Raw genomic sequence first — 72,089 nt, forward strand, 5'->3', positions numbered from 1 at the left:
TTCTTTTTGAAAAATTTGTTAGAATTTAGCCATGAATATGGAAAGCCAAGACACAGCAGAAAAAAAAAAAAGAGTCCTACATGAAGGATCTCTGTGAGTGAGACCCCAGTGAAAAGAATGGGCCATTGAAGAAGGATGTATTTATTTCTGAAGGCAGGAGAAAACTTCCACTTTGTTTATGGCATTATCTAAATACTAATGGAGTTTGTGGACTCAAAAGGCTTTTGTAGCCTTGGCAGCTCATGGCAAGAGCCTTGGTGATCATGACATCATAAATAAGATTATTAATTGTTAAATTAACAATAGACGTCACTGTGCACTTACTCCCCATGTAGGACCTCTGTCCTTAATGAGTTTTACTAAGAGAATTAACTGCAAAACTTGTCCTCAAACATTACTTTATATGTTGTGTGTTGGGGGGGGTGCAAATTGTTGAAATCTTTGCTCAGTATAGAGTTGGTCTTCTGTACATAAAGTTAACTAAAAACAAATCTTAATGAAGAATGGGATGGGAAGGGTGCAGGAGATGGAATAGGAGTTGGGGTGATATGGTGGGTATGGGGGGAAGAACCACTATATTCCTAAAGTTGTACCTATGAAATTTGCATTCATTAAATAAAAGCTTTAAAAGAAAGAATTTAGCCACGAAGGTGTCTGGTCCTGAGCTTTTCTTTGTTAGGATCTTTTCTATTACTGATTCATCTCCATCTTGGTTAATGATCTGTTTATGTTTTCTATGTCTTCATGAATCAATTTTGGTAGATTGTATGTGTCCAGGAATCTATCCATTTATTCTAGATTTTCCAATTTGTTGGCATATAGCTGTTTGTATTAATTCCTGATGATTCTTTTTATTTATGTGCTGTTACATTTCCTTATTCATCGCTGATTTTATTGATCTGGTTCTTGTCCCACTTTTTTTGTTACTTGGGTTAACAGTGTGTCGATTTTCTTGGCTTTTTCAAAAAAAGCAGTTCTTCATTTCACTGCTCTTCTATATTTTTTGTTCCAATGTTGTATATTTCTTCTCTAATTTTAATTACTTCTTTCCTCATAATAATTTTGAGTTTGGCTTCTTGTTTTTCTAGGTCCTAGAGATTCTTTTATAGCTCATTTATTTGATGCCTTTCCAATTTTCTGTTGTAGGCACAAATTTCTATGGACTTCCCTGTTAACACTTCTTTTGCTGTATCCCATATGTTTTTATATGTTGGATTGTCAACTTCATTCATTTCCAGGAAATTTTTGTTTCCTTTTTGATTTCTTCTATGGCCCATTATTCATTCATGAACATGTTATTCAGTCTCCATGTTTTTGCATATTTTCTAGAGTTTCTTAAGTTTCTAATTTCCAGCTTCATTCCACTGTGGTCTGAAAAGATGCATGGTATGATTTCAATTTCTTTGAATTTGTTGAGACTTGCTTTATGTTCTAGTGTGTGGTCTATCCTAGAGAAAGTGCTATGTACTGATGTAAAGATTGTGTATTCTGCAACTGTGGGATGAAATGTTCTGCAGATATCAATTAGTTCCTTTTGATCCATAGTGTAGATTAGCTCTGTTGTTTCTCTGCTTAGTTGATCTCCATTGATAATAGTGGATGTTGAAATCATCAATTATTATTGTATTTGAGTCTATGTCTTCCTTTAGAACAATTACCATTTATTTTACATTGGCAGATACTGTGGCATACAGTGCACATACATTCACTATAGTCATATCTTCCTGTTGAATTGATCCTTTCATCATTACATAATGCCCTTCTTTGTCTCTTTTAACAGTTTAGTGTTGAAGTTGACTTTGTATCATCTTAGGATGGGTCTATCTGCTTATTTTTGCTTTCCATTTGCATGGAATATCTTTTTCTATCCTTTTGCTTTCAGTCTCTGTGTATCTTTGTGGGTGAGCCATGTTTCATATAGGTAGCAAATAGATGGGTCATGTATTTTAATCCATTCACGAAGTCCACATATTTTAATTGGAGAAATTAGGCCATTTACATTTGAGGTTATTGTTGATAAGTAACGATTTGGCCAGGCTATTGTCTCATTAATATCTCTTTGCTTGCTTTGGATTTCCTTTGTACTTTTTTTTTTTGACAGACAGAGTTAGACAATGAGAGAGAGAGACAGAGAGAAAGGACTTCCTTCCACTGGTTCACCCCCCAAATGGCCGCTAAGGCTGGCACGCTGCGCCAATCTGAAGCCAGGAGCCAGGTGTCTCCTCCTGGTCTCCCATGTGGGTGTAGGGCCCAAGGAATTGGGCCCTCCTCCACTGCTTTTCTGGGCCACAGCAGAGAGCTGGACTGGAAGAGGAGCAACTGGGACAGACTGGTACCCCAACCGGGACTAGAACCCTGGGGTGCCAGCGCTGCAGGGGGAGGATTAGCCTAGTGAGCTGCAGCACCACCAGCCACTTTGTACTTTTACTATGAAATTTTCAATCTCTGTTTCTGTGCATAGACCCTCCTTCCAAAACAAACAGAAATTGAAAGAATTTGTCATGTCTTTTAGAGCCTTAAGGAGGTGTTATACACAGAAACAGAGAATTATAGTCATCATTATGGAAGAATGTGGAGGCAGAAAAAGACACTTTCATTTATAGATAAGAGCTTTCCTAGGTACAGTATACTGGGTTGACAGTTTCTTTCTATTAGGACTTAGATTATGTCTCTGTATTCTCTCCTAGTCTTTAGGGTTTCTCATGAAATCAGCTATTAGTTAAATTGGAGATCCTCTGAAGGTAGTCTGTTGTTTCTCTTGTGCACATTTTAGAATCTTTTTTTGTGTGTGTTACTGTTGAAATTTGACTATAATGTGTCATTGTGAAGATCTTTTCTAATTGTGTCTATTAGTTTTATGTGCTTTCTGTACTTGGATGTCCCTTTCTTTCTCTAAATTAGGGAAGTTTTCTGCTATTGTATGCACAGGAGCTGGGGCAGCTGCTACCTGCCTGTGTCCAAATATGGCATCAGTCATCCCTCCCACCCCGTCTCACTTGCTGCAGGTGTCTGCTGTAGTGGGGTGGTGGAGGGAGAGAGACATGCAACATTTTCCCCCACCTCTGGGTGATCAATCACCTGCTGTCTTGGAGTTCCATGTAGAACTCTAAAAGCAGTTCACCAAGCTCTCCGTCCTACTGTATCAGCAGCACCATGGGTCTGAGTAGCCCCTCTCACCAGGTTTGCTGGGGCAGGTTTCTTCCTCCCTGGATCCTAACTAGTGGGTCTTTTGTTGTGTATTTGTTCTTCCAGCATGGGTCCAGACTATTTTTACTACTTTTGCAGGGTCTCCTACTGTGGTTCTCTCACAGCTTTATCCTGAGAGTGTACTTTCTCCCCTTTTTTAAATATTAGTTTTGCCCCATGTAAAATATTTGTGTATTTATTTGTGTAAAATAGAAATAGTAACAGCAGCACCATGGGTCTGAGTAGCCCCTCTCACCAGGTTTGCTGGGGCAGGTTTCTTCCTCCCTGGATCCTAACTAGTGGGTCTTTTGTTGTGTATTTGTTCTTCCAGCATGGGTCCAGACTATTTTTACTACTTTTGCAGGGTCTCCTACTGTGGTTCTCTCACAGCTTTATCCTGAGAGTGTACTTTCTCCCCTTTTTTAAATATTAGTTTTGCCCCATGTAAAATATTTGTGTATTTATTTGTGTAAAATAGAAATAGTAACATTCATTCCAGTTCTATTTATATAATTTTATTAAGATCAAATAAGATAGCTGTGAGTAAAGTGTTTGGCCTAGCAGTTAAGACACTAGTTAAGATGCCTGAGTCACACAAAGGAATGCCAGGTTCAATACTCAGCTCAGGCTCCTGCCTCCTGCTTCCTGCTCCCACAACTCTGGGAGGCAGCAGGGGACAAACCGCATTACAGTGATAAATAAAAATTATTAGTTTCATATCCTATTTAGATATTTGTTTAAGTAAATAAAAACTTTAAATCCATAAATTCATTTTAATTTTAGATAAATTGAAAGTCCATATTGAAAATGATTCCTGCCTTCTACCTCAAAATTTTTGAAGGAATTACTTGTCAGAACTGCCCATTACATTGCACAACTGCACTATCCAATATTGTAGCCACTAGCTAAACTAGATGTATATGTGAATTAATACTATATAAAAAATTTAATATTATGAGTTAAAGTAACCTGCATATTTCAGATGCCCAGTAGTCACATGTTGCTACTATGTTGTTAAGAGCAGACATATAAAATAGCCACCATTGAAGAAATTCCAAGTAAACAGTGCTGCTCTGCATGTTGTAAGAAGACTTACAGCTGTTCACTCCTCCCCCCAATTTCAATATCTTAATCCTCAAAACCTGAAAATACTGTCTTATGTGGCAAAATGGACCTTGCAGGGGTGATTAAAAGTCTTTTTTTTAAAAAAAAATTATGTAAGGTATACAAAACAATATTTCATATATGCAGAGGTAAGAACATAATTTACTTTTCACCATATCTTCCCTCCTGCCCACACTCCTACCCTTCCTCCTCCTTCCTCTCTTATTCCCTCTCTTAATTCTTACAATGATCTACTTTCAATTTACTTTATACACCTAAGATTACCCCTACACTAAGCAAAAAGTTCAAGAAAAGCAAGAATAATAATAATAATAATAAAAAACATTCCTCAACAGTAGAGACAAGGGCTGTAAATAATGATCAAATCACCAAATGTCAATTTAATGCTATACATTACATTTTTGGTACTCTATTGGCTACTGCCAATCAGGGAAAATATGGTATTTCTGTCTTGGGAACTAGCTTATTTCACTAAGTACAATAGCTTCTAGTTGAACCCATTTTGTTTCAAAAGGCAAGATTTCATTTTTTTTAATGGCTGAACAATATTCCATAATGTATATATACCATGATTTCTTTGTCCAATCATCGATTGATGAATATCTGGTTTGGTTCCATATCTTGGCTATTTTGAATTGAGCTGCAACAAACATGGGGGTAAAAATAAAACTTTCACCTGAGGATTTCTTTTTGTTTGGGTGCATTCCCAGGAGTCAGATTGCTGGATCATATGGTATATCTGTTTTCAGCTTTATGAAGTATCTCCATAGTGTCTTCCATAATGACTATAATAGTTTACATTCTCACCAACAGTAGGTTAGGGTATCTTTTTCCCATATTCTCTCCTCTGTTGATTTCTGTATAAGAGTCATTATAACTGGGGTAAAGAGAAACATCATTGTGGTTTTGATTTGCATTTCCCTGGTGGCTAGAGATCCTGTGCATGTTTTCATATGTCTGTTGACCATTTGAATTTCCTCTTTTGAAAAATGCCTGTTCAAGTTCTTCGTCATTTCTTAAATGGATTGTTTTATTGTTGTTGAGCTTTTTATTGATTCTCAATTTTAATTCCTTATAATTTCATATTTTGGAAATTTTTCTCTCATTCTGTCAGTTGCTTCTTCACTTTGCTGAAGTGTTTCTTTTATAGCGCAGGAGCTTCTCAGCTATCTTATTTATGTATTTTTCCTTTGATTGTCTGTTCTTCTGGGTCTTTTCTAGGAATTCTTTCCCTATGTCAATGTCTTTGCAGTTTCCTGTGTTTTCCTCTAGTAATTTGAGGGTCAGGTCATAGATTTAGAACCTTGATCCATTTTGAGTTGATTTTTTATAAGGTGTGTTGTTTTATAAGGTGTTTAATAATCTTGAGGTGGGAAGATTATCTTGAATTATCTGGATGGCCTCAATGTAACAACAAGTGTTCACTAAAGAGGATGATAGGGTCGAGTTAAAAAGTAGATGTGCAGGTGCAGGGTTAACCTCGTGCACCATGGCACCGGCATCCAATATGGACACCGTTTCTAGTCCCGGTTGCTCCTCTTCCAGTCCAGCTCTCTGCTGTGGCCAGGGAAAGCAGTGGAAGATGGCCCAGGTCCTTAGGCCCCTGCACCCGTGTGGGAGACCTGGAAGAAGCTCCTGGCTTCTGGCTTCAGATCGGCATAGCTCCAGCCGTTGCGGCTAATTGGGGAGTGAACCATCGGATGGAAGATCTCTCTGTGTAACTCTGACTTTCAAATAAATAAATAAATCTTTAAAAAAAAGAAATTCAGTAACTTCTGCATCTGACTGAATGTGTGTATGCACATGTGCTTCTGGACATATATGTGGGACATGTATAGAATTTATTTCAAATAGAAGGTCTCTTTGATACTTGTCAGAGCAGACATCTAAAAGAGGTGAAGGAGCCTTGTATGCAGATCAATGGAGAAAATATTCTTGGTGGGGGGAAGAGTAAGTGCAAACAACTGAGGGGGAGCAAGTTGTTGTGTTTGATGTGATTCAGGTGTGTGTGTCTGAGGGCTATTGTCTTAGTCTGGGCTGCTATAACAAAATACCAACTATTGGATGGCTTAGAAGCAACAGACATTTATTTTTTAAAAATTCTGGAGACTGGAAAGCCCAATATCATGATGCCAGAATGGTTGGGTTCTGGTGAGTGTTCTCTTTCTTGTTCATAAATGGTATCTGTTAACTGTGTCCTCACATAGTGGAATAGGGGGATGGCAGCATTCTGGGGCCTCTTAATGAGTTAAGGTTATTCCTATGACTGTGCTTTCAAAACCTACTCATCTCCCAATGGCTTCACCTCCATTACATTGATGATCTGTGGAGTGCACTTAGAGGGGAGTCAGGTAAGATCTCATAGGTCATTTAAATGTTAAGAGAGATGGGAATTCACTGAGGGATTTGAGGAGAAGAATGACATAATCTGAGTTAAATCTGGCTCTTCTATTAAGAATACTTAAAAACAGACTGAGGGACTGCAGGAGTATGTTGCAATGATCCAAGTGAGAAATTATGGGGGCTTAGCCAGGCGTGGTAGCAGGGAAGTGGTGAAATGTGATCAGACACTCTGAGTAGAGCTAACAGAATTTGCTGAAAGACTGAATGTGAAGTGAGAGGAGAGCCAAGGCTGATTTTAAGATTTTTCCTTAAGTAATTGGCAGGATGAAAGTGCCATCATCGTAACACCAACAAGGCTGGGGGTAGACCCAGAGCTAATTTTAGACATGTTACACTTAATATGATTAGAATTCTCTTCCCATGGAAAATTGGCATGTCTAGAATATAGGGGCCAAATTAGCTGGAGACGGAAATTTGGCATGTAAAGCCATAATATTGAGTGAGATCCCATGGAAAATAGATGTAGATAGAGAAGAAATATTGATACTGATTCATGGAGTATTCCATGATTTAGAGATCAAAGTGACAGAGAAACTATAAACAGAAATTAAGGGGCAATCAGATTGGAAGAAAACAAAAGGGAATCATATGCAGTGAAAGAAAATGTTTTCTTGGATCAAAACATAAAACCCAGCAGATAATCCAGTTGCTCAAATAAGATGAAGTTTGAGAATTGACCATTCGATTTAAAAGTGTTATTTGTCATGTTTGCCAAATCAATTTCGATGGAGAGATAGGTACAAAATTCCAATTGCAATAGCTTTGAGACAGAATGAGTGAAAATTCATTACAGAAATAGAATTAATCTATTTCTAGCTTTTCTGTAAAAGGCCAACAGCTGCAGGCAGATCAAGTGAATTTTCAGAAGTTTGGACATATTAAAGCATGTGTTTGTTGGTGAATAAAAGGAAAATTCATGAAGCAGAAGAGAGGAGGGAATTTGTAGAGAATGGTCCTTAATGAAGGGATAAATTTCAGTGGAGTGGCTGGCATCTCATCAATGGAGTAACTTGAGATTTGTGGGTAGATGTAGTAATGAGGATATGCACAAAATCTGTGGGTTGTTTCAATTTTGTTAGTGAAGCAATGTCATCAACTGAGAGTAAAGGTGTGATAAGACGTGTGGGGAGGTTTGAGGATGAAAGAAAAGGTATGACTGTTATTTAAGAGAATAAATGAATGAATATCCTTAGGAAGTGTTAAAGGCTTGCAGCTGTGCTTAGAACTCATTTCTGGGTATTAACCTTGGGACCAGACACAGATTTGTATGTGTGATTTTCTTTGCTAATATTAATGCACACACAGATGCAAGCTTATATGGATTGAGATTTTAGCTTAAGCACAATGTGAATTTTGTCAAATAAGTATGAAGTAAAAGGAATGGCTAGATGGTTGAGGAGAAATCAGAGGGAACATTATAATGATGTCCATTGGACTACATATGCAAAGATAGGGCATAGAGTGCTATGGGAGGTAGAAGGGACTATGAGAGGACAGTGATCCCAGTTGCATCTAGGAATTATTGAAGTTGGGGTACTGGAGGGAGTTCAAAAGGTAGGCAATGGTGTTGAAGAGACAATTGTATTGGGATATGGAAGAGTAACATACTGGACAAGCACAAGGCCTAGTGCATAACAACAGGCATGTGTGGCTCATGGGGTATAAACCAAGATCATTGTCAAAGAGGTCTTGGAAAAGGGAGGCCAAGTAGTGAATCTTTTATGTTGCTACAGAGATCCCATAATTACAAAGCGATGCATTAGAGGTGATTGTGATTAAAATAAAGGGTGATCCTCAGACCAGCAATATCAGCATAATCCAAGTATTTGTTGAAAACTGCAAATTATTGAGTCCCACTCATGCGTGGCGAGTCAGAAGCTCTTGGGTGGAGTCCGTAAGTGTTTCAGTTCCCAACCTCCACCCCATGATTCATATGAGTAGTCAAGTTTGAGAACTACTTTATGGTAGCACAGAAGCAGGAAAAGTAAACTGCTTTACGTTGGAAAGGCTATAATGAGTTAGCATTTTAATTACACTTTAACATTACTGCATGGTTAAGTTGAAAAGGACCAGCATTTGTGAGGAAAAGATACAGCCATGGAAAGATTAAGGTAAGGGCAAATGAAATTACGTGATGAAAGCGTGAATTGTTAGCTATTAACATCAGAAAATCATGCCTTGCTTGGAAGGAACCCATTCTTAAAGAATCCTGGGAAAACATTACAAACTTCTTTATATTCACCTACTTTTTTTAGTTCACTGGCTTTAAGCTCAATATTGAGGGAGATTGTGGCGAGCAATAGCGGCTGCCTCAGCACACAACCTGGAGCCCCGCCTTTCTAGTGGAGCCCAGGTTAAAGGAAGCCTCAGCCTTTATAATGACGTCACGGAGCGCCAGGGCCCGCCCTCCGTGGGGCCTTTCCACTTATACGTCTGGCGCTTCTGGGGGCGGGGCTTGCGTCGGGTTACGTCACTACCGAGCGCCCAGCGCGCTCTGTTGGCGGCGTATTCAAACGTTTGGACCTGGGTCTTCGTACCGGAAGAACCTTGGGTGGGGCGAGGTTGTTTTCCTTAGCCCAGACGCCGTTCGGTGCGTGGAGGCCCTGAAAGCCCAAGGCGGCAGGTCCCTGAAGGAGAGCATGGCTCTCTCGAACAGAGTCTCCCAGAAGACGAAAGTAAAGCGGAAGGCTCCCCGCGGCTTTCTGAAGCGCCTTTTCAAGCGGCAGAAGCCACACCTGCGACTGGAGGCGCGTGGCGATTTACTGGTGAGGTTCCACCGTTCTTGGGGTGGGAGTGCTCGGGATGTGCGTGTGTGTCGGGTGGGGGTGTGAGACAAAGGGAGTGACCCCCAGCCTTTGTCTCTCTGCTCCCAGCTCCCACCTTTCGCGGACCCACGTTCTATGAGTGACCAGAAAGCTTTGTCCCAGCCTGGCGTGTATGTAGTTCGTATTCCTCACACATAGTTGTACCAGGGTACCCCGAATTATAGATATCTGGACCTTTGTAACGGGAGGCTGTTAGCCACGTCAGCTTAAGAAGAAAATTTAACTCTTCAGTTCCCGTTTGTAGCTTTTAAATATCGCTGTGAGATACACACACTGGCACTATGATTAATGTCTTGCAGAGGGCTTGAAAGAGATAGTCTATTAAAACTAGCTTTAACTGTTGTAAAAGGCATTGGCCATTTGCCTTTTAAGCGCCTCCCTACCTTTCTCTTTTTTTGTATAATTAACCAAGCGTTTTGCCCTGTTTCCTTTTAACTAGGCCACTTAGTAAAGAACCTTGATTCAAAGATTTCTTTCTTTTTTTAAGATTTTTCTTTTAAACAAATGTATTTGTAAGCAGAGTTACAGAGAGAAGAGCAGAGCCAGAGAGAGAGAGAGAAAGAAAGAAAAAGAAAGAAATATCTCCCACCCACTGGTTCACTCCACAAGTGGCTGCAACCTTAGGGGCAGGCCAAGCCAGGCGCCTGGAGCTTCTTGGGTCTGCCACCTGGGTGCAGGCGCCAAGGCATTTGGGGCATCTACTGCTGCTTTTCCAGGTGCCTTAGTAGGGAGCTGGATTGGAAGTGGAGTCTCAAACTGGTGCCCATATGGGATGCTGACATCTCAGGCGGAGACTTAACTTGCTTTGCCACTACATTGCTGTCCTCCCAGAGATTTCTAAGTAGTGTGCCCTCCACTGTGACTTAATTTTCCTAGACACATAATAGAGCATAGAGCCTATGGTTAGTTCAATTTTAAGCCAAACCACTAAAGCCTGTTTATCAGACTCAATATCCAAAGCATGAAGCTCTTGTAATAAATAGCCAAACAAACACTATAATAATAATGTTTCTATCTTGAAATAAATCCAGTTTGTATGTGGACTATCAGAAGCACATGTTCCTCCTGCAGAAATAACATCATTTCCCTAGGCTTAAACAATAGGAAGCACTACTTGTGGCTTGTCACAAGAACTTTTTTAGTAAAGCAGCCATTGTAAGTGGGCACTTACTTTCCCATGATATCAAGGAAAGGAATTGTGGCTGTTAAGGGCATCCACCATAGATATAATGCATCATTCCAGCTGTTCTTAAGCTACCTTGGTTTCTTTACCAACTATTTTCTCTATAGCGTCTCACAGTTCTCTGCTGCTTCCCCGTTTGTTGCCTACTTGCAAGATTTCTCTCTTTACTAGATAAGTATATAATTGTCTCTCCTTTTCTCTAAGTTGATCTAAGAAGCCAAAACCCAGCATCCACTCCCTCCCGTAGAAGGGGGCTACTGATATTGCCTGCGTTTCTTTTTGATCCTTTCTTCCATAAGAAAAGGTAATACATGCTGTCTTGTACCGCATGCTGACAGTGATAGAGGTAGTACAGATTAGCTGAATTAAAGTAAAACTCGTTTGCAAAGCATTTTTGGTTAGTTTACCTCTGGAGTTTGTAAATAAAGGAAAAGGAAATCTGCTTGATCAAGGATGGCCACAAGACTGCCAGTATGTGCTAATGGTTGGGTAGGACTTTCTCAAGTAGTTGACTTGTCCCATATCCACCCATTTCTGCCCCCAAGGTGACCTGTGGACAGGTGAACTCCATAATGGAGTGAGTGATACCCAGGTATGGCAAAGAAAGGAGTTGAAATTCCAGGTGGTTGGGTCTATGGGTTGGGGGAAAGGAAGTTCTTTTGGCCACCAGCTGTTCCCAGGTGGTATGTTTGTCTTTGACTTTCATAAAACAGTGCTTCTTTACTGTCTTGTATATGCCATGCATCACTTTATTTTCTATGCTTATGATTTTCTGCTTGCTTTCATAATCTTGCTTTGCAGGTGCCCCATACCATTCACAATGTTTTTTATGGTTAAAACAGCCTACTTTGATTTCTTCTCCTTTCTGAACTAGACCAACAATAAGGATGTACATCCTGGGCCCATGTGGTGAAGCTGGTTAAGCTGCCACCTATGATGCTGGCATCCCATAGGGGTGTAAATTTGAGTCCCAGCTGTTCCACTTCCAATCCAGCTACCTACTAATGCACTGGAGAAAGCAGCAGATGTCCTTGGCCCATGTTCTTGGGCCCTTTCACTCATGTGGGAGACCTGGATGGTGTTCCTGTCTTCCCTGGCTTCAGCTCGGCCATTGTGGTCATTTGAGAAGTGAATTAGTGGATGGAATAGCTCTCTTTTGGTGTCTCTCTCTTCTCTGTAACTCTGCCTTTCGAATAAATAATTAAATCTTCAAAAAAAAAAAAAAAGAATATATAACATACTATTTAGCTGTTCTTATACTGTTCTTTACAAGTCTTGTTTTGATGTCTCCAGTGTAGTATGTAGCTTCTTAGCTTCTTGAGGTGAAGGAACCATATCTATTTTTTTGGGGGTCCCATTATTTTTAGCTGTCTTTTGTACAAGGCTTTTCCTCTGCCTTGTCATTACTCTCCTCCACTTGGCAAACTCCAATTCTTTCTAAATCAAACTCAGAAGCTGTATCTTCAGTGAAGTCTTCCTTAATATGCTTAGAAAGGTTATGTCTTTCTCTCTGTCATTGTGGTCATGCATTTGTCTTTACTGTCTTTATGGATTTCATTCCTCCACTGGCCTGCAAACTTGAATTGGGGTTGAGTGTAATATCTTGAACATTCAGTAGTTGTTATGCATGATAACCATATGTGGATTAATATTATTTCTAGTTCCTTAGTCATATTTTCTTGGTTTTATAGTTCTACACTGGCTTTTTGTTAATTTTGTTTTATAGCTATTTCATTGTACACAGTCACTTCAAAAACTATGGAAATGGGATTAAAATGTAAGTTCATTTTGCCACAAAAAATTTGAAATGAAATGAATGCATATGAGGGGGTCTTCAAAATTAAGGAAAAATACATATTATAAAAAAAAACTATGGGTTTCAAACTTTTTGATAAAAACATTTTATTTTCATTTTATTTGAAAGGGAAAGAGACAGAGATCTTCCAACTGCTGGTTTATTCCCAGGTACCTGCAGCAACCAGGTTGGGCCAGACCAAAGGCAAGAGCTAGGAACTCAATCCAGGTCTTCCATGTGGGTTGCAGAAACCTAAGTACTTGAACCATTATAGCGGGCTCCTAGGGTATACATTAAGAAGAATCTAGAATTAAAAACTGAGCCAGGAATTGAACCCCGGCACTCTGATTGGGATGTGGACATTTCACACAATGTTTTGACCCCTGTGCCAAATGCATGCTCTTTAAATTTTTTTTGCATCATTATCTTAATTCCATTTTTCAGCAGACTTTTTGAAGTAGCATTTATATATCTCCAGGGTCAATAGTGGAGAATGATTTAACATTTATTAAGTTTAAGTAAATTGTTCAGTTTTTTTGTGCCTCACAGTTAGCTTTTGGATTTGTCACAGAGGATTTTTTTTTGCAGATATCTAGTTGCTTATGTTTTATGTAAAATTTGGAAGTGCTATGCCAAAGGGAGGTCAGATTGGCCCAGTCTTTTGTTTAACTGAGACTGTCAAATAGCTATTTCTTTGTAAATTATCTTTGGATTTGCCCTTCCTGTAGACTGATTTTTTTAAGTAAATTCTTGATGGAACAGCTTACTTTTTTCAAGTTTGAACTCCTAGCTAAATGCTTGAAACTAGTTTTTGTTCTGACCATTTTAATTTAAGCCTTAGAGTATTTGAGTGACATCACTCAGATGTTTTATATCATAGGTATAGGTCACTTAAAACAATTACTGTTACATTTAAAAAAATACTAATTGGCCTTAGTATCCCTGGCTCATACCCATGTAGAAGAAGAGGAAAGGACATTCCATGTAGGTTTGCAGCATGAATGAAGTCTTTAGACAGTGTGGGTTACTAGGATTGACTTAACAAATTTTTTTTTTATCATTATATGGGGAGATATGGAAGAGTCTTTTGTTTTTCAATAATTATTGGCTACCTACGTGTGTGTAGAAGGGTGTGAAACTGTTGAAAAGGATATATAGAGTTCTTGTCCTGAGAGTATGTTAAGTGAGAAATCAGCATATGATGTGATAGGAAGTTTAGGGTGCTATTACGTACAACCTTACATCCTGGGGAAGCTGTAGATGTTTCAGGGAACTCTACAAATTAGTAGGATGCCTGGGGGTAAAGTTGCATTTGAATTCTGAAAGAACTTCAGAAGACTGAGGTATAGAACCAGAAGCTTAGAAAGATTAAGAGGCGCAATAGGAAAGTCTTAGTCAGTTGAGGTTTAATGTTACTGAATTTGGAATGTATCATTATAGCATCTGGAAGCTATTTTTTAAAGACTAACTGCTGAAATTATGCCATATTAAGGAATTTTGGCTGTACCAGTTTACATTCCCACCAACAGTGGATTAGGGTTCCTTCTTCCCCCACATACTCACCAGCATTGTTTGATTTCTGTACGCGAGCCATTCTAACTGGGGTGAGGAGAACATCAGTTTTTTTTTTTTTTAAGATTTATTTATTTATTTCAAAGGTAGAGTTACAGAGAGGCAGAGGCAGAGAAAGAGAGAGAGAGCAAGTGGTCTTCCATCCACTGGTTCACTCTCCAGATGACTGCAAAGGCCGGAGCTGCACTGATCCAAAGCCAAGAGCCAAGAGCGAGGAGCTCTGGGTCTCCCATGTGGGTGCAGGGGCCCAAAGACCAGGGCCATCTTCTACTGCTTTCCTAGGCCATAGCAGAGAGCTGGATCGGAAGGGGAATAGCCAGGACTTGAACTGGCACCCATATGCCTGCACTGCAGGTGGAAGCTTTACCAGCTATGCCAAAGCGCTGGCCCCCTTGATGTGGTTTTGGATTTCATTTCCCTGATGGCTAGTGATGCTTGGAATTTTTTGAAGTGTCTGTTGGCCATCTGAATTTGAACAGGATTGAAATCCTAGAAATCAGTCCATACCTTTAAAGGCAATTGCCTTTTGATAAGGAGACCAAGATGCACCATGTAGAAAGCTACCACTCAAGCATAAACCTGCTGCTTCTGAATGCACATTAGCAAGAAACTGGAACTGGGGGTGCTGGGACTCACACACAGGTTCTCTATAAGTATGGGATAAAGGCATGTTAACTGCTGGGCCAAATACATACTCCTATTTTGTATTTTTATCTTGAAATAAAAATTCTCAAGAACGTACAGAAGTTGTGGAGTTCGCATGTATCCTTTACCCAACTCTCCACAATCCTAACATCTTACTTAAAAACTACTCTTTGTAGGCTTAAAGAGGATTAAAAATATGATTATTTTATGATTTTTGCATGACAAGTAACTTGACCTTTGTACATATGCTTTTCTTTTTTTTCTTTTTTTAATTTTATTTTTAATTTGTTTTTCATTTATTAAACTTTTATTTAATGAATATAAATTTCCAAAGTACAGCTTATGGATTACAATGGCTTCCCGCCTCCCATAATTTCCACCCGCAACCCTCCCCTTTACCGATCCCTGTCCCCTTCCATTCACATCAAGATTCATTTTCAATTCTCTTTATATACAGAAGATCAGTTTAGTATATATTAAGTAAAGATTTCAACAGTTTGCCCCCATATAGCAACGCAAAGTGAAAAAATACTGTTGGAGTACTAGTTATAGCATTAAATAACAGTGTGCAGCACATTAAAGACAGAGATCCTACATAATATTTTTTAAGAATTAATTTTCTATGCAATTTCCAATTTAACACCAGCTTTTTTTTTCATTTCCAATTATCTTTATATACAGAAGATCGATTCAGTATATAATTAGTAAAGATTTCATCAGTTTGTACCCACACAGAAACACAAAGTGTAAAAATACTGTTTCAGTACTAGTTATAGCGTCACTGCACATTAGACAACACATTAAGGAAAGATCCCACATGAGATGTAAGTACACAGTGACTCCTGTTGCTGACGTAACAATTTGACACTCTTGTTTATGGCATCAGTAATCTCCCTAGGCTCTAGTCATGAGTTGCCAAGGCTATGGAAGCCTTTAGAGTTGGCCGACTTTGATCTTATTCCGATAGGGTCATAGTCAAAGTGGAAGTTCTCTCCTCCCTTCAGATAAAGGTACCTCCTTCTTTGATGGCCCCGTTCTTTCCACTGGGATCTCACTCACAGAGATCTTTCATTTAGGTCTTCTTTTTTTTTCTTTTCCATGGTGTCTTGGTTTTCCATGCCTACAGTACTCTCATGGGCTCTTGAGCCAGATCCGAATGCCTTAAGGCTGATTCTGAGGCCAGAGTGTTGTTTAGGACATCAGCCATTCTGTGAGTCTGCTGTGTATCCTGCTTCCCATGTTGGATCTTTCTCTCCCTTTTTGACTCTATCAGTTAGTATTAGCAGACACTTGTCTTGTTTGTGTGATCCCTTTGACTCTTGGACCCCTTTGACTCTTAGACCTATCAGAGCCATCATTTGTGAACTGAAATTGATCACTTGGACTAGTGAGATGGCATTGGTACATGCCACCTTGATGGGATTGTATTGGAATCCCCTGGCACATTTCTAACTCCACCATTTGCGGCAAGTCCGATTGAGCATGTCCCAAATTGTACATCTCCTCCCTCTCTTTTTCCACTCTGAAATTTAACAGGGATCACTTTTCAGTTACAATTTAAACACCTAAGAATAATTGTGTGTTAATTACAGAGTTCAACCACTAGTACTAGAATAACAACAACAACAACAACAAAATACTAAAAAGGATAAAGTATTACATTGTACATCAGGAGTCAGGACAAGAGCTGATCTGGTCATTGTTTCTTATAGTGTCCATTTCACTTCAACAGGTTTCCCCTTTGGTGCTCAGTTGTCGCTGATCAGGGAAAACAAATGATATTTGTCTCTTTGGGACTGGCTTAATTCACTCAGCATGATGTTTTCCAGATTGCTCCATCTTGTTGCAAATGACCGGGTTTCATTGTTGCTTACTGCTGTATAGTATTCTATGGAGTACATGTCCCATAATTTCTTTATCCAGTTTACTGTTGATGGGCATTTGGGTTGGTTCCAGGCCTTAGCTATTGTGAATTGAGCTGCAATAAACATTAATGTGCAGATGGCTTTTTTATTTGCCAAATTAATTTCCTTTGGGTGAATTCCAAGGAGTGGGATGGCTGGGTTGTATGGTAGGGTTATGTTCATGTTTCTGAGGAATCTCCAGACAGACTTCCATAGTGGCTTAAGCAGTTTGCATTCCCACCAACAGTGGGTTAGTGTCCCTTTCTCCCCACATCCTCTCCAGCATCTAGTGTTGGTAGATTTCTGAAAGTGAGCCATTCTAACTGGGGTGAGGTGAAACCTCATTGTGGTTTTGATTTGCATTTCTCTGATGGCTAGTGATCTTGAACATTTTTTCATGTGTCTGTTGGCCATTTGGATTTCCTCTTTCGAAAATTATCTATTGAGGTCCTTGGCGCATCTCTTTTGTAGGTTGTTTTGTTGTTGTGGATTTTCTTGATTTCTTTGTAGATTCTGGTTATCATCCCTTTATCTGTTGCACAGTTTGCAAATATTTTTTCCCATTCTGTCGGTTGCCTCTTCACTTTCCTGTTTCTTTTGCAGTACAGAAACTTCTCAATTTGATGCAATCCGAAATGTTAATTTTGGCTTTGACTGCCTGTGCTGCTGGAGTATTTTCCAAGAAGTCTTTGCTTGTACCTATACCTTGCAGGTTTTCTCCAATGCTCTCTAATAATTTGATGGTTTTGGGTTGTAGATTTAAGTCTTTAATCCATGTTGAGTGAATTTTTGTGTAAGGTGAGTGGTAGGGGTCTTGCTTCATGCTTCTGCACGTGGAAATCCAATTTTCCCAGCACCATTTATTGAATAGGCTGTCCTTATTCCAGGGATTAGTTTTGGATCTTTGATCAAATATAAGTTGGCTATAGATGGTTGGATTGATTTCTGGTGTTTCTATTCTGTTCCATTGGTCTATCCATCTGTTTCTGTACCAGTACCATGCTGTTTTGATAACAACTGCTCTGTAGTATGTCCTGAAATCTGGTATTGTGATGCCTCTGGCTTTGTTTTAGTTGTACAAGATTGCTTTGGCTATTCGAGGTCTTCTGTGTCTCCATATGAATTTCAGCATCATTTTTTCCAGATCTGAGAAGAATGTCTTTGGTATCTTGGTTGGTATTGCATTGAATGTATAAATTGCTTTTGGGAGAATAGACATTTTGATGATATTGATTCTTCCAATCCATGAGCATGGAAGATTTTTCCATTTTTTGGTATCCTCTTCTATTTCTTTCTTTAAGGTTTTGTAGTTTTCATCGTAGAGATCTTTAATGTCCTTGGTTAAGTTAATTCCAAGGTATTTGTTTTTGTAGCTATTGTGAATGGGATTGATCTTAGAAGTTCTTCCTCAGCCGTGGCATTGCCTGTGTATACAAAGGCTGTTGATTTTTGTGCATTGATTTTATATCCTGCTACTTTGCCAAACTCTTCGATGAGTTCCAGTAGTCTCTTAGTAGAGTTATTTGGGTCCCCTAAATAAAGAATAATATCATCTGCAAAGAGGGATAGTTTGAGTTCTTCCTTCCCAATTTGTATCCCTTTAATTTCTTTTTCTTGCCTAATAGCTCTGGCTAAAACTTCCAGAACGATATTGAAATAGCAGTGGTGAGAGTGGGCATCCCTGTCTGGTACCAGATCTCAGTGGAAATGCTTCCAACTTTTTCCCATTCAATAGGATGTTGGCCGTGGGTTTTTCATATATTGCTTTGATTGTATTGAGGAATGTTCCTTCCATACCCAGTTTGCTTAGAGTTTTCATCTTGAAAGGGTGTTGTATTTTATCAAATGCTTTCTCTGCGTCTATTGAGAGAATCATATGGTTTTTCTTCTGCAGTCTGTTAATGTGGTGTATCACATTGATTGATTTGTGAACATTGAACCATCCCTGCATACCAGGGATAAATCCCACTTGGTCTTGGTGGATGATCTTTCTGATGTGTTGTTGCATTTATTGGCCAGAATTTTATTGAGTATTTTTGCATCTATGTTCATCAGGGATATTGGTCTGTAATTCTCTTTCAATGCTGCATCTTTTTCCGGCTTAGGAATTAAGGTGATGTTGGCTTCATAGAAAGAATTTGGGAGGATTCCCTCTTTTTCGATTGTTTTGAATAGTTTGAGAAGAATTGGAGTTAGTTCTTCTCTAAATGTCTGGTAGAACTCAGCAGTGAATCCATCTGGTCCTGGGCTTTTCTTTGTTGGGAGGGCCTTTATTACTGTTTCAATTTGTGTCTCAGTTATGGGTCTGTTTAGGTTTTCTATGTCTTCCTGGCTCAATTTAGGTAGGTTGTATGTGTCCAAGAATCTGTCCATTTCTGATAGATTTCCCTGTTTGCTGGCATACAAGTCCTTGTAGTAATTTCTGATGATTCTTTTTATTTCAGTGGTGTCTGTTGTTATGTTTCCATTTTCATCTCTGATCCTATTGATTTGGGTCTTTTCTTTTTTTAGTTAGTTGGGCCAATGGGGTGTCAATTTTGTTTATTTTTTCAAAAAACCAGCTCCTCGTTTGGCTGATTTTTTTGTAATTTTTTTTTTCTATTCAATCCTGTTGATTTCTTCTTTGATTTTAATTATTTCTCTTCTCCTACTGGGTTTGTGTTTGGTTTGTTGCAGATTTTCTAGATCCTTGAGATGACTTGAAAGCTCATCTCTTTGGTGCCTTTCCAATTTCTTGATGTAGGCACCTATTGATATAAACTTTCCTCTTAACACTGCTTTTGTTGTATCCCATAGGTTTTGGTATGTTGTGCTGTTATCCTCATTTTCATCCAGAAAATTTTTGATTTCTCTTTTAATTTCTTCTATGACCCATTGTTCATTCAGGAGCATGTTGTTCAATCTCCATGTGTTTACACGCGCTCTAGGTATTCCCGAGTTGCTAATTTCCAATTTCATTCCTTTGTGGTCTGAGAAGCTGCATGGTGTGATTCTAATTCTTTTGAATTTGCTGAGACTTGCTTTATGGCCTAGTATGTGGTCAATCCTAGAAAATGTTCCATGTACTGCTGAGAAGAATGTAAAGTCCTTAGATGTAGGATGAAAAGTTCTGTAGATATCTGTTAGATCCATTTGGGCTATAGTGTCATTTAAATCTACTGTCTCCTTGTTGATCTTCTGCCCTGTTGATCTGTCTATCTCTGAGAGTGGAGTATTGAAGTCCCCCAGAACTATTGTATTGGGGTCTAAGTCTCCCTTTAAGTCCCTTAACAAGTCTTTTAAATAAACTGGTGCCCTGTAATTAGGTGCATATACATTGATAATCGTTATATCTTCCTGTTGAATGGATCCCTTAATCATTATATAGTGCCCCTCTTTGTCTCTCCTAACAGTTTTTGTGGTAAAGTTTATGTTGTCCGATATTAAGATGGCTACGCCCGCTCGTTTTTCATTTCTGTTGGCATGGTATATATTTTTCCAGCCTTTCACTTTCAGTCTGTATGGATCATTGTTGGAAAGATGAGTTTCTTGTAAGCAGCAAAAAGATGGGTTTTGTTCCTTGACCCAATCAGCCAAATTGGTGTCTTTTAACTGAACAGTTCAGTCCATTAACATTCAATGTGACTATTGAGAAGGAGTAACTTTGCCCTGTAATTTGCCAAAGATATTTTCTAATATCTGGTTTGAGATTCCTGTGATCTTTTGCTGTGAGGATTCCTTCCTTTACCTTCTTTCATATTGCTGACCGCGTTTCTGTGTTTCTGTATGTAACACGTGTTTAAGCATCTTTTGTAGATTGGACGAGTGGCGACAAATTCTTTCAATTTCTGTTTGCTGTGAAAGGTCTTTATTTCACCTTCATTCATAAATGAGAGCTTTGCAGGATATAATATTCTGGGTTGGCAGTTTTTCTCTCTTAGTACCTGGGCTATGTCTCGCCATTCCCTTCTAGCTTGTAGGGTTTCTGATGAGAAGTCTGCTGTGAGTCTAATTGGAGATCCTCTGAGAGCAATCTGGCGTTTCTCTCTCGCACATTTTAGGATCTTTTCTTTGTGTTTCACTGTGGTGAGTTTAATTACGACGTGTCGTGGTGAGGATCTCCTTTGGTCATGTTTATTTGGGGTTCTATGAACTTCCTGTACTAGGATGTCTCTGTCCTTCTCCAAACCTGGGAAATTTTCTGCTAGTATCTCACTAAAAAGGCCTTCTAATCCTTTCTCTCTCTCCATGCCTTCAGGAACTCCTAGAACAGGAATGTTGGTTTTTTTAATAGTATCCTGTAGATTCCTGACAGTATTTTTTAGATTTCTGATTTCCTCTTCTTTTCTTTGATTTGCCTGTTTCCTTTCCTGTTCTCTGTCTTCTAATTCCGATATTCTCTCTTCTGCTTCACCCATTCTGGTTTTTTAATTTTTTAAATTTTTTTATTTTTGACAGGCAAAGTGGACAGTGAGAGAGAGACAGAGAGAAAGGTCTTCCTTTTGCCATTGGTTCACCCTCCAATGGCCGCCATGGCTAGTGCACTGCAGCAGCGCACTGCACTGATCTGATGGCAGGAGCTAGGTGCTTATCCTGGTCTCCCATGGGGTGCAGGGCTTAAGCACTTGGGCCATCCTCCACTGCACTCCCTGGCCACAGCAGAGAGCTGGCCTGGAAGAGGGGTAACCGGGACAGGATCGGTGCCCCGACCGGGACTAGAACCCGGTGTGCCGGCGCCATAAGGCGAAGGATTAGCTTAGTGAGCCGCGGCGCCGGCCCACCCATTCTGTTGTTAAGGATCTCTAATGTGTTTGTCATTTGATCTATTGAGTTCTTCATTTCATTATGGTTTCTTGTCACTATCACAGTTTCATATTCTACTAGTTGTTTCATTTCATTTTGATTCCTCCTTAATGTTTCATTTTCTCACGACAGATTTTCTATCTTGTCCATTAAGGATTTCAGTAGTTCAAGAATTTGTTTTTGAGAACTTCTTAATGTTCTTATCAATTTTTTGAGATCCGCTTCTTGCATTTCCTCTATATCTTCATCTTCATAATCTTGAATTGGGGTGTCTTGTTCATTTGGGGGCATCATAGTGTCTTCCTTGCTCTTGTTACCTTGGTTTCTACGTTCGTTGTTTGGCATGTTGGAGATAATTTATGGTTTTTTTTTGCTGTGGTTTTTTTCTCGTTATACTATGCCTCTAAGTGGGCTGTATGCTTTGCTGGATCCTTAGAGGCTGTGATGGGTGTGGCCAGAGAGCTCTGCTTGATTCTTCACGTTTAAGGCTGTGCAAAAAGTGACTCACCCAGATTGTTCTCTCCCTTGCTCCTTGCTCGATCTCTCTCTCTCTCTCTCTCTCTCTCTCTCTCTCTCTTTTTTTGGACTCAGTTGGGAAGTAATTCTGCATAGCTGAGTGGAATTGAGGGTAGTTGAAATCTGGCCTCTGTGAGTATTCGTTTGATCTCGTACATATGCTTTTCAATTCAGTAAATTTAAAAAATTGTGATTGATATTTTTGAATACTTTAAACTAATGGTTAAAAAATCTTAGTCTTGGGCCAGCGCTGTGGCTCACTTGGTTAATCCTCCACCTGCGGCGCTGGCACCCCATATGGGCGCCAGGTTCTAGTCCCAGTTGCTCCTCTTCCAGTCCAGCTCTTGCTGTGGCCCGGGAAGGCAGTGGAGGATGGCCCAGGTGCTTGGGCCCTGCATCGACATGGGAGACCAGGAGGAAGTACTTGGCTCCTGGCTTCTGATCGGTGCAGCGCGCTGGCCGTAGCAGCCATCTGGGGGGGAACCAACAGAAGGAAGATTTTTCTCTCTGTCTCTCTCTCACTGTCTAACTCTGCCTGTCAAAAAAAAAAAAAAAAAAATCTTAGTCTTAGGATAAGAGTGTAAAATATAGTTATTGATGTGTTTTGATTTAAAATTTAAATTATAAATTTAAAATCAGTATCACTGGTTACTTAATAGAGTCCTAGTGTTACTCTCTATGGTCTTTGGTCTGTTCTACATAGCCGTATTTTATGTATTGCATGACTCATTCTCTGTGGAATCTAAGATTGGTATATATTAAACTGAATCCTATATAACTTTAAATAGAAAAGTTGCAGAGGCTGGCATAGTGGGATAAAAGTGCTGCGTATGACACTGGCATCCTATATGGGTGCCAGTTTATGTCCCACTTCCAATCCAGCTCCCTGCTAATGGCCTGGGAAAAGCAGTAGAAGATGGCACAAGTGTTTGAGCCCCTGTCATGCACATGGGAGACCCTGATGAAACTCCTGGCTTGAGCCTGGCCGAGTGCTGGCTTTTTGTAGCCACTTGGAGAGTGTACCAGTGAATGGACAGTCTCTCTGTCTTTTCCTCTCTCTCTCTGTATCTGACTTTCAAAATAAATAAAAAATAAATCTTTAAAAAATAGAAAATTTATAATAAATTTTTGGATCTTTAGTTTTTAAAAGGCATCATTTCAAAGCATCAGTGTTTGAGTTTAAAAATTCATTCTGATTTTTTTCTTTTAAAGGTTCATCTGAACTGTTTACTGTTTGTTCATCGGTTAGCAGAAGAGTCCAGGACAAATGCTTGTGAGAATAAGTGTGGAGTCATTAACAAGGATCATGTACTGGCTGCTGCAAAGGTAAATATGAATTTCTTTTCTTGGTCAAGAATTAACTTCAAAAACAACCACCTAATTCATCACTTCTGCCTGATTTATATAGTTTAATCAGCTTTGTTGATAGGAGTGAGCTTTTCAGGACAGTGGATTTTAACTATGGAGTTAATTTTTTTTTTTACCCTAAGTGCATGTACTGGATTTCTGATGGTGAGATTAATGGCCGCTTCCATATAATCATTTAGGGAAGAAAATGCAGATTTGACTACTAATCTGTAGGCTGAGAAGGTTTATCATTTTAAATTTTGTCAAAACTTCTTGATCATTTATAATTATTCTAATTACCTAGTTACTTAATTTTCTAACTCTGAGATTTGAGTGACTTATAAATGAAATCTCATATAAACAATATAAACAGAGAAGATTGCATTTACTGGTATTTCTGTTTATTGTGAGAATATAGTGCTTAAGGGGAGAGTTTTCCAAATATGTGCCTGAGTACATTATTTTCAAAAGATGTAGTAGATACCTTACTTCAACAGCTTTTGTGTGCACATAGGTGTAGATAAATAACATACGATACCTCCTGATTAGTCACACTGTTACTGTTTATATGTAGAACTTATTTGTGTAAAAAAAAAAAAAAAATTCAAGAAACTGGCCATTACAGTTGACAGGGGAATAATGAGGGAGACTTTTTTTTTTTTTTTTAACAGACAGAGTGGACAGTGAGAGAGACAGAGAGAAAGGTCTTCCTTTTGCTGTTGCTTCACCCTCCAGTGGCTGCCGCGGCCGGTGCACTGTGGCCTGTGCACCGCGCTGATCCGAAGCCAGGAGCCAGGTGCTTCTCCTGGTCTCCCATGCGGGTGCAGGGCCCAAGCACTTGGGCCATCCTCTACTGCACTCTCAGGCCACCACAGCAGAGAGCTGGCCTGGAAGAGGGGCAACCGGGACAGAATCTGGTGCCCTGACTGGAACTAGAACCTGGTGTGCCGGTGCTGCAGGTGAAGGATTAGCCTATTGAGCCGAGGCGCCGGCCAAGACTTATTTTTGACAGTCTGTCTCTTTGTAGACTTTTTTGTCTTGAGATTTTTTTGGTTTGGAATAATTATAGACCCATAAGAGTGCAAAAAATAATTGAGTTCTCATGTACCTTTTATCTGCTTTCTCACAGTGCTACCATATTATGTAACTAGAATTATGTAAAGTTATAAAAGGTTATAAGAAACTCTGTTTAACTTAGCATTTTGTAAATTTTTTGGAAACATAGTCAACACTTTGCAAACTCAGTTGAGTAGATAATAACTTTCTTTTGCAGTACCCATATTAACATCTTGTGTAACTGAAAAATATTGGCCGAGGTTATAGACCCAGTTGATGGCTTCTGTGGAAGCCTCAAATATCCATGTTCTGGCATTCCTTCAGGGACTTTAACTTCTCTTGTGCTTCAGAACATTGCATCAAGTTTCTGGACTAGTAAGTTCAAAATAAATATTGCTCTGTAGATAGTGCATGGATTAAGAGTGTGAAGAGTGTATGTCATTGTTTTAAACTTAGGGTTTGTTTTTTCTTGTAAATAAACCAAAGGTTGTATTTATCTAAAATAAATTCATCAAAAAATGTTGGAGATATTCTGGCCTTTTGTTCTCAACCTTCTTATAACTGAACATCTCCTTTTTTCCATCTTTCTGCCACAAGCTGTATATTTTGAAAATTGTCTGCTTAACAAAGCTGTATAAGATAAGCAATGTTGGTCTATAATTGATAAAATTCCAGCCCAAATACAAGAGTTTTAGAATTGTAGTGGATTTGTATTACATTATAGTTTGTGAAATGCCTGATTTATAATAGATTTTTGAGCCTTAGAACATTCATCTCTTGGTAAATTGTCCAAAAAACCCTCAGGTTTGAAATGAGTGATCTGGATTCTTTTTGGTTTACAGTTAGAAGAAGTTAATATCTGGAGGTGACAATAAACCAGGTTTTGAGAATTTTAGGCATGTTTCACATTCATTGAGAGAAACAGAAATCTAAGACTATTTATAAGGCAGATTCCTTAAAGAGCCTCTATATTGGGTTTTATAATTTTAGAGTCTTGTATACTATGCACATAGGGGTACCTAACTTTTCATTGAGGAATTATGTTTTATTTTGCATAGGTATATTATTAATCCTTATTTTTTCCCCCTCACAGGTTATTCTAAAGAAGAGCAGAGGTTAGAAGTCGAAGAACACGTTCTTGAAATACCATGTATTATTTTAGGTAGTAACAGGTCATAAGAGCACTTTTATGGAACAGTTCATAATGTGGATTATTAAAATACCGGGCAGTATGGGGATTCATGTGTATATTCTTTTACTGTCATTGAAGTGTGTGAAATAAACATATAGGAGTTTTATTTTTTTTTTAATTTTCGGCATTATGTTTTATTCGTTTTAAGTGGCTTCTTGTTCATTTTATTGGTGTTTTATTATTATTGCAAATGTTTTATTTACCTAAAATGAAATTTTAGTGTAAAGCAGCTTGGGGAGATTTACTTCTTAGAATTAAGTTTATATGTATTTGGATTCAGCCATAATTATGGAATTAATTTACTCTTTAAAGAAAGACAAAAATGCAGTTAAATGTAGGTACAATTTAAATACTAATTTCAACTTTTTAATGTGGAGCAACTGAGTCTACTTTTGTTTCATATCCAATGGTAATGGTATAATTTTCATGAACGTTGGCCAAGTTTTTCAAAATGTGTCCTGATAGAAATTATGGAGCAAAGTGGCTTATTCTTTTTCAGGTTATGTGACGTTAGTAGATGTTTTCTTCTCAAAGAACGATTTAAAAGTATGTTGCATATTATCCAGTAGTTTATTATTTTTAGTTTTGAAATAATTGTAGATTGCAATCTGGATTTACAAAGACAGTATAAAGAGGTGCTATATACCAGTCTCTCCCAATAGTTACATCTTGCAAAATTAAAATACAGTATCAAATTCAGGAATTTGACATAGATGTAGTATGTTTATACTTACACATTTTATCATATGTATGGATTCAAGTGACCACTATTGCAATCAATATATATATAACTGTTTTATTAGCATAGAGATCTCCCTTTTGCTATCCTTTTTATAGTTATACCTCACCCATCATTTCGCTCACTCTGGTCACAACCATTAACTGTTCTCCATCTCTAGTTTTGTCATATTAATGAAATTATATAAGAAATGATTTAGAGAGTGCCTCTTTTGCTCAACATAATGTTGACTTGTTCAAATTTTTTCATATATCAATAGTTTGTTACTTTTTTGATAACAAACATTTCATAGTATGTATTTAGCATGGTTTGTATAATCACTCACTTATTGAGAGACATTTTGATTATTTCCAGTTTTGAGCTCTTATAAATAAAATAATTATGAACAGTTTATACAGGTTTTTATATACATTTAAGTTTTTATTTCTCTGGCATAAGTGCCTGGGTGTTTGATTGCTGAGTCAAATGGTAAGTGATAGTTTAAAAGAAAGACAGCAAACAGCTAGGGGCTGGCGTTTTAGTGCAGGTCGTCAAGTTGCCACTTGCAATGTGGGCATCCCATATTAGAGTACTGGTTTGAATGCTGGCTACTCCACTTCTGATCCAGCTTCCTACTAATGTGCCAGAAAAGAAAGTGGAAGATGGCCCAAATGCTTGGGAATCTACTTGGAAATCTTGGATGGAGTTCACATCTGGCTTCAATGTCCCAGTGAACTAGCCGATGGAAGATCTCTTTTTTTTTTCAGTTTCTCTTTTTCTCTCTCAGTGTGGCTGTACCGTTTTACATCAGCAGTGTATGAAAGATCCACTTAACATTCTCATAAACACTTGGTATTACTTTTTATTTTAGCCGTTTTGACAGGAGTGTGTCTTGGTTTTTGTTTACATTTTCTTAATCACTAGGCTTAGTTCAAGCTGCTATAACAAATTATTATATACTGTGGTGGCTTATAAATCACAGAAATTTATTTCTCAGAGTTCTAGTGGCTGAAAGTCCGAGATTCATGTGCCAACATGGATGGATTCAGGTAAATATTCTCTTCTGGGTTGTGAACTTTTGATATGGAAGAAGAGGGCTCGAGAGCCATTTGGAATCTGTTTTATGATGGTGCTAATCCTAATCCCATTTATGAAGGCAGTACCCTTATAATTACCTTCCCAGTGCTCTTCCTTCTAAGACCAACATTGCTAATGATGTGTTACATATTTGCATATGTTTATTTGCTCTCTATGTTTGCTTTGGTAATATGATTCTTCATTTCTTTTAGCTATTTTCTGTTTGAGTGGCTTGCCTTTTCAGTGTTAAAATTTGTTGCTTTTTTTTTTTTTTTTTGGTCAGATATGGTGTTTGTAAATATTTTCTTCTAGTCTGTACTTGGTCTTAAAAAGATTTCCACAGAACATAGTTTTAAAATTTGAAAAGGAACATGATATTCTTTCATAGATTATGTTGTTGGTATCATGTTTAATAACTTCAGCAGGTCCTAGGTCCTGAAGATTTTTTTCTTCTGATTGTTTGAAATAATTTCTAGTTTTTAAGTATACATTTAATTTCTGGTAAGTTTTTGTTCAGTATAAAATGTGACATTTGGGTCCAGGTGCATTTTTTGTGTCTGTCTGTGGATATCCAATAATTTTAACACCATTTGTTGAAAACAGTCTTCCCTGCAATGAATTTCTGTTGCATCTTTATCAAAAGTCAGTTGGTCATGCTTGTGTGGGCCACTCCAGGGCTCTTATTCTCTTTCACTTTTTTATATTTCTGTTTCTCTAATGGTAAAACAGTTATTATGATAGCTATATAATTAGTTTCAGATCAGGTAGAGTGATTGCTGTTGATTCTTTTTTTTCCAGAATTGTTTTGGTTATTTTACTTCCTTTGCCTTTCCATATACATTTTGTAATAGTTGTTATCTGCAAAAAAAAAAAAAAAAAAAAATCTTGCTGGAATTTTGAAATAAATTATGCTAAACCTGTAAATCAGTTTTTTCCAGTCCATGAATATGGAGTATCTCTCCATTTATTTACATCTTTGATTTCTTCATTATTTTGTAGTTTTTACTTCTATTATAATTTTCTTTTTAGATTCCTTTAGCTATTTTCTTAGGGTAAGTCTGATGGTGACATATTTTCTTCATCTAAGAAGGTTATGCTTCTTTTTTTCTGAAACCTATTTTAGCTGGATATTGAATTTTGTTTTGACAGTCCCTCAGCATTAAAAATGTTGTATTACTTCTGACTGACCTCTGTGACTTTTGATGAAACAAATCCTGTAATTAAAATGTATTTCCCCTATAGATAGACTTATTTGTCTCTGGCAACTTTCAGTATGGGTTTTTGTTTTTTTTTCCCTTTAGTTTTTTAGAAGTTTGACTGTGGTGAGTTCTAGGCATAGATTTCTTTGGTTATATCCTATTTGAAGTTTACACTGAATCCTCATTAATTTTTTTTTCTTTTTTGCCAAAGTTGAGAAATATATAGCGATTGCTTTTTTTCGGATTTTTTTTTTTTTTTTTTTTTTTTTAGCTGCATCCTATTTCTCAGACTCTGATGGCACAAATGTTAGATCTTTAATTATAGTTCCACAAATTCTTGAGGGCTAGTCTTTTTTCCCCCTGCCATTCTTTTCTTTGTTTTTTAGATGGTTAATTTCTGTGTTCTGTCTTCCAGTTCATTGATTCTTTCCTCTGTTTTCCCTACTGTTTTGCTGATTCCCGTCCTCCCCTCCCATGCCTTATTGTATTTATTGTCAACATTTGATTTGTTTCTTCATCATAGCTCATGTATCTTTGCAGAAATTTTTTATTTTTTAAATTTGTTTCAAGTGTTTCTTATTAATGGAATCATATTTTTGATGATGCTTTGAAGTCCTTGTCTGATAATTCCAATATCTGTCTTGTCATGGTGTTGTCATTTGCTTATTCTTTTATTCTGGTTTAGATTGTATTGGTTTAAGTGTTATGAATGAATTTTTTTCTTTGTGTAAAAGCTGGATATTTGGGGTTTTATTACATTCTGGTTCCTTTTTAAATCCCTTTCTTAACGTTTCTGGTAGATGAAGAATCATGTCCCAGCTTTGTTACTGTTGGTGGTAATAAGTCTGGTTCTCCAATTCAGCTTTTGTTGACAACTGATGATGGGACAGAGGGAGCTTTCCTTGTTCCTGCTGGGTATGGGTTTTTGCTGGGTATGGGTAAGAGTTCAAGCTTCTCCCTAGGCTTTGGCTGATAACATCATGGCTAGGGGGAGGGATACATTGTTACTGTTCTCCATTTGTATTCCATTCATGTGGGAAGGTGGCCTTATTAGTGGTGACTTGTGATAAATACCAACTCCAGTAGGTCTTCTCTGATGCCAGCTAGTTGGGTGTGGAAGGGACTCCTCATTACCATGGCATGAGGGTGGTGTGCCAGGCTCTTTTGTGGCTTTTGTTGATTTTTATGAGGGACTGGCTTCATTGTCGCGAAGTATTTGTGAAATGCTTGCCTCTTCAGTAGGTTTCTCTCTGACTCTTCTCAAAAAGGAAGGATGGAGTACCTTTTTATTGTCCAGTTACAGCCAGATGTGGTAAAATTCTGTATGCAGGATGTATCCCGGCTTCCCTTTTGGTCTCCTCTAATATCAACCTGAGGAGGAAGTGTGTGTGTGGGGGGATTGGGTGTGTAATTATAGCTGTCAATAGTAGAAGTCTAGGCTCTCTAATTGGCCTTTGCTGATGGGAGTAGAGGGTAGGGGTTACTGTTTTTTTCTCTTGTATTTGCCAGGAGTGGTGTAGTAACTGTCTAAAAGTTTTCTGTTTTCCTAGGATGCCCCTTGTCCTTTGTCCAAGGCTTTTCTTGAAGATTTTTGTTTGTTTCTTGTTTTCTATCTTTTTGCTACTGGTGTTTGAATTGCCAGCTTCTATAGTATCTACTCTGGTATAGGAGGCAAAAAGAAAACCCAGCTAATTCACCACTGTATTGTTCCTTTGGCCCCAATTCCCAATTCGTTTCACTTTGTTCTCTTTTCATAGTCTCCTTGTATTTATATAAAAAATAATTTAGCAGAAAGCATAGGGAAAACACATCTACTTAATCTTGTTGAAAGCTGGAGAACCACAGTTATTTAAATAAATGCTTGAAGTTGATAACAGCTAAGTGAATTCTTTTGTTCTTAGTAAGGATTATGTAAGGAGGAAATTCACCTGGTTGATAATTTTGTCACATAATAAGGTGTTCTCAGTAACCACAGTACCAGTTTGGAATTTGTCTGATAAGACTTGTATAATATACCTTTGATCCTAATGAATGCTCAAAGACCCAAATGTACTGCTTTTTGTGATTGGTAAATGGAGAATCCTAATTAAACAAAGTCATTTAGATTTATTTGGATATAATGCCATCTAAAATTTTAGCTTTGGAGGAGATAATTGTTAATTTATTAACATTGTGTGCTCGTTAACCCCCTCCCCCAATTTTCTGTCTAACTTACAAATTGTTCTTTGATTTCTGAGTCTTGCCATATTCTGAAGTCTCTAACAGAGTTGACTTTCAGTTAGCTTTATTGAATGATAATATATTGCATAAAAATTTCCCTGTATTTTCTAGATTTACCTAACTATAATTGCTTAGTACAATTCTAGGACATTCTGTTATATGAGGACATTAAAATTCATGAGATAACTTTAAATATGCATTCTAATCTTTATGGGTTCCTCACCCACAGATGAAACCAACAGTGGGTCAAAATACCTGAAAAATTTTTTCGCTTAACATGTATAGGCTTCCTGTCACTACTTCTTAAACAATGCAGTATAACAACAGTTTACATAGCTGTTCATTGTATTCTATATTGTAAGTAATTTAGAAATGTCAGAGTATACAGGAGGAAGTACATAGGTTCTATGCAAATACTGTACCATTTTATATAAGGGACTAGAACATCCTCAGATATTGCTATCATTAGGGTGTATGTGACACAATCCCACATAGATATTGAGTGACAACTATTAGCCTGATACTCTCCAGAAGAATTATGTCAATATGGCAGCCTAAGGAAAAGTAGAGTACACTTTCTGGTCAGTGGGTGCCAAAATTGTTGCGGCCAGATGAATAAATGATGAGCAGAACTCTCAATGATTATTTTAAACAAGCAGAATCAAGATCTTGAAATATTTCTTCCAAGAATAAGAGCCGAAACATGGCTTTTCAAATACGATCCTGGACATAAAGTACTGTCAGAACAATGGCTAGGCTAAGTGGTGGGAGTGATTTAGCCAAAGCCAACATGGACCACTCAAGAGCTAATGCTCAAGACATTTTTGCTTTTTGACTATCTGGATGGCAAAAGAACAAAAACATCTGCTTATTAGGAAATGTTTTGAAAAGCTAGCCAGAGTTTTAGCAGAAAAAAACTCTAGTCTTTAAAGACCATTATTTTAGCTAATAATGTAAAGGCTATTGACATGGTTAAATTTCTAGGAACTTCCATATTTTTTAGGGATGGAACAAATGGCTGGTATTATCACTTAAAAAAGTGTCTTGAACTTGATGGAACTTATTTTGAGAAATAAAGTTTATTGTCTTTTCACTTCATTTTCCTTGAACTGTTTGAAAAATTGTATACAGAACTTTTTACGCAACAACTGAAGAATACACATTTTTAAGTACATTCTCTGGATCAATCACATTAGGTCACAAAACAAGTCTTAACAAATGTAAATCAAAACAACTCCAAATATCCTTTCTGACCTCAGTGGAATGAAACTAGACATCAGCAAGAGAAAGGGAAATTAACAAGTATGTTTAAACTAAACAATACATTCTTGAGAAATCATTGGGTCAAAAGGAAATAAGAGCATTTTAAGACTTTTCAGTGCTGAGGGTTAAGCTGCCATCTGCAGTGCTGGCATCCCATATGGGTATTGGATGCTCCACTTCTGATCCAGCTGCCTGCTGATGTGCTGGGGAAAGCACCAGAGGATGGCTCAAGTGCTTGGGCTCCTGTACCCATGAGGGAGATTCCAATAAAGCACCTGGCTTTGGCCTGGCCCAGCCCTGGTCACTGCAGCTGTTTGGGGAGTGAACCAGTGGCTGGAAGATCTCTCGCCTCGCTGTGTCTTTCCTTTTCTTGCTATAAGTCTTTCAAATAAATAAATAAATCTTAAAAACAAACAAACAAAAACAAAACCAAAAAAACCCTCCAGATGCAAGCATTGTGGCACAGCAGGTTAAAATTATGGCTTGGGATGCCTCATCCTATTATCAGAGTACCTGGATCCAATATCACCTCTGCTTCCAATTTAGCTTCCTGTGAATGTATATTGTTAAAATCAGCAGATAATAGCCCTAGTACTTGGGTCCCTGTCACCAAATGGGGGCTTGAGTTGATTTCCATGTTCCAGACTATGACCTGACTCAGTCCTGGCTGCTGCTGGCATTTGGAGAGTGAAGCAGTGAATGGAAAATTCATTCATTCTCTACCTTTCAAATAAAGAAACTTAAACTTTATCTCCTGTCAAATGGAAGGAAAGCAACATTCCAGAACCTTTTTTGATGTAGCAAAAGCAGTGCTGAGGGAAGTTCATAATAATAAATGCCTATGTTAAGTAAGCAAAGATCTATATTGTATTTAGTGAAATAAAGCAAAGAAATATAAGTACTTCACGGTCTCTCATATATGGAAGTTAAAACAATTGACTGGAACTTAGAACAGTGATTATTGGAACCTAGGAAGGGTTGGAGGTGTTGAAGGACAAAGCAGGGGATCACATAACAAGTATCAAAATACAGTCACAAGTCAGGTCTAGTGTTCTGCAAGATGGAGTTGGGGTGACTGTAGTACTGTATAATTAGGGAGAGAGGAGCTGGTGGGCTCCAAGCATAGAGATGTCAAGCCATGGAAAGGCTAGTTGTGTGGTTTGACTAGTTTAAATTGTTCCTGTGTGTTGGAATATTGTGCTGTACTCCATAAAAATGTTAATTCCACATCAGGGTTCCACAAAAGTGCCACGAGCACAAAGTGGGTAAAGAACAGTCTCTGTTCATTAATAAAAAATTAATATATTTAAAGACTCCAATATAGAACTTGAAAATATAAAAGTGCTAGACAAAGCACAGACCAAAAGCTTTTGACATTGGTCTGGGCAGTGAGTTTTAGGGTTTGACACTGAAAGCACAAACAGAACAAAAATAGAGAAATGAGATTGCATCAAACTGAACAACATCTATGCAGCAAAGGGAATAGTAAGAGGCAATCTGTAAAATTGAAGAAAATACTTGGAAACTAAACGTGACAAAGGGTTAATGTCTAAAACATAAGGAACTTATACAAGTCAATAGCAAGAAAACAGCACCCTAGCCCACCGTAGAAACATCAAGTGATCTGAATAAACAGTTTTCCAAAGAAAACATGTATGTTCAACAAATGTGTTAGATGTTGCTAGTTATCAGACATGAAAATAAAAATCATCTCAGAATGGCTTTTATCAGAACATAAGTGCTGGAGAGGATGTAGGAAAGACCACGTGCTCTGTTGATGGGAATGTAAATTCGTACAACCATTAAGGAAAGTAGTGTATAGCTCCCCTCCCAAAATACCACTTTGTGTGTTGAGGGGGAGGGGGTAGTTGGGATGTATTTTGGGAAATAGGCTATTCTACACTCAGATCTTTAATTCATCATTTTGTCATTGTTCCTTTATCCTCCATTATAAGTGCTCTTAGGTCAGGAGAGGCCCTGGGCAGGTCAGCTGCTTGTCCTGCAGTACATTCAGTCCCTGTGATAGCTGGTGGTTTCTTTGGTTCTGCCTTGGTACTTAGCGCATTCTTTGTATCCAGAAGTTTCTTAAAATTCTTTCATCTCTTGAGGTCTGAATCACTTTTTTTTTATTTCAATTTTTGATGTATACTTTTTATACTTGAATGGGGTCTAAGAAAGGAAGAAATGTGTATGTGGTCAATCATGAACAAAACCTTCATGGATTCTAGTTCAACAAAAACAAATTTACAAAGACTCTTAAAAAAATTTACTTGAAAGAGAGAGAATGAGAATGCCTGTAACCACCAGAGTTGGGCTAGACTGAAGTCAGGGGATAGGAACTGAATTTGAGTTTCCCCTTGGTGGTAGTAACTCAATATTTGAGCCATCGTCTGATATCTCTCAGGATGTATATTAGCAGGAAGCTAGAATCAGGAGTGGAGCCACAGCTAAAACCCAGGGTCTCTGATACAGGATGCAGGCACCCTAAGCGGTATATTAGCCACTATGTCAAATGCCTGCCCCTTATACGATTTTTTCTGCCTTACTCCATCCACTAGTTATGCAGTGAGTGAGCTAATAAAAAGTTTGTACAATTGAAGGGCAAAATATGATTCTATTTAATTGGTGGGAGAAGTTTGAAGATTTTTGTGCCCATCTTTGGAGACCCTCAGTATTGCTAACTTAACAGAAGGAGATTGGATCAGATGGTAGGAATGTTGGGTGTGTATCATATGAAGGGTAGAAGAAAGAGAGGAGTTGATAGAAGTAGTGTCGAAAGGGGTTGGCGCTGTGATGTAGCAGGTAAAGCTGCTGCCTGCATTGCTGGCGTGAGCTCTGGTTCTGTGCTATGGCCTGGGAACTCAGTGGAAGATGGCCCAGGTCCTTTGGCCCCTGCACCCATGTGGGAGACATGGAAGAAGCTCCTGTTTTATTTATTTTTTTACAATTTTTTTTTTTTTACAGGCAGAGTGGACAGTGAGAGAGACAGAGAGAAAGGTCTTTTCCGTTGGTTCACCCCCCAATGGCTGCTGCGGCCAGCGCACCACGCTGATCCGAAGCTAGGAGCCAGGTGCTTCTCCTGGTCTCCCATGTGGATGCAGGGCCCAAGAACATGGGCCATCCTCCACTGTACTCCCAGGCCACCACAGCAGAAAGCTGGTCTGGAAGAGGAACAACCGGGACAGAATCTGGGGTTCCGGCGCTGCAGGCGGAGGATTAGCCTATTGAGCCGTGGCGCTGGCCAAAGCTCCTGGTTTTGATTGGATTGGTGCAGCTCTGGCCATTTTGCCATCTGGGGAGTGAAACGGTGGATGGAAGACCTCTCTCTGTCTCTCCCTCTCTCCTCTCTCTCCCTCTCTCCCTCTCTCTCCCTCTCTCCCTCTGCCTCTGCCTCTCTTTAGCTCTGCTTTCAAATAAATAAATCTTAAAAAAAAAAAATAGTGTAGGTAGACATTACTGATGGTGCCTATCTGTGAGTCTGGTATTCTTTCTGGGAGGCTTTCTTATTATATATAGAAGTTTTACTGTCTTGCTAAAAATTATAACTCCAGCATTTTCATGTTGAGGAGTTAGAGATTATACAAAAACAACATCAAGAAAATGATGATGGTCAGAAAAATTAGAGACATTTTTAAATTTGTCTTTTGTATCTTCAGAAGTATTATATTTCAGCTATTCAAGTCAGTACTGTTGCCTCCCAGTGTCCACATCAGCAGGAAGCTAGAGCCCAGGCATCAAACCCAGGTACTGTGGTGTGAGATGCAGGCATCCCAACCACCATGCTGTACTCCTTGTGAAGAAATTAATTAGAGATAAGATAGAGGAACATATATATTTTCATATATATATATGTATATATATATATATTTATCTGCATATATATTTTCATCTACTTGAATGAGAGTGAGAGAGGAGAGAGTGCTAAAGCCAGGAACCTGGAACACTGGGTTTCCCACATGGGTGGAAGGGGCCCAAGTACTAGAGCCATCATCTGCTGCCGCCCAGGATGCTTTAGGAGGGAGCTGAATCAGAAGCAAAGTTGCTGCTACTGGAACTCTGACTCTCCAGTACAGGATGTGGGCATCTAATATAGTGACTTAACATGCTGAGCCACAGTGCCTGTGAGACAGAGATCTGTAAGAAACCTAGCAGTGATATATCTTTACATCTTGGCATTAACTGAATTCTTAATACATCTAGATTGCTATTTTGACTTTGTGGCTAGCTGCTCTTAGGTTAGGTTGTTTGTTTCTGTCTGTATATTTGAAGGAAATAGTTTGTAGCATCACTGAGAAAGCTAACATGGAGAATTTTCTATTTAGATACCTCAGAACACAAAGCTCATATCGTCTTAAATATATGAACTGCCATTGAATATAGCATTTCTGATTCCCATAAAAACCTTTAATTTTATTTGCATAAAAGATCTGAAGACGTTTTAGTGATGTTTTCTGAAATCTCTGTTGCACTTATTTATTTTTCCTGTATCCTCCTCTTCCCACTTGAAACTTCTTCCCATGTAATTTCCATTAATTTTCTTTAAAAATTTCAAGTACTTAAGGTTGCATTTGGGCCTAGGAGTTAAGATACCAGTCTCTCATATCAGAGTGTCTGAGTTCAACTCCCAGCTGTGCTCCTAATTCCAGCTTCCTGCTAATGTGCACCTGGAGAGAAGATGGCTCAAGTAGTTGGGTTCCTGCCACCATGTGGAAGACCAGGATTGAGTTCCTAGTTTTTGGTTTCAACCACCCCTTGCCCATTGACTATAGCATTTGGAGAGTAAATCAGTAGATGGGAGAAATCTGTCTTCCTGTCCATCTGTCTGTCCCTCTCAAATGAATAAGTAAAAATTTTAAAAAAAGATACTAGTACTGAAAACAAGGTTTTCAGATTTAAGATTCACATTAGAATCACTCTTGATTTTCTAAAATTACATATAATTATAGAAAGATAGAAACTGTTTCAAAGGTGTTTTTCATGTGAAATTGGGACAATTTGGGCTGTGTGTGTGTGTGTGACACATATGGTACACACACACACATTTAAGTTTGGGGTAGGGGCAGGCCGAGATTTTCTGTTCACTTCCCAAATGGGTGCTGTGGACAGGACTAGGCCAAGATGAAGCCAGGAACCAGGTACTCCATCTGGTTTCTCATGCAGGTGTCAGGGAGACAAACACTTGGACCATCTTCCACCGCCCTCCCAGGCACAGTAGCAGGGAGCTGGAACAGAAGTGGAACAGCCAGAAGCCAAATCAGCACTACAATATAGGATGCCAGAGTGGTAAATTAGCTTCACCTCCTGTTCCACATTGTCTGGCTTCTTATGTTTTATTTTTTAAAATGTTTATAGTTAACATAGGAATATATTTTATTTAAAAATTTATTAACAATATTTGTGCATATTTATGGTCTCCAGTGTCACACTTTAATACTTGTATACAATATGTATGAATCAAATCAGGGTAATCTTTGACATTATTAATATTTGGAGCTTTACAGTTCCTTTCTTTTATTAACTCCTAAAATATATAATAGTTTACTGTGAATTGTAGTCATCCCACTATTCTGTGTAATGCTAGAAACTTACTCCTTTAATTTTACTCTAATTTGATATTAGTTATCCAAACTTTCCATGCTCTTTCACCCCTCCCCACCTCTAGTAATTACTGTAATAATTACTAGTAATATTACTAGTAATAATACTCTAGTAATATTCTGTATTCAGATTCAGTGCTATTTGTCTTTCTCCAATTCTATTTTGTCACAAATGACCTCACTTCATTCTGTTTTGTGGCTGAATAATATTCCATTGTGTATATACCACATTCTCTTTGTCCTTCCTTCTGATTTTGGACACTTTCATTGATTCTGTATCCTCGCTATTGTGAGCAGTGCTACTGTAAACATAGTAGAGCAAATATTTCTTTAATATAGTGATTTCATCAACATAGTGAATAGGCATACAACAGAATTGGATAAAATATTTGCAAGCTACCTATTTGACAAAGGGTTAGCATGAAGAAGATATAAGGAACTAAAAAAACTCAATAACAAAAATGTATTATGTTAAGAGACTGGCAAGGGACCCGAATAGACGTTTCTCAAAGGGAGAAATATAAGTGGCCAAAAAAAAAAAATCTGAAGAAATGCTCAGTATCACTATTCAACAGGGAAATGTAAACCAAAACCACCTGTTGGAGTGGTTATTATCAAAAAGAAAATAGCAACTGCTGACACAGATTTGGAGAAAGGGAACTCTTACACTTGGCGGGAATCTCAATTACTATAGCCACTATGGAAAACAATATGGAGATTCCACAAAAAACTAGAAATAGAACTGCCATATGATCCAGCAATGCTGCTACTGGGTACACAATGCTTATTGTATAAAAGTTAAAAGAAAAATGACAAGTTTGTTAACTTGTAGTGAGGGCATTTTTTGGATTCACAGTCACCAAGATATTTGATTCTTTAGTGAACAGCAGCACTGCCTGGAGACAGTATGTTGCCAAGTACAGAGTATCTGGAATTTGTATGTTGCGTTCATAAAATCAAGTAGACAGCTGGGGAAATCATTTATGTTTGGATAGAAGGGATTTCATCAGGTAGTTATCTATAATGGGGTAGAAGAAAAAGGAGCCATAAATGGGGAGCCCAGGTAATATAATTTGGTCTACAGATAATTATTATTTGGACCACATAATTTTTTGTTGAATTACTTGATTACATTTCAAAAATAAATTTCACATACAAGTTTAATTTCTAGCTTCTTATGAAAAATTGGACAATATGGCGATTGGACAATATGGTAATCCATTATCAGTTGGATCTAAATAGTTTCTCCCTTTGGATGAAGACATATGTTTTGATCAACTAAGGCCTGCTTTACTTATGTTAACTTTTGTACCTCTATATGCATTTGATTCTACAATCTATTTGAAAACATAAAATGTATTGTGAAAACTTGAAATTTGGCATTTCTCTTAACATTCCTGACCAATTTTAGTGGTATGCCCTAGCTGTGACTAAGTTGAAGTTCTTTTTCTCAGCATGATATTTTCCAAAATTTTCTCATATTCCTTACAACAGTTTGACTGTACTATTGGTTCCAAAGCTAATTCAATTGCAATCCCAATAACAGCAGGCAGACAGTAGAGTAGGGAAAAGTGTTTGAACTCATCCAAGAATATTGCCCATGAACTTAATCTCTCTCATGTAAAAGAAATACAAAATTTGTAAATATTTCTTATATCTATGCAAATTGAGTTAAAACTAATATTTAATTTGTAAATTTCTAAGGTAGTTTCTTGAACTTCCGGAATTCTACAGGAGAATTTATTCTCTGTATATTCAAAGCTGAAAGGGATTTTCTCAAATTGTACACTCTGAACACTGTTTTTCCTTTATGATGCTGCCTCATGGACCATGATAGCACTTAGTTGTTTGTCCTGCCTTCTCTGCATCAGTTCCCAGCTTCAAAACTGTGACAGGAATGATGAAGATATACCTTAGACTTAGTTCTATGGAAGTAATTTATTCTTAAGAATTTGGCATTAAATCTGACGTCTAGAATTCTGAATTGTAGCCCTGTAGAAAGTATTTCTGTGCCTTTGTCTATTGAGTACTGTTAATGCTATTTGAAGGAATGAGTGATGGAAACTACTTAAAACCCATCTTGTTTTGGACTAGACTGTCAGATGTTGTATTAAGAGTTCTAAAAACCTGTCTTCAAATGTTTTGAATAATGAAGATGGCTGTTCTAGGCTCTCTTAAAGGCATGGTATAGGGTTTTCTATAGCACAGAAAGCTACTAAGGTGCTTCTTCAGATAAGTTCTCCTTTTCCCAAACTTTCCTATTTATGAAACCTGCTAAAAGCTTTATTTTCAGTATTTGATAGTTCTTCCTCTTGCTTTGCACTGAATCTTCAGCTATCCTGATGTGTTGTGGGCATGCTGTCCACGTTTGCTGTTGTCACTACATCTCATCCTTTTCAAGTGTGACTGTTTTCAATCAAGGTAACTTTCCTCATGAGAAACCGCTCCCTTGTCATTGAGTGAATAAAACTGTCTGATTTAATACATGTACCAAGAGAACTTGTATGAAGGGAACGTGGTATGTTTTTTTTTACCTTGCTTCCCTCTTTTACCAACCTGACCAGAATTGGAAGATTTGGAGAAAGAGACGTACTGAAGTAGTGTGGGATACATAAGAGCAGATATAATACCCAGGCTAATATGGTGGAATAAAAGCACCTTAGAAAATACCCTGTTTGTCAAATGGTTGAAGTATTTAGTCCTTATTAGAAATCTGTAAGAAATATATTGCTTATAATTATTCACTTAATCACAAATCAGTAAATCAAGAAAAACATGTTTGTTTTTGTTCTCTATACCTCTGACTCATAAAGCATTAAATGAACATTTTTCTGTTTTGTGACAATATGGGTTTTTCCCTCATATTTTGCATGTGATGAAACTCCTTAATTGTAAAGTCCAGATTTCTGATTAAGCAATTTGTTCTCAGTGGACTTTTAAATCAAATTTTATCTCTGTATTTTGAGAGCCAAGATTTAAGTGAGGAGGAAAAACATTTCATTTTTATCCCTACTAGCATTAAAGTTTACAATTTTGCAGTTGCAAAAAAATTCCTAAAAATAATTCAACTTTGAAAATAAAGTTGGAATTCAGTATGTTGCAATTTCCATTATAATTGCTGTGCAGGGAAAAATATTGGATACATATACATGTACATTTAGAATAGTTATATTTGATTTGCATTATAATTTCAAGTTAGAAAGAGCCCTAGAAATTTTTTTCTTTTATAAAATTTTGCTCCATAGTTATTAGACAATTGCTCATAATATAACTATAATTGGGCCTTTAATTAGTTCCCTTGCATGAAGAATTTGGTTAATGAAATAGTGACAATTTTCAAGACTACATACATTTTATATGTATTTTAGAAAACATACTGAAATTTTAGTTGTAAGTTAAACTATTGAAGCTTCTATTTTAAAAATTATGTGGTATTTCAATATACTATAGCAGCAAATTTTCAGTGATGCATGTACATTTTTGGTCACTTTACACTTTAATTCTATCTTAAGTAGTAATGAGCTATAATTACATAGGTATGTTTGAGATATAATATTACCTACATGAGTGCCGTATTGTGAATGCTTTCTGAATTTGTAAATGTGTATCATATACTCAATCTTGTTGGGCATATTTGTTTATTTAGTTTTTGCTATGTCCTGAGAACTCGGAGTGAAGGACATACGGTATTTTTATACTGAAGAAGTTAACATCTGACTATTTGTGAGCATTTAACTATGGAATTTACCTAGATATTTGCAAATGGAATTTAATAAATCAAGGTCCTAGTAGTCAATGTGATATAAAGGATTTGGATCAAAAAGTTTTTCTGATATAATTATTTGGGGCCCTAAATTCAGAGTTGGTGGAAAAGTCTAACAGTGTTGAAAATTGGCAGAAAACTCATAGGAAATGGTATGGTGTGATAAAGAAGAAGGAACAAACCAGAACAGTAACTCAAGGTTTGAGTGAAGATGAAATTGAGATTGAGAGGAAGAGTTACAAAAGGTGAGATGCTAGAAACATCAGGTATTTATGGTTAGTCCAGGGACAGGAAGTAGAGAGGTTCTTTGGGATTCTTCAGTTAAACAAAAAGAAGTTTCTTAAAGATTATTCTAGTAAAAATATGTGGGCTAAGACATAGTAGACAGTAAAACTTATTTAGAAGTTGCTACACTGGGTACTGTATGAAGTAATTACATGAACATCTTGAAATTTTGAAATAAAGAGGAGATAGATCTGGGAGAATTCACAAAGGAAAGATATTTACATGAAGTCTTGTTTTAGTATCTAAGTTATTTCAACTTTTAACCAGTTGTGAGTAGAATTTGATACATTATAATTTTTATTTAAATCATGATCTAGAAGATTTGCATTAATTCATTATAGTAAGGTGAAGTTCTGAAAATCCAAAATACAGCAGCTGAGGAAAAAAGGGGATGTGAATGGTTTAGAACTACTGCAGAGGCTCTACTATTTCATCAGGGGCATTTTCCCCTTGATCTTTGAGATGAAGTCCTTCATATTTTTAAGATAGTAGATCTGTTGCACCTGCAGTATCACCTTTCTGTTCTATACTGGAAGAAAAAAAAAAAAAAAACAAAACCCAGTAAAGTGTATGAAGAGAAAGAGGTTTTTATCTTATTCACTTGAACATGTCATGTAACTACCACTAGCTGCTCTGGGGGCTGGAAAAGGTAAATTTTTTCAGCGAGGCACTTTTTTTTTTTTTCTCTGTTCTTCTTATTTTTTTTTTATTAAACTTTTATTTAATGAATACAAATTTCCAAAGTACAGCTTATGGGTTACAGTGGCTTCCCCCCTCCCTTAACTTCCCTCCCACCCGCAACCCTCCCCTTTCCCGCTCCCTCTCCCCTTCCATTCACATCAAGATTCATTTTCAATTCTCTTTATATGCATAAGATCAGTTTAGTATATATTAGGTAAAGATTTCAACAGTTTGCCCCCATATAGCAACATGAAATGAAAAAAATACTGTTGGAGTACTAGTTATAGCATTAAATAACAGTGTACAGCACATTAAAGACAGATATCCTACATAATATTTTTTTAAAATTAATTAATTTTCTATGCCATTTCCAATTTAACACCAGGCTTTTTTTTTTTTTTTACATTTCCAATTCTCTTTATATACAGAATATCGATTCAGTATATAATTAGTAAAGATCTCATCAGTTTGTACCCACACAGAAACACAAAGTGTAAAAATACTGTTTCAGTACTAGTTATAGCATCACATCACATTAGACAACACATTAAGGACAGATCCAACATGGGGTGTAAGTACACAGTGACTCCTGTTGCTGATTTAACTATTTGACACTCCTGTTCATGGCGTCAGTAATCTCCCTAGGCTCTAGTCATGGGTTGCCATGGCTATGGAAGCCTTTAGAGTTCGCTGATTTTGATCTTATTCCGATAGGGTCATAGTCAAAGTGGAAGTTCTCTCCTCCCTTCAGAGAAAGGTACCTCCTTCTTTGTGAGCACAATCAAGGTTCTGTCATGACAGGAAGGAGAAACAGATATTGCAGTAGCATCTCTGACAAAAATGCTGTTTTTGACTAGATTGTACTAGAAAGTTAAAAGCTTTAACAGAATGAGTTTGTATTCTTTCAGTTGTTTGCGTACTTAATCTGGATATTTGTTTCTGTTGGTACGACAGTGCTGCTTTCTCAGACTATGTGGCCAGAATATGTGTAATCTGAGGATCAATTGATAAACATGAAGAATACCACATAGATGTTTTTTTTTTAAAGATTTATTTATTTATTTGTAAGTCAGAGTTACAAGGAGAGGAAAGGAGAGGCAGAGAGAGAGAGGTCTTCCATCTGCTGGTTCCCTCCCCAGTTGGCTGCAATGTCTAGAGCTGCACTGATCCGAAGCCAGGAGCCTCTTCCAGATCTCCCATGCTGGTGCAGGGGCCCAAGGACTTGGGTCATCTTCTGCTTTCCAGGCCACAGCAGAGAGCTGGATAGGAATTGGAGCAGCCGAGACTCAAACCGGCACCCATATGGGATGCCAGCACTGTAGGTGGCAGCTTTACCCTCTACGCCACAGTGCTGGCTCCCACATAGGTATGTTTTTAACATACTTAATTTAAAAATTTAATTTATGTTCCAGGTTTATTTTTTAAATCTATTTTTAAAGATTTATTTATTTATTTGAAAGGCAGAGTTACAAAGAGACATAGGCAGAGAGAGGGAGAGGTCTTCCTTCTGCTGGTTCACTTCACAAATGACTGCAGCAGCTGGAGCTGGCCTAATAGAAGCTAGGAGCCAGGAGCTTCTGTTTCTCCCTTGTGGGTGCAGGGGTCCAAGCACTTGGACCATCTTCCACTCAGGCCATTAGCAAAAATCTGGATCAGAAGTGGAGAAACCAGAATTCGAACTGGCGCCCGTATGGAATGTGAGTGCTGCAGGCAGTGGCTTTACCCACTACGGCACAGCACTGGCCGCTGTTTATTGTTTAAACTTCTAATACTGTGAATTATGTTTTCCAAATTATTTATCATTTTACTCTCTCGCTTTCTAATACTACCTGGGGTCTCAGGTGAAGGTAGATCCTCAAATGAATAGAATACTTTAACAATTCTAAAATAAGAATTAAATATGACTAGATAGGTTATCAGATAAGCCTATTATACTTTTTACTCCAAATGATATGTGATGTAGGTGAAAAATTGTATAGCTAAAGATATTTAGCCAGTGAGATCACTGAATTGGCAAAATACTCCCAAATGTTTTAAGAATGAGGCCCTGGTGGTGCATGGTTATTTGAAATATCTTTTGGACAATCCTCCAGTGTTGAGGAAGAAGTTAAAATGTCTAGCCAAAAGGTTGACTCACTGAAGACGTACAGAAGGGACCAGCAATAAACTTGCTAAGTGTCCTTTCTGGAAATGCAATCATTTCATTGTTACTCACATAAGTCTTCTAAAGTGCTTTGGGATATTACCAGTAATATAGATTCTATGCTTTTGAGTAATAAAATAAAATGTTACTCTTAGTTATTTGGAATTGTAAATGTGAATTTATTTCTGGATGCAGCTGAGTCATTTTTCTATTTGGCCTTCTAAAGGTGGCTTCACAGTAATTATATTTTCTCCTTATATAATATAGTTAAATAATCATAAAGCATTGCTTCTTCATATTTGAAAAATAATGATGGTAAAAGATATAAATGATAGAATGTTTTAGATTCTGAAATCTTATTAATGATATGGTCTTCTAAGATTTTTCATATATAAGGAGATGGTTTTGTAATAAAATTGAATTTATTCTAAAGCCTCCAAGAGCCAAAAGTAATTAAATGGGCCTCTGAAGTAGTATGTGGAAAAAATAATGAACATTATTTTACAGCCTACTGTTTTAAGGCGCTGTGTTTAAGAGGGAAGGGATATAAAAGCATTAAAATACATTTCTTTACCTAAAAAGCTTATAATTTGAAAAAAATTAACAAAGTGACTGAAGACATGAGATAGTTTAGTAATATTTAAAGCCATTCCAGCTAGAAAAATAGATGCTTATAACACCTATTTAGGTTATTTAGTACTGTGTAGCAGGTCACCTTAAAACTTGGTGACTTATTACAATAGCAATTTGGTTATGACTATTTCTCATGATTCTATGGGGCTCAACTGGGCAATTCTGCTTGTTTTGCTTTCAATCTTTCATATCATTGTAATCAGATAATAACTAGACTCAGATGTCCAAGGTGATGTTTTCACTCACATGAAGCCTCAGGACTGCTCCATGTGGACTTACTTTTCTAGTGACGTCTTAGCCTCCAGAATCTTTTCAGATGACTTTTTTTTTTTTTTTTTTTTTTTTTAAACCAGGGGAGTAGCCTGGACTTCTTACATCATGTCTTCATGTCTTAGACCTGCAAGTGTCAGGAAGTCAAGGTTTTAGTGCTCTTAAATCCTTGGGTTGGAAGTCCCAGAGTATTCATTTTTACTACATTCTATTGATTGGATCTTTCACAAGAACAACCCTGATTCATGGCAGTTAGATAGGGAATTAGCTCAATCTCTTCATGTAAGGAATAGCAGACAGGACATGCAGCATTTTGGGAGAACCTTTTTAGAGAATAGCTACTACACAGCCTGATTGGTGGTCTCAGCCTTAAATGCTGTAGGGGTTTTAAGAAATATTATTCTCTGCTGGCACTGCAGCTCACTTGGCTAATCTTCCACCTGTGGCGCCGGCACCCTGGGTTCTAGTCCTGGTCAGGGTGCCGGATTCTGTCCCAGTTGCTCCTCTTCCAGTCCAGCTCTCTGCTGTGGCCTGGGAAGGCGGTGGAGGATGGCCCAAGTGCTTGGGCCCTGCACCCGCTTGGGAGACCAGGAAGAAGCACCTGGCTCCTGGCTTTGGATCGGCGTAGCGTGCTGGCCACAGCGTGCCTGCCATAGCAGCCATTTGGGGGGTGAACCAACGGAAAGGAAGACCTTTGTCTCTCTCTCTCTCTCTCTCTCTCTCTCTCTATCTCACTCACTCACTCACTCACTGTCTAAATCTGCCTGTCAAAAAAAATATTATTCTCTAAATTTGGGTGACTCAGGTCATCTCCAAAGATTACCTGAGGCTTTGATTATATCATAAAGATCTAACCTATAGGAGATGGGAGGGATGAGGGGAGAATTTGGGCATCCTCTGTGAGAATAGTATATAAAAAATTGTACAAGTGGGAAAACATGTCATTGGATAAATAAGAATTGTAAAATTTTGGTCAAAGCAACAAATAAAAATGCATAGGACGTGTTTATGCATTTATTGCATAAACATTTATGCAATATGCATTTATGAATTATGAAATTCAAAATAGGGAACTTGTTAATTTTGTAGAGAGAGGGAGAAGTAGAGAGAGAGAGAGAGAGAGAGAGAGAGGTCTTTAATCTGCTAGTTCCCTCCTCAGATGGCCACAATGGCCGGAACTGTGCCGATCCGAAGCCAGGAGCCAGGAGTGAGCTTCTGGGTCTCCCACATGATGCAGGGGCCCAAGGACCTTAGGCTATCCTCTACTGCTTTCCCAGGCCATAGCAGAAAGCTGGATTGGAAGTGGAGCAGCCAGGACTTGAACCAGTGCCCATATGGGATGCCGGCACTGCAGCGGCAGCTTTACCTGCTACACCACAGCACCGGCCCTGGGAGCATGTTCTTTAAAAACAGCAAAGCCAGTGGCTATCCTCCCCCCTTTTTAAAAGTAAGATTTATTTATTTGAAAGGCAGAGTGACAGAGAGAGAGAGAGAGATCATTCATCCACTGGTAGAGAGAGAGAGAGAGAGAGAGAGAGAGAGAGAGAGAGAGAGAGAGAGAGAAATAGATCATTCATCCACTGGTTCATGCCTGAGATGGCTGTAATAGCTGGGGCTGGGCCTGGCTGAAGCAGTAGCTAGGAACTCCATCCAGGTCTCTGATGTATCTGGAAGGAACTTGAGCACTCAAGCCATCATCCTCTGCTTCCCACATGAGTTTCCAGCAAACTGGATCAAAAGCAAAGTAACTAGAACTTGAACCAGCTCTCTAAAATGGGATATGGGCATCCCAAACAGCTACTTAACACACTGTGGCATAAAAGTCCACCTCCAGTTACTCTTTAACATTGTATCATTGTTTGCTTAGAAATATGATATGGATATTTGATTTTGAAGAGTTTTCTGTTGGTTATTATCCGATTTGAGGTTTTTATTCTGGTAAATAGACAAAGCCAGATTGATTCAGATTTTTTTTTTTTTTTTAATACAGGGAAAGTAAGGAAAGACAGGCATAGACATAGCTTGAGAGTTTTTCCTGAATGGTTAAACTTGGTAGAGTGCAGTTCTGTAACAATTTACTCACTCAGCAACCTTAAGATGGAGCTGATAGCTCAGAGAATTACATTACATATCTTCTGTGAATAAATCTTGACTTTATGATACCATGATTGGTGTGGAGTAAAACTCTGGAATGAATTCTTAAATCATTGTAACTTCTTTCACAGTGAATTTCAATAGCAGAATATATTTCAGGTATATAATAATTCCATTCATTCATTAAACACTTATATTGATTATTTGCTATGTGGCTAGCTCAATGCTAAAGAAATCCCATGAACTATAAACTAGTCTGACTTTGAAAGTTCTTTATTACTTTGGGCTAGAGTCAAAATTCCTGCTATTTCCATGCAGTGGCATTTTTTGTGATCTAGATGAACATGTTAGAATCTTTTCTGTAAGATATTCCTAAATCATAATAAGCATTTCCACTGTCCAAGTCGTCTGTGCTCCCCACATTATTTATTCCTTGCTGAAGCCTTTATTCATTCAGCAGATATGTATTGGGGTCCATCTTCAAGCTAGACACTGTCAAAGGGACTTTCGACCTATGACCTCTAACATGAGAAGTCAGTCTTGAGAAGATCTGATGAGAGGTAGTTCCATTGATGAGGACAAAGTCATTGAAGAGAAAATAAACCTAATGTGTTCAAGGAACACAAAGAAAGCCTTGCTCTTGCCTTCTGAAGAAGGAGAGCATTAGGCCAGATAAGATGTGTGCTCTGAAGCTGTAATTATCACTTTATTTTATTCTTAGTGGAAAGGATTGGAATATTCTGAGTGTGGCAATGACATGTCTATGGCTTACTTTTTATAAGTAGCATTTCAGATTCTGGGGAGATAAAATAGTAACTGCAGAAGAGCAGGAGTGAGAAAGGTATCAGGAGGTTTTCCAATATAGTCTATGGTGGTGATGGCAACCTGGATTAGGTAAAGGTGGTGGAGATTGTGAGAAGTTTGATGCTCTCTGCCCTCACTCACTTATCCTATATTTACTCTCCACTTGTTGCTGTTTTTCTCTCAATTCAGTGCAGCATTTGGTGATTGCCTATCTTTGGCCTCACTGTTATTCACCTCTTCTACCTGTAGTCCCCTTTTATCTCCTATTCTATTTCCTCCTTGATTGCTTCTTACCTGTTTCCATCTCCTGTTTCTTTTTCCATTCTGCTCTTTTCTGATTTTTCCTTTTCTCTCTCGTTTTTCATCACTTTAGCTATTTTCAGGTTTTTTAAAAATGATCCTATTCCCGTTATCTGATAGACCAGAATTTCTGATATTTCTGTAAAGAAGCTTCAGAAAGGGCCAATCATAAATTTAACCAGTCTGAGATATGCAACATATTCTTATTTGCTCTTTTTTTCCCTCTGTGTAGATACCTATAAAACTAGTTTAATTGTAGCCTTGCCAGCAATGAAAGGCCTCAACATGTAGTGGCTCATGAAAGGAATCAATAAACATGATATTCACATTCTGAAGATGGAACTAGCTGAGATACAATCCAAATTCTTACTTGTCTGTAATTCACAATCTTTCTTGGTGCTGAGAATGAGTGAATAAATAACTTGATAGATAGAAATATAAACTTGGTACAAGAGAAACAGGGTTTTCTGCTCCACAAAAGCTGATAGCCATCCATCCCTATGTCCATAGCTGCAAAAATGTTATGACTTTCTAGTAGCCTTCACATCTCAGGTTCATGCTTTGGCTCTAGTTAGATAAGTGTGCCACTAGCCCAGCTGCTTGCTTATATAGAATATATATCTTTGAAGGTTAACATGATCCTGACTTGTGATTCCAGCTGTCTCTAGCCTTGTGCTGTTCTAAGGAGAACCCCTAATAAAAAATAATTACCTTGCTACATTAGTAATAGTTTCTTATCATTACAGTCATTAATTTTTAAAGGTGACAATTCAGGATCCAGTTAGATTCTGACATTTGTCAGAAAATCTGTGAATAAGTTTGTTATACAAATCCTGTTTTTTAACTGTATTATTAAAATAATTAAACATTCCCTTAGTGCAAACTGGAAGGCATGCAATTCTTTACTCATAGGATTTGGCTTTAGAAAAGTGTTCCACACAGTGAATAATGTGCCATTGATTAAAAAGTAGACAGGTTCAGAATTACCTTGTGCTGATAGGGCAGCCAGGTGTTTCAGCATGTCTGGGATTAGACTGAAGTTGGTGCATTGGTTCTTTTATTGTGGAGCCATCCTGAGGTGAATTGCTCTTACATGCACAGTTTATTATGTGCTTATGTGCACACATTATTAGGTGATCGTGATGTTCCATTTTTGTAGATGAAGGAACTCAGCGTATATCAATTAACTCATTCCATTAATGAAAATGTATAAATATTTAATTTTTTGATTCTGGGCTTGAAGGAGAGAGCTAAGGTAGAATGCATTTTCTTTCCCCTAGTAGTGTGTGGAGAATGGGATATGCAAATTGGGGAGAGTTGGAGGGCCCTTTGACCCAGACCTATTTAGAAAGGGTGTCAAAGGGTTTGTGTTGTTGCTATTTAAAGTCTTAATTTTAGACCTTGGTGAAATATAGTCTCAGACAAATTGTATCACCATCTACTTAATTTTCAAGATGTAGTTATTAAATAAACTATCCTTTTGTTGATACCTGCATATGTATGGGGAGTAGAAACAGTTTCTACAGCATTGCTAAATAGTTAAATATTTTGCTAGATTTAAAAAAAATGATAGGTATGTATCCTTATTTGAAAGGGAGAGATATACATACACACACACACACACACAGAGAGATATTATTGATTTCATTCCCTGGTTCATTCCCTAAATGTCCAAAATAGCCAAGACTGGGCCAGACTGAAGCCAAGAGCCAGGAATTTTTTTTTTTTTTAACAGGCAGAGTGGACAGTGAGAGTGAGAGAGACGGAGAGAAAGGTCTTCCTTTGCTGCTGGTTCACCCTCCAATGGCCGCCGTGGCTGGCGCACCGCCAGATGCTTCTCCTGGTCTCCCATGGGGTGCAGGGCCCAAGCACTTGGGCCATCCTCCACTGCACTCCCTAAGAGCCAGGAATTTAATATGGGTCTTCCACATGGTGGCAGGGACCCCAGTACTTGAGTTATAGCCACTGATTTCCAGGCTGTGCATTAACAGAAAGCTGGAATTGGAAGTGGGGCTGGGACTTGAACCTGAGCACTAATATGGGGTGTAGGAATCCCAAGCAGTGGTTTAACTGTTGAATCCAATGCCATCTTCCTTACTAGGTTTTTTGGCATCAGTTTGTTGACAGGGACTTTTCTCACCAACATTGAGACTCCTAAGAAATGTACTTTAAATACACCTTTTTACTTGTTTTGCATAAATAAACCACTTGCTAACACATGACTTACTTTGTGAGTACTATCCAAACATTACAAAGTTGGTTCCAAAGTCCAGACAATTTCCAGTCTCTCTGTCAGAGAACAAATAACAACAAAAGACTTATTACAAATACAAGTCAACCAGAACCTTGGAGAACCATCACAGTAACTTTCTTTGCACAGCAACTAGAGGGAATTTTGTGAAAAACCCAAAGTGAGGAACACATAACCCCATAATACTCAGAACATATTGCCCAAGTTACACATGATGACAGGGTAAACATTTACTTAAGAACTCCTTCAAAGGGGGAAGTGGTATGAAACAACCAGGGGACGCTGTCCCATCTTTTAAACCCTAAATTAGCTACAGCTTGGCTCTCTCTTGCACCCTCAGGGTCTGTATGCTACAAATTATCTCATCCTTTGGTTTAAAGAAAACAGGAACTTAAATTTTCCTCCAAAATATTTCTAATTATTGACCTGCTAGAATGAAGGTAGGACTGGATATGCATGGATGCTATATGTTATTTCTGTTTTTTCTGTGCTTTTTGCAATTCAAAAGTTTGTCAAGGAACTCCCAATGACACTACAGATAGATAAAATTATGTATATATTCAAATAATAGTTTTATGTTGAAGAGCCCAATATGATTAATCACTTGTGGAATTTCCCAATATGGATGCAATTCCCAGGTAATTGTTATTGTGCCATAAAACCATGGCACACTAACTTCATTTTAGTAGTTTTACACTTGGCTGTAATTTCACATATAAGGGCTATTAAAGTTAAAATATCCCTTGAGTTTCTTTCTAGTTTTAGCATTCTTTCCACCATTGTAGATAGGAACAAAACAAAAAATCAATTTGTTGGTCTTAAATATTCTATGGATAAATAAAGCTATGATGGCGAGATATTTTAACATACTGTTTTAGGGCTCATTCTGGCTGTGATGTATTGCCCAGTGTACAATGCAAACATAAAATAGGGAAGTATAATATATTGTAGATTGAAGGTATGGACCTAAAATCCAGCAGGGGAGGATAAGAGTGGTTTGCAAACAGTGGTATCCATAGAATACAGAATGTCAGATATGTTTATGTGACAATTTGAAAATATTTTTCTTGATTCCCATGGCTGCAGTATTTAATAAAAAGGAAATCTGCCTCATTATTCTTTATGGGAAAAGGTCATGTATAAATATGTCTGAATAATGAAGAAGCAGGAAAGGTTAGCTACTAGCAGTGTAAATGGAAATATCCTGTATACAGAAATTTAAAGGTTTGAAGCTTGTATGATTATATGTAGAAGAAATAAACATTTTATGCTGGAACTTTTTTATGTGTCAGCATTTTTTTATCAGTGTATAAATAATTGTGCTTTAGTATCTGGCCTTTTTTATGCCAGTTGTAAAACATGTTGGCTTATATTTATGGAGATTGAGAAATTTTACAACAGCTAATATTGAAAAATGAATGTTATATTAATGAATAAATCCACCCAATAAACATAGGTGGAGCACCAACCTTGAACCAAGTTTTCTCTATGAAAAACATGGTTTATACAGATAGTAGACAGGGCTCTCCTAGGAGCCCCAAATGCATGAAACTCACATAGATGTTTCAGTAATCCTAGGAAATAATTGTTTCTTTCACTGAAAAGCTTTGGAATTATGTTTTAAATTATGAGGTAGAGAATGCCTTTTTTCTTTTTATATGGTGTTCCTTTGTGGAAAATAGTTAAATTTGTTGGAAGAACTTTAGAGGAAGTCTTTGTAATGCTAGAGTATGATGCCTACATTATATGTGTTTTGGGAACAAAGGAAAGATATGGGCCTCTCGTGCTGTACACTACCCTTTAGGTGAATTTAATGCTCTTGATTTTTATTATGCTGTTAACTCTCTGCTTCCCCTGAAACCTACATTGGTTTATTGTGTGGTCTGAATCCCATCAAACTTTTTATTAATATTTTATCAATGCTAACCTTAGTATTCTTGTTAAGTCAGATTTGTTGTGTATCACTTCAAGTTGTACAGATATGTTACTTTTGCATAACATTAAATGAGTTGACATTCTTATCTAATTACCTGGACTGGGAGTCTGAGTAAGTGTGATTATTTCAGAGAAAAAAAAATCAAGAGGATTAAAGTATAATTTCATGAAAAGTATAATGTTTTGCAGTCCTAAAAGTAGGCATTTTCCCAAAATATGTTTTACTTTATTGCAGCAATATTTATTTTTCTCTGTTTCTTTATTTAAAGTCTATATAAATTGTGTGAGGTTTGGATGTATTTAAATGTTTCAATATAGATTTGGCTGTTGATGAACTACACCTAGTTTCATTATCAGTTCCAAGTAATCTGCCATCCAGATTGAATTCATTGGTTGTGGCACCAGCCTCTAAAGTTCATGGCTGAAGTGACTCATTGCTGGGGGAAATGCTTATGGAACAACATCACTTTGGAACAAAGGTTGAAAGTTGGCTTAAGCTTGAGAGACGAGGCAGTGAAGGAGTCAAAGTCCAAGATAAAGCTGGGCTATGGCTGTCATAGAACTGCAGTACACTCTTACAGACAAACTGGCCTGTCCTCAAATTATATTTTTAATTGTAAATAATGAGAATTCAGATCTGGTTCTGATTTAACCCAGAAACTCCCCTACAAACTTATTGATAAGCAATGGTCTACTGGTTAGTGTAGATGTGATTTCCTCTGCTTTAGATAGAGCGGTCCCAGAAATCATAGAAAGGATTTGTCAAGAAATTGCCAATTTCATTAATAATAGTGATATTTACTCTTTCTGTATATGTTGTCTTAAGATCTTGACTGACCTCTTATTCAATTCTAAACTGTACCATTTTTATTACAAGGCAGGAGGGAGCTAGGATAACACAGCTTCTATTAGAAATCTGATATCTATATATCACACACACACACACACACATTAACACTTTACTAAAGAACATACGGGCACCTCTATTACTCATGATCGAGTGTTCAGCTCTGATATTATTGCCAGCACCCTTAAGTATCCTCAATGTCCAGTTTGTTTGTTTATTTTTTAAGAGACTGTGACTGAGAGAGAGAGAGAGAGAGAGAGAGGATGAAACACAGATATCTTCCATCTGATGGTTCACTCCCCAAATTGCCACAACAGCTAGATCTGGGCCAGTCTGAAGCTAGGAGCTTGGAATTCCAGTCAGGTCTCCCATGTGGGTATCAGCAGTTTAGGTACTTGGGACATCTGCTGCTGCTTTCCTAGGTGCATTACTAAGGAGCAGGATTGGAAACAGAGTAGCTGGGACTTGAGCTCTTTCTCTTCTGAGGTATGCCAGTGTCACAACTGGCTCATGAATGCCCATTAAGATTAACACTGAGGTGATAAGGAAATGCTTTTTCATATTTATTGTCTTCTGTTCTTGAAACAAAAGGCAACATGACCTGAATGTGGTGAATGCTTGTCTGTTGTACTGGTGTTCTTTGGAGATGGATACCAGTTCAAAATGTGCCAAAGATTTGTTTGAAAGATGCATGTAAATAATTTGCTTAATCTTTCTTCTCTTGAATGCCATAAATTCTTAACAGTTTCACTTACTAGCATTGCTTAACATTAGTTTTTTACAAAAAACCTTTTGTGTTTCAATGTCTGATTCTGAAGGTATTTAAAAACTAGTGTGGTATTTGCAGCATTTTTAAAGATTTACTTAGTTATTTATTTGAGAGACAGAATTGCTGAGAGAGAAGGAGAGACAGAGATCTTCCACCTGTTGGTTCACTCTCAAATAGGGAATGGGCTAGGAGATTCATCTGGGTCTCCCACGTGGGAGCAGGGGCCCGAGGACTTTGATCAACCTCCACTGTCTTCCCAGGTATATTAGCAGGGAGCTGGATTGGAAGTGGTAAAGCCCATATGTGATGTTGGCACTGTAGGCCACAGCTTTAGCCAAATAAGCCACAGCACCAGCACCAGTATTTGCAACATTTGCATGGGAAACTAAAGAATATTTTACAATATCTAGCAATTCAAATTTCACTTAAAGTTTAATGTTTGTATGTATGTAATATACTTAAAGCCTAAAATCAGTTGATAATTAGACACTGAATATTAGAATTTCAAATACTTTTTTATTAAATATTTAATAATTTCAGTTAAATTTACAAAATACATCTTTTTTTTTTAAGATTTTATTCATTTATTTGAGAGGTAGAGTTACAGACAGAGGGAGAAACAGAGAGAAAGATCTTCCGTCTGTTGGTACAGTCCCCAAATGGCTGCAACAGCCAGAGCTGCAATGATCAGAAGCTAGGAACCAGGTGCTTCTTGTGGTCTCCCATGTGGGTGCAGGGCCCAAGCACTTGGGCCATCTTCTATTGCTTTCCCAGGCCACAGCAGGGAGCTGGATCAGAACAGGAGTAGCTGGGACTAGAACCGGTGCTCATATGGGATGCTGGTGCTATAGGTGGAAGATTAACCTACTGAGCCATGGCACTGGCCCCCGAAGTACAAAATTTTAACATCAATTAAATTATATTCTAATTTTTGATATGAATTATGTTTTTTGTTTTACTATTGCAGTAGTTAATTTTGAATACTTTATAAAACAATCAGGGACATATAAATAAAAACCACAATGAGGTTTCACCTCATCCCAGTAAGAATGGCTGTCATCCAAAAATCAAAAAACAGTAAGTGCTGAAGAGAATGTGGGGAAAAAGATTCCCTAATACACTTGATGGGATTGTAAACAGTACAGCCATTATGGCAGACAGTATGGAGATATCTCAAAAATCTGAATAAATTGGAATAAATTTAACCAGTGAGATCAATGAAAATTACAAAACATTAAAGAACAAAATAGAAGAAGGCATTAAAAAAGGAAAGATTTCAGTGTTCATGGACTGGAAGAATTAATATCATCAAAATGTCCATACTACCAGAAGCAGTTTACAGATTCAATGTGATGCCAAGCAAAACGCAACATTCTTCTCAGATCTAGAAAAACAATGCTAAGATTCATATGGAAACATAAAGGACCCGCCATAGCTAAAAAAAGTCTTACAAAACAAAAACAAAGCTGGAGGCATCACAATATCAGATTTCAAGACACACTACAGAGCAACAGTTATAATCAAAAGAGCCTGGTACTCATATAAAAATAGACATGTAGACAATGCAACAGAATAGAAGCTCCAGCAATCAATCCACACATCAACAACCAACTTATCTTGGACAAAGGAGCTAAAATCGAATCCTGGAGCAAAGACAGTCTCTTCAAAAAAGGGTGCTGAGAAAACTGGGTCTCCGCATTCAGAAGTGTGAAACAAGACCCATACCTTACACGTTACACAAAAATCCACTCAAAATGGATCAAGGACCTAAGTCTATGACCCAATACCATCAGTACTACATAACATTGAGGAAACACTGCAAGACATTGGCGTAGGCAAAGACTTCTTGGAAAAGACATAGAAGCATAGACAATCTAGCCAAAATTGACAAATGGGATTAAATCAAGCTGTGAAGCTTCTGCACTGCAAAAACAAAAACAAAAACAAACAAAAGCACCCAGCAAAGTGAAGAGGCAACCAATAGAATGGGAGAAAATATTGGCAAACTATGCAACCGGTAAATGATTAATATCCAGATTTTATAAGGAGTTAAAAACAACAAAACAAATAATTCAGTTAATGGGCAAAAGATTGAAAAAAGCATACATTTCTCAAAAGAAGAAATTCAAATGGCCAATGGACACATGAAAACATGCTCAGGATAACTAACCACCAGGGAAATGCAAATCAAAACTACAGTGAGGTTTCACCTCACCCCTGTCAGAATGGCTATCATATAGAAATCAACAAACAGTAAATGCTCATGAGGATGTGGGGGAAAAGGTACCCTAATCCATTTTTGGATGGAATGTAAACTGATTAAGCTGTTGTGGAAGACAGTATGGACATAACTCAGAAAACTGAAAATAGATATACCAAACGACCCAGCAATATCACTCCTGGAATTTACCCAAGGGAAATTAAATCGGCATATGAGTGGGTTATCAGTTTGTTGCAGCTCAATTCACAATAGCTAAAATATGGAACCAACCCAGATGTCCATCAACTGATAAAGAAATTATCGTATATATACACTATGGAATACCATTAGCCCATAAAAAAAGAGTGAAATCCTGTCTTGGAACAAAATGGGTATAACTGGAAACCATTATATGTAGTGAAATAAGAAAGTCTCAAAGACAGAAATATATGTTTTCCCTGATCTGTGATAACAAATAGAATACCAAAAATATAATGCATGTGAGTGAAATTGATATTTTGAGCTTCAAAGATTGTTTACAACTCTTGTCTCTACTGCTGAGGAACAGTGGGTTTGTTCTTGCTATTTGTTGAATTCTTAGTGTAGGAATATAAAGTAAAAAGTAGATCATTGTATAAATTAAGAGGGGGGGAGGGTAGGATCATGGGTAGGAGGGAGCGTATGGTAGGAAGTATCACTGTGTTCTTAAATCTGTATATATAAAATACATGAAATTTGTACATTTTAAATAAGATTTAAAAATAAAGTGCTGATTTAAAAAATTAACATCATTTAAATCATATTCAAATTTTTGATGTGTATTATGCTTTGCATTCTATTGTTGAATAGTTAATTTTGAATACCTTATAAGACAGTGTTTTTGAAAGAATGCTTGTCAAGTGAGTAATATTTTGGTTTTTGATAGTGTCTTAATTTCCATTTCTAATAAAATTCATTTTTTTTACACTCATGATTATATTTTATTTTTAACTCTGAAATGATTACTTTCAAACTAACACAGACTGGGGCTGGCACTGTGGAGCAGGGGGTTAACACCCTGGCCTGAAGTGCCAGCATCCTATACGGGCGCCAGTTCGAGACCCGGCTGTTCCACTTCTGATCCAGCTCTCTGCTATGGCCTGGGAAAGCAGTAGACAATGGCCCAAGTGGAGCTTGGGAGCTGCACCCATGTGGGAGACCCAGAAGAAGCTCCTGGCTCCTGGCTTTGGATTGGCGCAGCTCTGGTGGTTGCGGCTAATTGGGGAGTGAACCAGCAGATGGAAGACCTCTCTCTCTCTCTCTCTCTCTCTCTCTCTCTCTACTTCTCCTCTCTCTGTATAACTCTGACTTTCAAATAAATATGTAAATCTTTTAAAAAATAACACAGACTATGGAAATTTTGATTGTGACGATGTAATAAATGATTTTGCTGGTCTTAGGAATTTTAAAAAATGTTATGAATTATATAGGTTTTATTGCCCAATAAATCAGTAACTCACTATCTGAGGGTACTTCAAAAAGCTACTCAAAAAGTAGAATTAAAGGATAAGCTTACTTTGGTTCTCCAGATTTTGAAACTGAAATATACAAAGGGTCTTCAAAATATTCATGGAAACATTATGAAAATACTGTGTACAGATTTCAAAATTTTTGTTTTTCCAAAATATAACTGTTAATTCCATTTTCCATGAAACATATTTATAAGTACTCATTAAGTTCAATTATTCTTGATTTTTGTGATTTGAGTATAAAATATTGCTTGTAAATTTTATGTGTTATGAAATTACATTTATCAAAGTAGGAAGATGGACTACATCTTAAAAGTGAATTTCCTTGATTTATGAATTATAAATATATGGAATATATGGGTGGGCCTTGTGGCATAGCAGGTTAAACTTGGTAAGCCTACGTCACATATAAGGTACTTGGGATTGAGACCACCTCTGCTTCTGATCCAGTGTTCTGCTAATATACACTCTGGTAGGCAGCAGGTGATGGCTCAAGTGCTTGGGGCCCTACCACCCATGTGAGAGGCCTTTCTTGAATTTCTGTCTCCTGGTGTTGATCTGTTCCATTTCTGGGTGTTTGGGAAGTTAAAAAGCTGAATCTCTCTCTCTCTCTCTCTCCTTCTCCCTCTCTCTCTGTTGAACACACACACATGCTCTTTTTCTCTCTTTCTTTATGTCTCTATCAACTCTATATATTTCTATGCCACTCTGCCTTTCAAATAAATAGACAAATAAAAAATGTATAGAATATAATATGTTAGCCTGCGTTTGTATCTTGCTCCTGGGTTACTAGTATGATGTGTTGATAGATGCCACATGTCCCAGTGTTTTCAACATTTTACCTTTCATAAATCATTGCCAGATTGAACTGATTAAAGCAAAAAAATGTTTCAAGAGCTGATTTTCATTTTTCTGCTGGTTTTCTAATTTTCCATTCTGAGGGCCACCATTCAGGGCAGCGTCTCTTCAGTCTCCTCATAAGAAAAGCTCTGTATGAGCTGCGAAGAAGTCATTGTTGGTACACAGGTGCATCCATCTCTGCCTCCCAGAGACTTAACTTCAAGTCTTGCTCTTGACTGAGCATTCAAGACTGTATTCTGGAAATTTTGCTCTATGATCCCCCCCCCTTTTTTTTTTCTGATTTGCCCTTTATTGATTTCCAAGTTTTTTTTTTAATTAAACTTTTATTTAATGAATATAAATTTCCAAAGTACAGCTTATGGGTTACAATGGCTTCCCCCTCCCAAAACTTCCCTCCCACCCACAACCCTCCCCTTTCCCGCTCCCTCTCCCCTTCCAATCACATCATGATTCATTTTCAATTCTTTTTATATACAGAAGATCAGTTTAGTATATATTAGGTAACGATTTCAACAGTTTGCCCCCATATAGCAACACAAAGTGAAAAAAAGTACTGTTGGAGTACTAGTTATAGCATTAAATAACAGTGTACAGCACATTAAAGACAGAGATCCTACATAATATTTTTTAAAAAAAATTAATTAATTTTCTATGCCATTTCCAATTTAACACCAGGTTTTTTTTTTTCATTTCCAATTCTCTTTATATACAGAAGATCGATTCAGTATATAATTAGTAAAGATCTCATCAGTTTGTACCCACACAGAAACACAAAGTGTAAAAATACTGTTTCAGTACTAGTTATAGCATCACTGCACATTAGACAACACATTAAGGACAGATCCCACATGGGATGTAAGTACACATATTATTCTGGGGCCAGCACTCTGGCCTAGCAGGTATAGCCAATGCCCGCCCTGCTGACATCCCATCTGGGCAGAGTCTTGGATGCTCTACTTCCAATCCAACTGTCTGCCATGGTCTGGGAAAACAATAAAAGATGGCCCAAGTGTTTTGGCCCCTGAACCAATGTGGGAGACCTGGAAGAAGCTTCTCTCTTTAACTCTGCCTTTCAAATAAATAAATCTTAAAAAAGAAAAATACTAATTGGGCTCAGTAGTGAATAATATTTATATAGTCATAATGCTATAAAATTATTCAATTTGAACTTTTATAATTTTATAGTCAAATCAGATCAGCGCCGTGCGCCACCCACAGCACGCTACCGCGGCGGCCATTGGAGGGTGAATCAACGGCAAAAGGAAGACCTTTCTCTCTGTCTCTCTCTCACTGTCCACTCTGCCTGTCAAAAATAAAAAAAAATTTAAAAAGCTGGGTGAATTAGCTAAAGAAAGTATAAATATTTTTAACCTTGAAACTAAAAAAAATAGATAAAATATTTTGAGGTAGAAAAAGGAGAGGGGTAGCTCAGGGACAATAGTAACTTGTTAGTGTGTGAGATGATTTCTTTGGTTGATGCAAAAAGAAATAAATGAGGAAATATGAGGGAACTTTAAAAATCTCATGGAAAATAGGATTAAAGATCTGTTGTGGTGAAGAAAAATTTGAACACCTTACACAGTTTTATCATATATTTCCATGAACTTTTTGAAGACCTGTTGTATCTGGCTTATTAAAAATATGTATCAGCTAAAATTTAGTAAAGAGGAGTCTGGGCTTTGTCACTGTGGTTTACATTGCTGCTTGTGATGTCAGCATCTAATATAGAGCACAAGTTCAATTCTTAGTTGCTCTGTTCCAATCCAGCTCTCTGCTAATGTGCCTGGGAAGTTAGCGGGAGATGAACATAGCAGTCGGGCCCTTGCTACCATGTGGGAGTCCCAGATGGAGTTCCTAGTTCCTGGCTTTGGCCTGGACTAGCCCTGGTTATTGTGAGCTTGTGAGGAGTGAATCAGAAGAAAGATCTTTCTCTGTCACTGTGCTTTTCAAATAATTAAACAGATCTTTAAAATTTTGCCAAATAAGAATTAAAATATTGCTGATCCATACTGAGAAGAAAAGAGTAAAAATTATTCTGTATATAAATTTCATAAAAAAATCAGAATTCACTTGATAATGCCTAAAATTAATACTATAACAGTATAAATGTAGTATTTTGAAATATGGAAATTCACTTAAGGTAATGAGATTCAGAGTTAGGGTTATTTATAATTTTAAAGGATTACTTTTTTTTAAAAGATTTATTTATGTATTTGAAAGGCAAAGCTACAGAGATAAAGGGAGGTGGGGAGAGGGAAGGAAGGGGAGGGAGAGAGTGAGAAGGGTAGAGAGAAAAAGAGAATAAGTATCTGCCATTTGCTGGTCTCCTTCCCTAATGGCCACAGTGGCTCTAGTTGGGCCAGCTGAAGTCAGGAGCCAGGAACTTCATCTTGGTTTCCCACGTGGCTTCAAAGGCCCAAGTACTGGGGCCATCTTTTGCTGCTTTCCTAGGCACATTAGCAGAGAGCTGGGTCAGAAGTGGAATAGCTGAGGCTTGAACTGGCACTCATATGAGCATCACAGCAGCTTAACCTGCTGTACCACAACCCTGGCCCGAAAATGATTACTTTTGCTATTTGATTTTCAAAAATAGGAATATGTTCTAAATTAAGACCATTTAATTTTCGTTTGGCTTTCTATTTAGGAATAAAGGCTCAAATCCAATCCATGGTTGAGATAGGAAATAAAGAGCTTTTTCCTCAGGCTATTTCACTCTCTCCCAGTTACAAAACAAACTCCATACATATTTGATGTGGAGGGAGAAAATCTCCATGAGGGAAATGTTGCTAGTAATGAACAGGTTTCTAATTATTCCTAGGCTAACACAAGCTGCTTTGGGATTACCAATTATTAACAAGCACACTTGTCAAAATGTCTACATAGGTTTCCAATCCGAGAGTAAAATTTACCTAGACCAAATGTTTCATAAAATTCAAAAGGACCATCTAAATTTCCCATATCTTCTTTCCCAAGTGCCAATCATGTGTGTCTCTTTTTTTTCTACTCCAGTGTAAGCTTCAATTCTAGACATTATGAAACATATCCTCCAGACTCCTAATGACTTTTAGTAAATAAAACTGAATGTAAATAGAATTTATGACCTTGTGGATTACTTGGCTACATCCACCTTAAAAGACAGTTTTAGTCTACTTATATAGCATCACCATCTACAGTAGCACACACACATAATGAAAGGATGCTTGGACCAAGTGGAAGGAAGAAACTAAAGTGTAATTCACCAAGGAAAGAAACGTATAAAGCAAGGTGACTAAACTGAGACTTTATACAACTGTTTATTTGTCATAAAGTCATCCATGAGCTAACATATAAGCACAAACATTAACTGAATGACAGTTGTTTTATTGTGTTTTCAACGTTTTTAGTTGTATCTTAAAAAATACCAGATGCTGTCCACATGATGCCAAACATATGGCTTTTGGCTGTGTTTTTGTGATCTGTAGTAGATTGCTATAATGTACAGGGCAGGGGGAAAAAGCGATTTACAGATAGCCCTGGCCTGAGTGCTTCACAGCTGGATCTAATTTCACTGAACTGATGGTCTCTTCCCTCTAGCACCTTCTATTTCATCAAATGCCACATATTGTTTTTTGAAGTGGTTCTTGTTGTCGTAGTGAATACCACAGATGGATAACATACAGGACATTTGGTTGTCTGTTTTCTGACTGAGGTCAGGACCTACTGTTGTTCATGTTAGGGTGGAGGACATATTTCATGGGACTGCCCAAGAAAACTAATGAGTTTCAGCTGTCTGAGAGATAATGTATAAGACATTGCTCACTTCGTTGACATACTTGGAGGCCATTATAGTCATTGGGATTTCTAGGCACTAATATGGTGTCTCCCAAGAGTGTCCTTTCTTTGTATCAGTTACTAAGCTGCCTTACCACCTGGAAAGAAAATGAAAAATGTTCTATGGAGAATGAAAAAAATACTAGTAATTGCTCAATTGCCTTGTGATTGTGTATTCACTTTTTTGCTTTTTATGCTAGATTTTAAGCTTATGGAGGGTAGAAAATATGTCTGGTTCAACACTGAACAAATAGCTTGCTGTAGCCCTTGGGGCTCATCCACAATGGAGAATGAAATAACCATTGAATGAACAGGTAGAAAAACATGGATTTAAAGAGTTTACATAATTTGATAATTATGAGGATGTGAATGAGTAGCTGAGGAAAAGGTTGTGGATCTCAATTGCTTCCTCATTTGTCTTGAGGTCATATATTTTTAAAGATATACCCTTGTTCTTTGAAACAGTGTTTCTTCTAATTATAGCATAATATCCTGGCATGTGTTTGCTACATTTTACCTATCACATCTTGACTGATTGACCCCAAGACTGCCTTCTTAGTTGCTTCTGTTGGTTTCTGCCCATCTATATTGCAGCCATGACATTGAGATGTGAGATCATTTGGGAGACAGTTGCTTTCCATATTTGCCACTGAGGCTGGTCAAGATTTTAAATGTTATCTGAATTCATGTTTTTTTTTTTTTAAATGAGAGAGTTTCACAAGATGTTTCTACCTCCTTAGGCTTCAGTTAGGAAACCATTCTTAACCATTTTTAGGAATTCTGTTGTCTACAACTGCTCCCTCTGGATATATATATATATATATATATACATATATATATATATGTATATATATATATTTTTTTGACAGGTAGAGTGGACAGTGAGAGAGAGAGAGACAGAGAGAAAGGTCTTCCTTTGCCGTTGGTTCAACCTCCAATGGCTGCCGCTGCCAGCGCACTGCGGCCGGCGCACCGTGCCTATCCGAAGGCAGGAGCCGGGTGCTTCTCCTGGTCTCCCATGGGGTGCAGGGCCCAAGCACTTGGGCCATCCTCCACTGCACTCCCTGGCCATAGCAGAGAGCTGGCCTGGAAGAGGGGCAACTGGGACAGAATCCGGTGCCCGACCGAGACTAGAACCTGGTGTGCCGGCACCGCAAGGTGGAGGATTAGCCTATTGAGCCGCAGCACCGGCCTGGATATATTCTTAAAGAACATACCTATTTTTGCCTCCTCTAAAGTTTAGAATTATCCATCCTAGCCAAACCGATTTATATTGTTAGGTCAATCATGCTATATAAATGTAAATTTATGCTCACTTATCTTCATGGATTAAACTTTGAGTTCCATAATAACCACCTCTGGCAAACCTAAGACTTTTGTATATATCATGGGTTGTAAGAATCAGTTTTAGAATACAGAGCCATTTAGGGGGATTCAAAAAATTCATGGAAAATTGTGCATTATCTTTAAATTCCATTTTTTATGAATATTTTGAAGGCCCATTATACAACACTTTTTTTTTGTTTGTTTCTGTTGTCCCTTCTCCACATCTTTTTTGGTTCCTTCTTTAAAAAGGAGATAAAAATTTAGGGATACAGGCACATTAGCTATGCAAAATCCAATTAAGATTACTAAATTTTATTTCTGCCATATATACATTATCTAATTTAATTTACATGAATATTTATAGATTTGGAGAGTTAACTTCAGTGATCTGAAATGATATCCTTGAGGTAGCCTGGTTAATGAAAAAAAATCTCAAATTAAGGTTTGTTTGACCTCAAATGCCCAAATTCACTTTATTCTGCTTCAGTATTGTCTTATAAGTAAAATGCTGCTACTACAAAAGCAATTTATGATATATGTATGCATTACTATTGGACATGTACTGGACTTTAGAGCCAGATTTTCTCACAGCAATTATTCCTTTCTTTTCAAAATTCATAAAGAAGAACATCTTTGCAAAAGTCATAAAATTGGGTCCAATCTTTTTAAAAAATTTAAATGTTATTTTTAAAACTTTATTTAAGGTATACAAATTTCATGTATTTCATGCATACAGATTTAGGAAAATAATGATACTTCCTACCATACTCTCCCTTCTGCCCAATCTTCCATACTTCCTCCTCTTTCCTCTCCTTTTCACTCTCTTAATTTTTACAATGATCTACTTACAGTTTACTTTATACTCATAATATTAACCCTACACTAAGTAAAGAGTTCAACCCTAATAGTAAGAAGAAAAAAAATCCCACTGTTCCTCAACAGTAAGACAAGTTACTTAAACAGTCATTGAAGCTCAAAATACCCATTTCACTCCTATATATTACATTTTTGGTACTGTATTTGTTACCACAGATCAGGGAAAATATATGCTACTTGTATTTTTGGGACTGGATTATTTCACTAAGAATAATGGTTTCCAGTAGCATATATTTGTTGAAAAAGAGAGGATTTCAATTTTTTTTTACAATTGAATGGTATTTCATAGTGTACATATACTATAATTTCTTTATCTAGTCATCATTTGATGGAAATCTGGGTTCCAATTTTAGCTATTGTGAATTGAGCTGCAATGAACAGGATACATATAACAGATAACTCTTTCATATGCTGATTTAATTTTATTTGTGTAAATTTCTAAGAGTGGGATTGCTGGATCATATGGCATATTTATTTTCAGCTTTCTGAGTTATCTCCATAATTTCTTCCACAGTGGCTGTATCAGTTGACTGGGGTACATTTTTCCCCACATCCTCACCAGCATTTATTGGTTGTTGATTATTGTATGAGAGCTATTCTAACTGAGGTGAGTTGAAACCTCACTGTAGTTTTGATTTGCATTTCCCTGGTGGCTAGTGTTCCTGAGGATGTTTTCTTGTGTCCATTGGCCATTTGAATTTCTTCTTTTTAGAAATGCCCGTTTTTTTTCCTTTGTCCATTTCTTAACTGGACTATATGTTTTGTTATTGAGTTTCTTTTCTTGAACTCTTTATAAATTTTGGATATTAATCCTTTATCAGTTGCATTGTTTATAAATATTTTCTTCTATGCTGTTAGTTGCCGCTTCACTTTATAGCGTGTTCCTTTTTCAGGGCAGATGCTTCTTAGCTTGATGGATTCCATTTGTCTAATTTGCTTTTATTGCATGTGTTTCTGGAGTCTTTTCCAGAAGTCTTGGCTTATGCCAATGACTTGCAGAATTTCCCAATGTTCTTTCATAAGAATTTGATCAGGTCATAGATTTAGGTACTTGATCCATTTTGAGTGGATTTTTGTGTAACATGTAAGAATGGTTCTTGGTTTATACCTCTATGTGAGGTTATCCAATTATCCTGCCACCATTTGTTGAAGAGACTCTCCTTTCTCAATAGATTGACTTTTAGCTCTTTTGTCAAACATTAGTTGGTTGCAGATGCATTAATTTATTTCTGGGCTTTCTATTCTGTTCTATTGGTCTACATGTCTATTTTTGTGTCGGTACTAGTTTTTCTTCATTATAACTGCCTGTTGTATATCTTGACATCTGGTATTTTAATGCCTCCAGCTTTGTTTTTGTTATATAAATTTGCTTTAGCTATTCAGGGTCTCTTGGGTTTCCATATCAATTTTAGCATTGTTTTTCTCTAGATCTGAGAAGAATGTTGCTGGTATTTTGATTGGGATGACCTTGAATCTGTAAATTGCTTTTGCTAGTATGGACATTTTGATGAAATTTATTCTTTCTCCATAAATGGAAGATTTTTCCATTTTTTGTGTATTCTTCTATTTCTTTAGTGTTTTATAATATTCATCATAGAGATCTTTCACCACCTTGGTTAAATTTATTTCAAGGTAGTTAAATTTTTTATAACAATTGTGAATGGGAATGATATTACAAGTTCTTTCTCTGCCATGACATTTTCTGTGTATAAAAAGGCTATTAATTTTTGTATGTTAATTTTATATCCTGCTGTGTTACCAAACTCTTTAATGAGTTCCAATATTCTCTTACTGGATTCTTTAGGATCACTTATATATAGAATCATATCTTCTACCAATGGGAATAATTTGATTTCCTTCTTTCCAATTTGTATCCTTTTGATTTCTTTCTTTGCCTAATGGCTCTGTCTAAAACTTCCAGGACTATATTGAATAACAATGGTGAAAGTGGGCATACTTGTCTGGTTTGACATCTTAGTGGAAATACTTCCAATTTTTCCCTCTTCAATATGATGCTGGCTGTGGGCTTCCCATAAATTGCCTTGATTCTGTTCTGCAGTGTTCCTCTATACCCAGTTTTCTTTTTTATTTTTTGACAGGTAGAGTTAGACAGTGAGAGAGAGAGACAGAGAGAAAGGTCTTCCCTCCATTGGTTCACCCCCCAAAATGGCCGCATGAAAGGATTTTGTGTTTTATCAAATGCTTTCACTGTATCTATTGAGATAATCATATAGTTTTTATTCTTCAATTTGATAGTGTGATGTATCACATTGATTTGTGGATGTTGATTCACCCCTGTATATCAGGGATAAATCCCACTTGGTTCAGGTGAATGGTCTTTCTGATGTGTTGTTGGACTCAGGTAGATTTTCTTGAGGAATTTTGCACCTATGTTGTGATGTTGGTCTATGGTTTTCTTTCTTTGTGGTATTTTTTTTCTGGTTTTGGAATTAGAGTGATGCTGGCTTCATAGGAGGAGTTTGGGAGGGTTCCCTCTGTTTCAGTGTTTTGAAAACTTGATAGGAATTAGAATTATTTCTTTTCTAAAGTCTGGTACAATTTAACAGTAAAGTCTTCTTGTCCTGGTCTTTTCTTATTGTAGGAGGGTTATTATTACTGATTCGATCTCCATCTCAGTTAATGGTCTGTTTATGTTTTCTGTCTTCATGACTCAATTTTGATAGATTGTATGTGTTCAGGAATTTATCTTTTCTTCTAGATTTTCCCATTTGTTGACACATAGCTCTTTGTAGTAATTCCCGATGATTCTTTTTATTTCTGTGATATCCATTGTTAAATCTCTTTTTCCAACTCTGATTTTATTAATTTGGGTGTTCCCCCCCCCCCCCTTTCTCTCTCTCTCTCTCTTTGGTTAGTTGGGTCGATGGTGTGTCTATTTTGTTTATTTTTTTTTTAAAGCTGTACATTTCACTAATCTTTTTTGGTCATTTCAATTTTATTCTCTTTTTAATATTTCTTTCCTTGGACTAATCTTGGGATTGTTTTGTTGCTGTTTTTCTAGGTCCTTGAGATGCATGGATAACTCATTTTTGATGCTTTTCCAATTTCTTCTTTTTAAGATATTTACTTTATTATTTTCTGAAAGGCAGAGCTACAGAGAAGCAGAGGCAGAGAGAGAGAGAGAAAGAGTGAAGTCTTCTATCTGCTAGTTCACTCACCAAATGGCCACAATGGCTGGATTGAGCCAATCTGAAGCTGAACATTTGGAGATTCTTCTGGGTCTCCCACACAAGTGCAGAGACCCAAGGACTTGGGCCATCTTCCACTGCTTTCACAGGCCATAGCAGAGAGCTGGATTGGAAATGGAGCATCTGGAACTCAAACCAGTGCCCATATGGGATGCTGGCACTGCAGGCAGCAGCTTTACCCACTAAGCCACAGTGCCAGCCCCTCCAATTTCTTAATGTAGGCAACCATTGCTATAAACTTTCCTTTTAACACTGCTCTTGTTGTATCTCATAAGTGTTGATATGTTGTATTGACATCTTCATTCATTTACAGAAATTTTTAAATTTCCCTTTTGATTTCTTCTATGACCCACTATTCATTTGGGAGCATATTGTTCAGTCTCCATGTATTGGCATATATTCTAGGTATTCTTGAGTTGTTAATTTCCTTGTTCATTCCATTGTCATAACAAAATATGCATGGTATGATTTCAGATTTTTTGAATATTCTGAGACTTGCTTTATGGCCTAACATATAATCTATCCTAGAGAAAATTCCATTGCCTGATGAGGTGAAAATTTATTCTGCAACTGTGGGATATAAGGTTCTGTAGAATTCAGTTAGATCCTTTGGGTCCATAGTGTCAATTAGCTCTGTTGTTTCTTTGTTGATTTTCTGTCAAGTTAATCTGTCCATTGATGAATGTGTGATGTTTAAGTCCCCCATTACTATTTTATTGGTGTCTATATCTCCCTTTAGATCCATTAACATTTATTTTAAATAGACACGCACCCTGGCATTGGGTACATGTATGTTTATTATAGTCACATCTTCTTGTTGAATTGATCCTTTAATCATTACATAATGCTCTTATTTGTATTTTTTAATTTTATTTGAGAGGTAGAGTTATAGACAGAGATGGGAGAGACACAGAGAAAGGTCTTCCATCTGATGATTCACTTCCCAGATGACTGTGATGGCTGGAGCATGGCTGATTCCAAACTAGGAGCCAGGAATTTCTTCCAGGTCTCACACATGCGTTCAGGGACTGAAGCACTTGTGCCATTTTCTACTGCTTTTCCTGGACACAGCAGAGAACTGGATTGGAAGAGGAGCAGCTGGGACTAGAACCAGTTCCCCCATGGAAAGCCCGCTCTGCAGGCAGGGGCTTTCCAACTATGCCACAGTGCCAACCCTCTTCTTTGTGTCTTTTTACATTTTTTGTGTTGAAGTCTTTTATCTGATATTAGGATTTCTACATTTGCTCATTTTTGCTTTCTGTTGGGATGGTATATATTTCCATCTTTTCACTTTCAATCTGTGTGTATCTTATAGGTAGCAAATAGATGAGTCTTGTTTTTAAATTCATTCGTCAGTCTGTATCTTCTAATTGGAGAAATTTAGGCTGTTAACACTCAAGGTTACTATTAATTAGTAATGACTGCCCTGCCATTTTATGTCAATATTCCTATTGTTTCCTTTGGATTCCCTTTTTACTTTTACCCAGAGATTTTCTGCCTGCACATTCTTTCCTAATGATGGCTATCTTTCTGTGTTTCTTTGTATGGCACATTCTTAAATACCATTTGTAAGGCTAGATGAGTGGTGACAAAATCTTTTTGTTATGGAAGGTCTTTATTTCATCTTCATTCATAAATGAGAGCTTTGCAAGGTATATTTTTTTCTGAATTGACAGTTTTTTTTCTTAAGACTTGGAATATATCTCATCATTCTCTCCTAGTCTGTAGTGTTTTGATGAGAAGTCAGCTGTGAGTCTAACTGGAGATCCTCTGAAAGTAATCTGGCATTTCTTTCATGTACCTTTTCTTTATGCTTTGCTGTTCAAAGTTTGAATATGGTATGTCATGGTGAAGATCATTTCTGGTCATGTCTATAAGGAATTTATGTGCGTCATGTACTGGGATGTCCCTTTCTTTCTCCAAATTGGAGAAGTTTTCTGTAATTATTTCACTGAATAAAACTTCTCATTCATTCTGTCTTTCCCATTTCATGAACTCATAAAACCTATAAGTTTGCTCATTGATAGTTCCCCATAAACCTCAAACATTGTTGTTAATTTTTCTAGTTTCTTTTTTGTTTTTGGTCTCTCTTTTTCCAAATATTTGTCTTCTAGCTCAGATTATTTTTCTTTTGCCTCACTACATTGGTTGTTAAGGCTTTCTACTGCTTATTTATGTAATGGATTGAATTATTCATCCCTCAAATTTGTTTGATTTCTCTTCAAAATAGCAATCTCAATTGAAAATTTTTCATCAGTGTCATGTGTGGATTTCTTTAACCCATGAATTTGCTTCTCATTGCTTCTGAGTAATCTTACGATTAATCTTTTGAATTCCTTTTCAGACATTTCATCAGTCTGTTCATCTTCACTTTCTAATATTAAAATGTTGTGTTCCTTTGGGGAAGTCATGTTATCTTCCTTATTCTTGTTTCTTGAATCTATGTGTTTATTTTTAGGTATTTTTGGAAATAGATGTTAGTTTTTCTCCTCTGATGGATTTTACCTTTGACCTATGCTTAGTGGAGTATCTGTTTCAGAGAATACCCAGAGCATGTTCTGCATGTAGCCAGGTATCTTTGGACAGTACACAAGTGTGGGGTGAGTATGCAGGTTGACACTCAACTTTGGTGTGGTAGATATTTTCTACTGTCAGATAAATAGGGTATGGTCATGTCTGTTGGCATAATCACACCTTCTCCTCCACTGTTTCAAGGTAATCAATGCCCTGGATTGATTGCACGCAGTGAGTACAATACTCACCTGTGCTGCCGCATGAACCACACAAAGGACCTGTGTAGTTCTTATGTGACTATGAATCCTGCTACAATGATCGACCCCAGGCAATCAGGGAGCTCTGAGCTTTTGCCACCACACACAGTGATTTCCCAGAGATGCAGCTACACCTTGCACCCTATTGTGTAATCACAATATTCTCACAGTCTCAGCACAAAAGGCTTTCACAGTTATGGTGTGCAGAGGATCACTTTGCCCCACTAGCCTATCACATCTGTGGAAAAGCAGAGATGTTCCTAGAGCCAGCTGCCTGTGGCTGCTCTACCTTGGCAGTTTGAACCACAGAGCCTGCGATATGTGGTGAGGCTTGGGGTACAACCCAATCCTATGTGGGTGCTCAGATCCCTGTCAATCCTCCCAGCCAGACTCAAAGTCAGGGTGGAATGTGGATTTTGCCAGGCATGCACAAGAGCCACAGCAGCTCCTCCTTATTTCAAAATGGCACCTTCTTCCTGCCTGTTGCCAGGTCGTCTGCCCAAGCTGCCACTGCCAATGATAATGGCAAGATGGTGTGTTGTCCCCACCAGTTGCTAGGTGCATGCACAAGAGCCACTGTAGCTGCTACTGATGTCAAAATAGTGCCCACTCATGGCTAATTGCTGGACACCATTGTGGAGGGATGGGGAAAGAGAAATGTGTCCTTTTTTGCTGGGTTATGCAGGTACCCCCCCCCCCCGTTAGGGCTACAGGTCAGACTCAAGGACAATGTACTCTAACAATCTCTCCCTCTGGCTATATTGCCAATGGCATGGGCTGCTGCAGTCTGCTCTCACCTTGATCTCTCCATGGTTGGCACTTTCTCCTGCTCTCAGCTGTAGGAGTTATGTGTTGTGTCCATATTCATTGCTGTGGCTTTACCTGCTACGCCACAATACTAGCCCCTATTTCTATTTTTTTTTTTTTTATGTTTCCCACAGTGGCTGCACTCAGTTACATTCTTACCAACAGCATGTAAGTAGTCCCCTTTTACCATATCCATGCAGCATTTGTTACTCTCTGTGTTTTGAATTTTAGCCATTCTGATACAGGTGAGGTGAAATCCCATTGTGGTTTTGATTTGCATTATCCTGATAGCTAGTGACATTGAGCATTTTTTCATCTATTTGTTGGCCATTTGTATTCCT

At 37.5% G+C, this 72,089-nt stretch overlaps 1 protein-coding gene across 2 annotated transcripts; it reads left to right on the top strand.

The window, feature by feature from the left end:
• The first annotated feature begins 9,184 nt into the window (after positions 1-9,184).
• CENPW (centromere protein W) lies at positions 9,185-25,728 on the top strand. Of its 2 annotated transcripts, XM_062187706.1 has the most exons (3): positions 9,199-9,479; positions 23,149-23,262; positions 25,433-25,728. In XM_062187706.1, the coding sequence occupies exons 1-3, from the start codon at positions 9,354-9,356 to the stop codon at positions 25,457-25,459; spliced, it is 267 nt and encodes an 88-aa protein (XP_062043690.1). In that variant the 5' UTR covers positions 9,199-9,353; the 3' UTR covers positions 25,460-25,728. The 2 variants fall into 2 exon arrangements, with proteins under 2 accessions (XP_062043691.1, XP_062043690.1); XM_062187707.1 differs by lacking the exon at positions 25,433-25,728 and having other exon boundaries at positions 9,185-9,479; positions 23,189-23,266.
• Positions 25,729-72,089: the final 46,361 nt, after the last annotated feature.

The sequence above is a fragment of the Lepus europaeus genome, chromosome 3, assembly GCF_033115175.1.
Source record: "Lepus europaeus isolate LE1 chromosome 3, mLepTim1.pri, whole genome shotgun sequence".
In the NCBI taxonomy this organism is placed as follows: domain Eukaryota; kingdom Metazoa; phylum Chordata; class Mammalia; order Lagomorpha; family Leporidae; genus Lepus; species Lepus europaeus.

Coding starts and splice junctions, on each gene's coding strand:
- CENPW (XM_062187706.1), top strand. CDS start 9,354: ATGGCTCTCTCGAACAGAGTCTCCCAGAAGACGAAAGTAAAGCGGAAG. Junction 9,480..23,148: donor AGGCGCGTGGCGATTTACTG/GTGAGGTTCCAC, acceptor TTTCTTTTAAAG/GTTCATCTGAACTGTTTACT. Junction 23,263..25,432: donor ATGTACTGGCTGCTGCAAAG/GTAAATATGAAT, acceptor TCCCCCTCACAG/GTTATTCTAAAGAAGAGCAG.